Source organism: Prunus mume, linkage group LG2 (genome assembly GCF_029339155.1).
Source record: "Prunus mume cultivar Tortuosa linkage group LG2, ASM2933915v1, whole genome shotgun sequence".
Classification (NCBI taxonomy): domain Eukaryota; kingdom Viridiplantae; phylum Streptophyta; class Magnoliopsida; order Rosales; family Rosaceae; genus Prunus; species Prunus mume.
The window spans coordinates 37,427,987-37,488,934 of record NC_142699.1 but is presented as its reverse complement, the minus strand read 5'-3'; the positions used below and the strand labels follow the sequence as shown (position 1 = coordinate 37,488,934).

The following is a 60,948-nucleotide window of genomic DNA, read 5'->3' as shown; positions in this document are numbered from 1 at the left end:
AAATGGCCACTTCCTATTATTTGCTCACGTATACTACATTGCTGATATAATTGCTCACCTCCTATTATTTTTCACTCCTAAATATGTTATTTTATGTAAACCTATATAAAGTTAAAATTGTAATTAAAAAGTTTCAGAAGGTGAGTGAGGTCAATAGTATATAAAAGTGATAGTTTAAACTATAAGGGAATGAAGGTTTCTCACACATACAATATAAAGGAGTCATGAGAATTGAACTTAAGACTATTAGTCTGCAAGTCAAGACCCTTTCCATTGGTTGGCAGTGAGGTGAGAGTTTAAATGGTACTAGTAGTTTCCCTAAAACACTTTAACACATCTCTCTTCTCTCACTAGCAAACTTTTGTAATTTTTTATTTTATCATTAGGGCTTATTTAGGACTACTTTTGAAGGAGCTAAAAACGATTATGATATGGTTTGCTAGAAAAACAATTTGGGTGATAAAAACGCTTTTTGGAAAAGTATTGTTTATGTGTTTCTTCAACAATCACTTCTTCGACGTTCTTCTAATAGAAGCGCTTCCTGATGAAGGAAGTTGAGGTTCCACCTCAAAACTAATTGGCAATGAGGAGTAGCCCAACTCCTTATAAACCCGCCAGGTCCCTTAACATTTCAATGTGGGACAAACACTCTCAATACGCCGCATGCGTGTGGCAAACTTTCGCCTAACACGTGAATAACACATATTGGGTGGACGTGGGAGCACGTGTGGTGTTGGGCCCAACACGTGAAGCCTTGCTCGATACAATGAAGGAAGTTGAGGTTCCACCTCAAAACCAATTGACAATGGGAAGTAGCCCAACTCCTTATAAACCTAGATCCTTAACATTTCAATGTGGGACAAACACTCTCAACACCTGAAACACACTTCTAAAAAAATACTTATGAGACATTGTTTTCTGTTGAAGCAGTCTTAAACAAACTCGTACTCATTCATGTTTTCTTTAAATTTGAGTTATAAACTATAATCTAGTCCCCGTTTAACTATAAATTAAGTATACCTATATGATTTTCCTTATTGGACGATCAATATAATTTTAATCAACAAGCCAAAATCCATTTTTCTCAACCAAGAAATAAAGACGAAAGTTGGTTTTCTAATTTCCCTATGATCAAGGAAAAGGTGGAGAATGGTGGTTGGTGTTGGTGGGACTAGAACCCTAGTGGCAATGTATATGAGGCCATAATTTCCAATAAAGGACACTTGGATTGGATGTGATGAGTAAGAAGATCGTTACCACGAAACATATAAGACCAAGTTTTTGCTCAACCACTCCTACCCTTGATTTGGACTTGCTCATAAACCTTATTTCTTTTCTCTTTATTTTATTTTATTTTATAAATATCATAAACCTTATTTTCCTTTTTTCAATGGACCTTGGGGTACATTCCAAATTCATAAGCAACTTATGGTGGATGGTTGTGGATATGTGACCCATCATATATGAAGTTGTGATCAACCAGTGCTTAGGGACCAACTTTTTAAACGTCAACATACCATATATTCATATCGAATTTTGGATCATATTGTTTGAGATAACCAAATTATGGCAGAATCCATTGTCCTTTCTCATAGATAATGCATCTATTTTGTCCATTATCCTAGAGAATGCATCTATTTTTATTTATTTTTCGATTTTCGTATGGAATCGTAAAAAATTTATGGATACAATAAGGATGTCACCATCATAACGAGATGGTATTTATGTGAGAAAAGATATTCTTTATAAGACATAACCGTTTAATAAGATTATGTTTTTTTTTTCTTCACAATTTATAAAATAAGTCCCCTTTTTTGTCTGTAAATATGATAAAGTTAAATGAGGTTTATTGTTGATGGCATTGAACTATACCATAAAGGAAAATAAGTTAGGTTTAAAATAGAAGAATAAGACACGAAACACACATCAATGGAATAGCATTCCTAATAAATAAATAATCACAACAAAGGCGAACCCCAAAAAGAGTGATGAAAGAGCAATCATATCCAACAAGGAAAGAGGAAACAAGGGTTAAATTATGCAGAAGTAGCCATTCCAGGGTGCCTGGAATAGGAAGGTGTTGGCTTTGGCACTTGGAGCTTAATGCTCGTCTTGTATATTATGCCGTTTGTTTGATGAGAAAATCTATGACTGATCAGTCCAAGTTTAATTTACATTACATAATGGAACATAGTTTTAATTAGATTAATAAAAATATGAGCACAGAGAGCAATGTATCCTTAATTAGACCAAGTTGTTTATTGTCGTTTTTGGAAGCATGGAGAGAGAGAGAGTGAGAGATTTTGACTGATGTGATGTTTATGGTGTTCTCCACGTCAAGGTATGCATTATTTTAAGTGTGGCTGGGAAATGACCGAGTCTTCAAGAATCAAAGCTTCGGCTAGCCCTGTCGCTCAAAGCAACCCAAGTGTGTGAGTTCAATCAATCATGAATTTTTGGCTAGTTTTAGAAATCAATAATGCTTTTTTACCATCTTTATTGACCATTTTACTGATTAACTCTTTAATAAAGACGGACCCTATCAATATATATGAAACCGAACTGTATTAAAGAGGTGATTAACAAAAGTAATATAAATAACGGCGCCATTTAGAAATAAGGGTCAGTGGTCTTCAAAATACAATTTCTAGAAGAGACTGGATAGGAATTTCACTAATTAATGGAGGACTAAAATAATTATAGATAAGATTAAAGGTCGCAATTGTTCTCTTAATTTTGTCAAATAAGATAGAACCCACAAAGTATAACATGATAGTTGTGTTATTGCTTAGGTGTTATTCTATGTCAGAGAGGTGGAAAATGATTGAGAAGAATAATGCAGTGCTAATTGGTTAATGCATTAAGGAAGACCCAACCAGAAATTGGTTCATGCATTTAAACTAATAGATGGATATATGCAACATAAATTGTTCCCATTTTAGGAACCCACCAGCCATATTATATCATCATCTTGTATCCTCTTGATTGGTCACAGAATATCCTCCCAATTTCTGTTCATATTGTGCCAACCTCTCTTGTGCCATTGTAACAAAAACTCTAGTGTAGTTCGATCAAGATACATGGAAGCATACATCCACAAGACAGACAACAAAGGCTGGATTTATTGGGTGATATGTGAGAGCACGTGTTACTATTGGATTTAATCCGTGAATAATTTGTATTAGAATTAGAATATTTAATCCAAAATCAATTAAAAACGAATAAAGAGTCTAAATATCATTTAAATTATTAATGCAAGACTTCCATCTTCGATGTGAAATACTCTATACAATCCGAGTCTCTTAAATTGTCTCCACAAAGTCACAAGCATCATAATCCAGACATGATATATTTAGTATGCAGCATGGATTCAATGTGTCGAAAAAAGCATTAAGGCAAAGTTTAGAAGCATCCTTATTAAATGGATTTAGTCTTGGTTTATACAAACATGGAGTTGAGGAAACAAATCCAAAACCACTTTGGAGAAAGAGACTTTTACCCGACCAGCGAATCGGCACTTGCAACTTGTTTGTTAGTGGTAATGAAAATGAAGTATAAACTCACAAATATTCGAGTTACTGAGCTAAGAGAAGCCTGTTTCATAACAGTAGATATCCAATCCAATGATTGACTCAAAAGCAAAAGGCACTCTAGTTTCTGGGTTGGGTTGAGTTTACTCGGAATTACAATTGCAATCCAAAAGCAAAACAAAAACAGGTCTGAGTTGGTCAATTTCTTAGCCCAACGACATCCGAGTTTAAGTCCACACATCTGTAACTTTAAATTTTATTATTTGGTTGCTTCTTTAACCTCCATTTCATGTTGAATGTATGAATCAACAACCTTAAGAGTTGAAAGACACCATGAACCTTAATATTAATTATTTTAAGTGCTCAGTCTTTAACCACTCGAGCTACAAATTTCTTGTTGGTTCATTATTCTTCTAATTATTTTCTTCGTGTGTGCATGTACCTATCGTATGAATTTTATAATTTTCACTCACATCGAATGCATCAATTTTGTTTTTCACCTGGAATACTTTATAATTATTTAATAAGTAAATTGGAGTTTATGGCACTTTGCTAATTGGTGTCCATAGCAGTTGGTCAAGGGCCAGCAAGAAAGAACAATATGGTGATCTCAAAAACTTGTTAGACACCAAAATTCATTTTTATTCACTCCATCCTTCCTTTGCAACAAAAAAGTGACATCTTCACCTTTTACCAATTCAAAGAAAGTTGGTAAAGTAAGAAACTACCACCAATTATTCTACCGCATCATCAATTTCGTTTTCACTAGTAGCAGTTCTGCTTTTTTTGCAAATCTCAGTTGCAGCTGATGTCTTCTCTCAGTTACTGTTGCAATCGAGTCGACAAATTTCCAATTCAATAAAGCATCATTCTTGTGCAGAAAAACAGCCTAAGTTGCTTCATAGGCCAAGGGTTGGCCTAGCAGACGGATATTGGGAGAGGTAGTGTTGCTGGGACTGCAGGGCTGCAATTGAAGGCGTAGAATTTGAAACAGGCGAGCACCTGCAACAGCTCCAATTGTTGGGCCACAAATATATATCCATAGGTCTTTGAAGTTCCATGCAACAATTGCAGGCCCCAGTGACCTTGCTGGGTTCATTGACCCTCCTGAAACAGGCCTGCATTAATGCATACCGGTACTTAGTTTCCATGTTTGGAGGAGGTCCGAAGTTCAAATCTCATAGATGACAATTGTTGTATAGAAGGAAAAATGACAAGTGGATTGAGAAATTAAAATTAATGTAATTGCTGCATTTATATTGTTAGTATATATAGACCTACCCTGTGATGAGCACAGAAAGTCCAATGGCAATGCCAACTACAAATCCAGACAAATAGCCAACCTGCAAAAAAGTTCCAAATGGTGGACATAAGAGCACCTTATAATTTATAAACCAACAAAGAAGTTGGGTATGAGATTGGACGTTTCGACCCGAAACTCTGATAGTATGTTAGATAACAATAAGAACCCCAAGCGAAATAAAAAAAAGATGGAAGTTTTTTCCTTACAGCATGAGCTTGATGTGTCAATGAAGCAGCTAGGAACATAATCATGAAAGTAGCAATAAGCTCAACCCAGAAGGCAGAGGCAGAGCTTTGAATTGGTCTGGTGGTCATGAGATCTGGTTTTATGCCATAGACAAGCCTCCCAATGTATGTTGCCAGAACAGAACCCATTGTTTGAGCCAATATGTAAACAGGAACCTTTGGAAATAATAGGGAACAGGAACAACATTAATCTGCTGCTTAAACACCCTAATTAAATATAATTAGAGCTGAGGATTTCATTAGGGTTGAATGGTTTAAGTACCCTGCACCATGGAAAATGACCAAAGGTTGCAAATGCTACTGTGACAGCTGGGTTGACATGAGCACCAGAAATTGACCCTATGGAGAAAATAACAACTACTACAGTTAAACCTGCTGTGGCTGCATACTCCATAAGACCAACTTCCCCTCTCATCAGCTGTGTGCTTGCTATGATCCCGCATACGCAGAACATCAACATAAAAGTCCCCACCATCTCTGCAAAAACCTGCTTAACATATTTATTAGAGTGCAAGGGGTCTTAAAACGTTTTGTTAACCTAAATGTGTACATGTTGTTGCAGCAGTAGTTTTTGTTATTGTTAAGAATATTACACCACAAAGCTCATAAAAAAAGTTGAAAGGTTTGATCGTTTCTCACCGCGCGAACAAGATTTAGATCCATTTGGAATGGGAAACAGAAGAAGGCTGAGTTGTTCAAGACCTCTCCCTCATCCGACATTGCATTAGAGCCCATTTCTTGATCATCTTTATTAGAATGGTCACTAGTTGATGTGCAGTTTGAAGTTTGAGGAGATGGAACAGAAATTTCATCTTTAGAAAAGGCTTTCATGATCAAGCTACAAAGTTTTTTGCAGATAAAAATGTTTTGAACCGAGTCTTTATTGGCCTTGAAAAAGCTAGAGGTGCAAAGAACATGTACTCAATAAAGCTGCATTTACAAGGAGAAGTTTGTTGTGCACGCAGTTTTGACACTTTTAAAGGGCTTTGGAGGTTCGTTTAGAAATAGAAATTTGGGTCTTCAACACAATTCTTGTGTTGCTCTTAAAAAAAGTGGACTAGTTTGTGCTTGTTACCAATGTCACCTCTAAAAGTCGAACCATTTTTGCCCCAGAATCTACAATTCTGGTTGCTTTCTGTTTTACCTTTCCCCATCAAAATTTTCATACTTTTTCCCAAAAGGAAATGGGAACATCGACCTCTTCTTCAAAATCGACATTTGGGACAACAAGTTTGCTGATAACGCGAAACAACTTGGCCATTGGTGATGGGCTTAAAAAACCATTTGCAACGCTTTTGTTTTTTGGGTCAAAGGAGCAATGTGGTCTTTTTATTTGGGCCAAGGGAAAACTATTTCTTACACAATCGGCTTTCAGCTTTCAGCTTTTCTTTCACATCTCGGATAATATTAGGCCAACAAATGGCCAGATTTGTACTTGCCAACTAATGCAAGGGGTAATGGGGTAATTTGATAATTTATAATCCTTGTTGTTTGATATTTTGGAAGGGTTAATCGTTTTATTAGTCTTTAAACTTAGACCCGATTTGCATTTGAGTACCTCAATTTCCAAAATGGTTCTTATGGTCCTTTAACTTTAGTTTCATTTACACAACTAGTCCTACCGTTACTTCTGTTAATTTTTTCTTTTAAATGCAGGGGCAAGATGATATTTTTATATTAAAAAAAAAAGAATAAAAATTATATCTTTAAAATAACAATAAAAGAAATACCATAAAAAAACCAACAAAAAAGAAAAAGAAAAATCAAGTTTTGGGGGAGTAGAAATCGGGATAGAGGGGAAAAGGGAAAGTTTAATTTTAATTTTAATTTTTTTAAAATTTTTATTCATATTTTAATCAATTTTGATACAAAAGTACCATTTTGCTCATGCATTTAACAGAAAAGTTAACAAAATTGACGGCAGGAGCATTTGTCCAAACGAAAGTGAAGTTAAAGGACCACGAGAATCATTTTGGAAATTGAGGTATTCAAATACAAATCAGGTCTAAGTTCAAGGACTAATAAAATGATTAACCCATTTTGAAAATTGAAATGAAATTACTATATTGTTCATCTCATGGTCTCTCCTTTCCAATTTTTCTTCTTCTTCATTTGCTAGAAAATTTATGTTATACTTATCTCTTTTTTATTTATTTTTATAATTCCTTGGTGCCCAAATAGGCAAAAAAGGAAAGGAAAAAATAAAATTATATATATATATATATATATATATATATAAAGAGAGTGGTGAATTAGAATTAGAATGAGAGGAATATTAGAGATGAAGAAACCAATGCCAGTGCAAGTATGTTTCACTCTCACCAGGGTTCTGGAAGTATTGGCTCCTCCTACTCCTACAATTGTCGGTATAAAATATTAAGAAGTTATTTGGTTGAGAAGTTAATAAGGATGTTTTACAAATATATACTTGTCATAGCCAGTGAATGTCAAAATCATCTATCTTGGCTTGCATTCACTAAATGGTTTTGTGTTTTAGCATCTATACACTATCCCAAAATTTAGCTTTTTATCCGTTGCCTATGTATTCCCAGTTACGGCATCAGTTTTTTTAAATATATATCGATGCTTTAGGAGGCTATCGCCAATGAGGGTTGACCTCCATTGCCTAAAGTTGCAATGACATTAGAGCATCTTCAAGGGATATGTCAAATATCAAATATCAAATTTAAATTTGATGGCTGATGTGACAATTTGACATCTTACATGGCTTTACACTCTACCCGATATGTCAAATTCAATTATTATTTAGGAGGCTATCGCCAATGATGGTTGACCTCCATCGCCTAAAGTTGCAATGACATTATAGTCGCGAAGAAAATACCGATGCTACATACACCTTATAACATCACTTTTTCACTTTAGTGCTGATGCCATTTCTGGTTATAGCCATCAATTTTTTGTGATTGTTGTGATTGTTTTACTTATTATTATTCTTTTTTGGTCTGATTTTTGTTTGTTTTACTTATTTAACCTCATTTTTTTGCAAAGCTTGAAGTTGTCATAACCATAAGACTTCACTTGTGTAGAGACAAGTGTAAGGCATTTTGCATTTTAGACATCATATTTGACATATTTGTTGACTTATAATATGGAAAAGACATTGAATTTCATTTAATTTAGACATCATATTTGACATGTTTTATTTATAGTAAAACAAAGTTTGAAGTCAATACCTGGCTTTGAAGCAGATAACAATTTCATAACAAAAACAAGTAATCAACCAAGAACCTCAGTAAAACTTGAAAAAGAAGAACAAAAAACATTCAGAAATACAAATGAAGAGGAACTGTTTTTTTCAATAAAAAAAATTAGACCAACTGTAATTCCATGGCTTCTCATTCAATTTTGCAAACAAAATATCTTCATATAATATAAGTCAAAACATTAAATTCAATATATTTCTTATAAATATGATGGCCACAAGTCCAAAGATTGATATATGGCATTAACAGGTCCTCAATGCTCCGTGGGAATTCTTTAACCTCTCAACGTGATTCTTCCCTTCTTTTTTTTTTTTTCTCTGCTAGTGCTTCTCGCCTTTGCCACAAATAAAAATAAGGGAGTTTTACTAAAACACCCAAAATAGGGGTTGAAATTATAAAAAAAACCCAAGCACTATTTAAACATATAAACACACCCAAAACCCATCATTATACACACTCAAAACCCATTTATAAACACACCCAAAAAGTTGACTTCGGGGTTGATTTTGGGTGTGTTTCTATGTTTAAATAGTGCTTGGGTTTTTTTATAAATACATGTCTAGGATTGAGTTTATTTATATATTTGTATAAAGGTAACTACCATGCTGACAACATGAGCATCGAAATAATTCTATCAAACGTATATTATGTGACAATGGAACATTTCTATACACACCGCGCTTGGTGGGTTGGATTGGACTCGTTAGGATTCAGAGTGTTGGACTACACTGAATTGGACTTCAAGTCCTATTGAGTTGTTTGGTAAAGTCCAGTCTAAGCCACAATTGACTTCTTTTTTATAATTTTTTTTTACTGTTTATTAGATTATTTAATATCATAAAAAAAATGAATTAAAAACGCATCAAATTACATAATCAATATTTAAATTTTAAAAAAATCACAAAAACCCAGAAAATGAAAAAAAAAATCACTATTAATTTATAATAAAAAGAAGAAGACAAATATGTAGAAAAGATCAGTGAATGATCTTAAAAGAAGAGCGTTTATCTTCAAGTTTATGTCAGATGCTGGCACTTGATATCATCCTTGATCATAGGAACATAGAGAAACAATGGATCTTGCAGAACAACAAACATTCATGATGCTACAAATATCTTCTTCCACTTTTGAAGGAAAGGGCCCCCGATTTCGAGTTTAGGCGCAAAACCAAGAAAATGAAAAGAAAAAAATTATGGTCCCAAATCTCCTTTCCCCTCCTCCTCAAACCCACCCTTTCCTTCCATTTTTCTTGTTCCTATTTCTAAGAGAGAGAGCGAGAGAGATTGAAATGAGAAGATTGGTTGAAATATGAGGGAGCATTAGAGAAGAAATCGAAGAAGAGAAGAAGAAAGGGGGCTCGACCAAAAAAAAGAGAGAGGAGAAAGGAGAAGAGAGAGAGAGAAGAGAAGAACCTAAGAAGAGGCGTGCTTGTCGACAGAAGAGAGAAGAGAAGGGCTGGCTTTCTAGAAAAGACTCGGATTCTAAACCCACATTGGGGCTTGGGTTCTGGAGAAGTAGTTATTTGGGACATGGATCCCATGTCCATATCCAGTCCGAGACATACTTAAGCTTACCAAACAATAGCTAGGACCCATGTCCATTTTAATTGAAAACATCCGATTGAGTCTAACCCACTAAACATGGCCGTAAATTGAGACTTGAGACTAGAATTTTAAAGGAAGGATTCATGAATGTTCGTATTCAAAAGCAATTGTTAAACACGTAAAATACAATATATATATGAATAAGGAAAAAAACAAAACAAAAAGTAAAGCGCATGCATGGACAGCTAGCCACTGGCCACTAGCAAAGAAATGTTCTCTTTGTCTTTAAGCATTAGATGTGAAGTTGAAGTTAGCGCAGGTTGTCTATCCTGACGAGAGCAAGGAGCTGAACCCAAGCCTAGAAGCAGGCAAATCGGACTGCAAAAAGTTCTCCTCTAGCTGATGCCCTCCGATCACAATGGCAGTTCTAGGGTTACTTGGGCTCAACCCTGCATCCACAAACCCTAAACACAACTCATCATTGCTCACTTGCACCATCGAATTTGTTCCAAGCACCTTCAAGTACACACTCTCACTCTGCAACACAAAATCAACGTTACGCACAACCGGACCGACACGTGTCTTCCTGATGTGCGTTGAGTTGAAGCATGCTCCAAAGGGTTCTACAGCTGCCACTCTAGGCACGTGAGCAGGGAATTCCTTCACAAATGCATCAACAAAAGCGTAGTAGATTGTGTTCTCTAGCACAGTGTAAGGATTGACGGTGCTGATTTTTGTGCCACCGTAGCCATATTTGGTTAAAGCTTAGCAACGAAGTATTAAACGACACAGTTTTGCCGTTGATTTTGATTGACTTTACGTTGATGAAATACTCTGCAGAAGGGTCTGCCAAGTAGCCAGGGGCCATGCTGAAAGGGTTGAGGAGCAACCGGGTGTAAACAAGTGACTTGGACACATCAATCCCTGGAAGCAAAACGTAGGGCCCGTCGCCAAAGAAAACGGCACCGTTTGAGCTTGTGGAGGAGCTCAAGCGAATGGCAAACTTTCTTTTGAAGCTAAAAGCGAGGCAAGTTGGGAGGGAAGCCCAAGTCTGCCCCTGCCGAGGCCAACTATACCCTTGACACCGTAGACACTGGCAATATTGCACACGACGTTAACACGACACGAATTCGCACGAAATTATCGGTATTTGGGTTGAGCTTATTGGGTCGGGTTGAAAACGGTGAACCGTTAGCCACCCGCTTAACGGTCGATCGGTCAGCACGGTTAACCCGTTAGCCGCCCGTTAAGGAGGTTAATTCTGTAATTTTGCAAAATATTTTTATTTTCTTTTCTTCTTCCCCTTTTCTTTCTTCTTTCCCGTGTCTTTTTCTTCTTAAACCCTTTTCCTTTTCTTCTTCCTCTCATTCTTCTCTTCTTCTCTTCTACTCGAACAAACAATGGCCTCCAAGGGCGAGTCTGTAGACTATGTATACTATGCTCCGATCCCATCCGACCCGACCCACACCAATCCCAAAGAAAACCAAACCGTCATCCATGACGTGTTTTACTTGAAGCTTTGGCTAGGGTGTAATACCCTTTGATATGATACGGAGGTGGAAGGGACTTTGGGGCTCTTTTTCTTCAAAATTCCTATCAATGTAAACTTGCTATTGATTCAATGTAGAAGCTTTTAGTGGGTATTGATTCTATCTGAGTTGTTGGTTTTGGTTCTTCAAAAAGCCAGAGATTGCGTGTTGGTGGGTAGAGAGAGAAGCCGTGATAGACTAGTTGTTCCTTTTTTTTGGTTTATTCTTAACGGGTTAACGGGTCGTGTCGGATATTCGCGAATTGTAACGGGTCGTGTTTGGGTCTAGTATTTGTCACCCATTAACTTAACGGGTCGTGTCGTGTTAACCCGTTAACTTAACGGGTTGACACGAACACGACCCAAAACCCGTTAATTCAACCCGTTTGCCAGGTCTAGACACCAGTGGCAAGTTGTGTCAAGAGAAAATTTTGGCCACAAATGAAGATGAAGTTGAGGACAGAGACGAGCCTACCAGGATTTAATCCATCGGTGGATTGGAGTGACACGTGGTCTTGACCCAGCTGATTAAAGTTACCTCCAGTGCCAAGCACAATGTTTGATGGCATGAGCTCACATGTGTTGTTGTGGCAGCCTGGCCTCTGGGGAGCGAGGCAGTCAATGCAATTCTTGGCATTTGCAAGAGAGCATTGGGATGAGTGGCAGCGGGAAGGCTTGTAGGTGGAGGAAATGAAGTCTTGCTCACAGTCAACCCAGAGCAAATCACCACCAAGGTCCAGGGTTAGTTTTACGGGGACTAGAGGGGTTCTTTGGTGATGTAGAACAGATGGCAGATTTTATCGCGGTTGAGCAAGAAAAGGGACGTGGTGGGAATTTGCAAAATTGTCATCCGAGCTCCGATTAGGAAGCAAAATACCATTTCGGAAAGGGAACGATGCCACGAGTCAAACTCACTGCTTTGCTGTGATGTACGATGGATTTTGGTATTCTGAAGTTGTTTGGCCTTTCAAAACTGCATTCAAAGTTCGAAGTTAATTCCAAATAAATTCTGTTTTTCCGTTTCGGAGTTACATAGTTAATTCCCAAAATAAATTCTGTTTTTTTCAGTTTCGGAGTTACGTAGTTAAGTCTCCGAATTAATTCTGTTGTTCATTTTATTTGTAATAACTCCCCTAGCAGTTACAAGGGTTGAGAGTTGTGTATTTAGACGGGTTCGTCTAACGTTTTTTGCAGTTTAGATTTTAATCAAATTAATCAAAGAGAGTTTCTCTTAATTTCTGGTGGATTCCAGTTTTCTTGTTACTCAAGGTTTTGTTTGAAACCTTATTTGCTTGTGCTGCGTCAAGTGGTATCAGAGCGGGTCTCTCCCGTCTTGGTATTCTTGTCTTATCATGGGTGATCGTGAAGCTGATGTCCCAGCCCCAATTACTCGAGCGGATCTGGACGCTCAAAACCAACGGATCGACAACCTAACCACCCAATTTGGGGAGATGCGAGAATTGTTGTTGCAAGCTCTTGGTGGCAACCATAGGCGAGGAGGCAGGGATGACAAAAGAAGAGAAGGCAGGGATAATAATCGAAGAGAAGGTAGAGATGGCGAGAGAAGAGATAATAGGAGGCAACTTATTCCGGATAGTGAGTCAGAGTCAGAAGAAGAACTTGAAGAACCACCACCACCGGCTAATAATCCTCTTAATCGTAATCGTAATTACGAGAATTTTGGCGACTATCGGATTAAAGCAGAAATTCCTAACTTTTGGGGAAATCTGAAGATTGAAGACTTCTTGGATTGGCTTGTAGAAGTGGAGAGGTTTTTCGATATTATGGAGGTTCCTGAGCATAAGATGGTGAAGATGGTAGCTTTCCGTCTTAAAGCTACAGCGGCTGTTTGGTGGGATCAATTGCAAAATTTACGGCAAAGGCAAGGAAAGCAGCGGGTTCGAACATGGCGGAAGATGAAGTCGCTTATGATGGAACGATTCTTGCCCACAGATTATGAGCAGATTCTCTACCAGTATGTACCTAGGTCAGGCGCAAGGCACACGTTCGTTTCAATATACCAAGAATTCATGCGTTTGGCAGAGCGAAACCATTTGACCGAGACTGACAACCAAAAGGTCGCGAGGTACAACAATGGGCTGAAGATTTCCATCCAGGAAAAAATTGGTATGCAGAATATATGGACTTTGCAGGAGGCGATTAACATGGCATTGAAGGCTGAATTGTTGGAGAAGGAGAAACGCTAACCCAACTTCCGCAGGAACACGACGGAAGCCTCAATATATCTGCGGGTGCTTTTAGTGGCTCAGGAGATAAGGGAAAGCACAACAGCAGAATCTTGGAGGATCGACAAAACCAGCAAAGAATTGGCCAAAACAAAAATTTCAACGAAGGTAGCAGCCGGAATTACAACAGAGGGCAGCCCCGAAACCATCCCAGAATCCGTATGCTAAGCCCATGACGGACATATGTTACCGTTGCCAAAAACCAGGGCATCGTTCTAATGTTTGTCCAGAACGGAAGCAGGCCAACTTTATCGAAGAAGCCGATGAAGATGAGGAAAACGATGAAGTCGGAAAGATGATTATGTAGGGGCTGAATTTGCAGTTGAGGAAGGAATGGAGAAGATTACCTTGGTTTTGCAGAGAGTTCTTTTGGCACCAAAGGAGGAAGGGCAGCGTCATAGTATTTTTCGTTCCCTCTGCTCAATCAAAAACAAGGTATGTGATGTGATCGTCGACAATGGAAGTTGCGAGAATTTCGTGTCAAAGAAATTGGTGGAGTATTTGCAGTTATCTACGGAGCCTCATGTCAGCCCTTACTCACTAGGTTGGGTTAAAAAAGGCCCTTCGGTTCGTGTAGCTGAGACTTGCCGAGTGCCACTGTCAATTGGTAAGCATTACAGAGATGAAATATTATGTGATGTTATTGACATGGATGCATGCCATATTTTGTTAGGGCGACCTTGGCAATTTGATGTGGATGCAACTTTCAAGGGACGAGATAATGTAATTCTGTTCTCTTGGAACAACCGGAAAATTGCAATGGCAACCACACAGCCCGCAAAGCAATCTGTTGAGCCAAGACGAGGAGTTCTAGTTTCCTAACCCTAATTCGCGAGCGGGAGTTGAACGAGGCTGTCAAAGAAGCGGAGTGTTTTTGTCCCTTAGTGTTAAAGGGGTTGTTGAAAATTGGCGGAGGAGAAGGTGACATTCCACAAGATGTGCAGTGATTTTGAATCAATTTCAGAACTACTTTCAAAATCTGCCAAACGAGCGCTCCTATGCGGGACATCTGACCGAATTGACTTGGTGCCTGGAGCTAGCCTTCCGAATCTGCCCCATTATCGGATGAGCCCCAAGAAGAATGACATCCTGAGAGAACAGATTGAAGAATTACTGCGGAAAGGATTTATCCGGAGAGTTTGAGTCCTCGCAGCCTCTGCTTTTGCTGGTTCCAAAGAAAGACAAAACTTGGCGAATGTGTGTTGATAGCCGCAATCAACAAGATAACAGTCAAGTACAGGTTTCCTCATTCCACGGTTAGAAGATATGCTGGACGTTCTTGGCGGCTCAAGGGTGTTTTCTAAGATAGATTTGCGAAGCGGATACCACCAGATTCGCATACGACCTGGAGACGAATGGAAAACAAGCGTTCAAGAGCAAGGACGGATTATTTGAATGGTTGGTGATGCCATTCGGGTTGTCAAATGCACCTAGCACTTTCATGCGACTCATGAATCAGGTTCTTCGACCATTTATTGGTTCTTTTGTCGTTGTTTATTTCGATGACATTTTAATTTACAGTACCACAAAAGAAGAACATCTTGTGCATTTGAGACAAGTTTTAGATGTGTTGAGAGAAAATAAGCTGTATGTGAACCTTACAAAATGTACATTAATTCTGCACAAATAAGCTACTGTTCTTGGGTTTTGTTGTTGGTGAGAATGGTATCCAGGTAGATGACGAGAAGATCAAGGCAATCCTTGATCGCTCAAAGACAGTTTCTGAAGTTCGAAGCTTCCATGGCTTGGCTACCTTTTACAGAAGATTTGTGAAGCATTTTAGCACCGTTGCTGCACCTATCACAGAATGTTTGAAGAATGGCCGGTTCACTGGGAGAGGAGCAAGAGAGAAGCTTTGCGAAATAAAGAAAAGCTTTGCACCGCATGGTTCTAGCTCTTCCAAACTTTGAGAAAGTTTTCGAAGTTGAATGTGATGCCAGCGGTGTGGGAGTCGGAGCTGTGCTCTCACAAGACAAGCGGCCAATTGCGTTCTTTTCTGAAAAGTTGAGCGATGCACGTCAAAAGTGGAGTACTTATGACCAAGAGTTCTATGCGGTTGTTCGAGCTTTGAAGCAATGGGAGCACTATCTTATCCAGAAGGAATTTGTTTTGTTTACAGATCATCAAGCGTTGAAGTATATTAACAGCCAGAAAAATATTGATAAAATGCATGCTAGATGGATGACTTTTTTGCAGAAATTTTCGTTCGTTATCAAGCATACTTCCGGCAAGACCAATCGTGTGGCAGATGCGCTGAGTAGGAGAGCTTCATTATTAGTCACGCTGACTCAAGAAGTTGTGGGGTTTGAATGTCCTGAAGGAATTATATGCAGGTGACGATGATTTCCGGGAAATTTGGATTAAGTGCACTAATCAAGAGCCAATGGCAGATTACTTTCTCAATGAAGGTTATTTGTTCAAAGGCAACCAGCTGTGTATTCCAGTTTCTTCTTTAAGGGAGAAGCTCATTTGGGACTTGCATGGTGGAGAGTTGAGTGGCCACCTAGGCCGTGACAAAACAATTGCATTGTTGGAGGAGAGATTTTACTGGCCACAGCTCAAACGTGATGTTGGAACTATTGTGCGCAAGTGCTACATTTGTCAAACTCGAAGGCGGTACAAAACACTGGATTATATATGCCATTACCAGTTCCTAACGATATTTGGCAGGATCTTGCTATGGATTTTGTCCTCGGATTGCCCCGAACACAAAGGGGAGTGGACTCTGATTTGTGGATGGTTGATCGGTTCTCAAAAATGGCGCATTTATAGCCTGCAAAAAGACTGCCGATGCATCAAATGTAGCCAAACTGTTTTTCAGGGAGGTTGTTCGCTTGCATGGGGTTCCTACATCCATTACATCTGATCGTGACACCAAGTTCTTGAGTCATTTTTGGATCACTTTGTGGAGACTGTTTGGGACTACTTTGAATCGTAGCAGCACTGCCCATCCCCAAATTGATGGCCAGACGAGGTTACAAACCGGACATTGGGCAATATGGTGCGAAGCGTCTGTGGAGAGAAGCCAAAACAATGGGATTATGCATTACCGCAGTGGAGTTTGCATACAACAGTGCAGTCCATAGCGCTACTGGGAAGTCTCCATTTTCCATTGTTTATACTGCTATACCTAACCATGTTGTAGATTTGGTGAAACGCCTAGAGGCCAAGAAACCAAGATGGCAGTGAAAAATTTGGTGAGAAGTGGTAGCCGTTCGAGATGAGGTCAAGCGAAACTTGAGCAAACAAATGCTAAGTACAAAGCTGCTGGGATAAGCATCGACGTGTTAAAGTGTTTCAAGAAGGCGATTCTGTGATGATATTTCTGAGGAAGGAGAGGTTTCAGTTGGCACTTACAGCAAGCTTAAACCGAAGAAATATGGTCCTTACAAAGTGCTCAAACGGATCAATGATAATGCCTATGTTATTGAGTTACCGGATTCCATGGGAATTTCCAATATTTTTAATGTTGCAGATTTATATGAGTTCCGTGAAGATGAGGTTCTTTATCCAGATCATAACTCGGGGTCGAGTTCTTCGGAGGTGGAGAGGACTGATGTAGAACAGATGGCAGATTTTATCGTGGTTGAGCAAGAAAAGGGACGTGGTGGGAATTTGCAGAATTGTCTTCCGAGCTCCGATTAGGGAGCAAAATACCATTTCGAAAAGGGAACGATGCCACGAGTCAAACTCACTGCTTTGTTGTGATGTACGATGGATTTTGGTATTCGAGTCGTTTGGCCTTTCAAAACTGCATTCAAAGTTCGAAGTTAATTCCAAATAAATTCTGTTTTTCCGTTTCGGAGTTACATAGTTAATTCCCAAAATAAATTCTGTTTTTTTCAGTTTCGGAGTTACGTAGTTAAGTCTCCGAATTAATTCTGTTGTTCAGTTTTATTTGTAATAACTCCCCTAGCAGTTACAAGGGTTGAGAGTTGTGTATTTAGACGGGTTCGTCTAACGTTTTTTGGCAGTTCAGATTTTAATCAAATTAATCAAAGAGAGTTTCTCTTAATTTCTGGTGGATTCCAGTTTTCTTGTTACTCAAGGTTTTCGTTTGAAACCTTATTTGCTTGTGCTGCGTCATTTGGTTGATGGTGGTTAGGTATTGGAGGGTAGAAGCGTCTTTTGACACTGGAAGAACAAGGGCCTTGGGTCTGAAAGATGGTTTGGCTAGTGAGGGGGGTGATGGTGTGAAAGATCACTAGTGAGCAAAAGAAAATTATGAGGTGAATAGCTGAGAGCATCCATATAGTGGGGGGTGTATATGAGGGTGTATGTTAAATATACACTGAGTCACTGAATCGTCTCCAATGGGGAGATGTAAATAAATGTAAATATACATCACCACCATGGGGATGTAAAATAAAATGTATATATACATCTATTTTTACATCCCTTATAGGTGGGACCCACCCGAGAAAAGAAAAAAAAATGAAAAAAAGTCAACATAAAATGCTGGGACCCACGGCTACACCCCTGAATTTACGCACCTCATTGGAGCAAAAAACATATTTACATCCCCCGGAGGTGTAAAGAGGATGTAAAAGTGGCTTTACACCCCTGAATTTACATCTTCCACTGTGAATGCTCTGAGGAAGCCATATTGTTCTCTAATTGATTGCTAATCAGTGGTGGAGGTAGCTGATGGTTGAAGAAGTAGGACGAGGGCATGCCAATTTATACATGTTTCAAATATTTTAATACTTAGGGGTTTTTTCTTGTTTGTTTTCTCTGTGTGTGTGTTTTCTAAATAAACACATTTTTGTATGGGGTTTTAGGAGATAAAAGTTTTGTTTGACTTTTTATCTTCCTGAAATAATGGTTCTAATAATGGTTAGAGGAATGCTAGCAACATTTTCTTTAACCTTCTCTTTTGGATCTTCTCTATTTTTTGCTTGACATGTGTCATTCTCCTTACATTTAAAACAATGTCATTAATATATTATACAAGCTAACTTTTGCTTTCCAAGTTTACCCTTATTAAATGTATTCAATTTACCTAAAAAAATTTCACAACTTTCTTAGCATCTTATTAAAAAAAAATTAATGTTAATTTTTCTTATTTAAGAAAATGTATAGTTGAAAAAAAAGAAGAGAAAATGTCCATTTTTTTTAACGTCAAATTTAGACTTTAAAAAAAAGAAAAAAAAAAAGAAGGACATTTCCTCTTCTTTTTTTAAAGCAAACATTTTCTTAAAAAAAATAATTCACGTAAAATTTTTTTTAATAAGATGCTAAGAAAATTGTGAATTTTTTATAGATAAATTGAATACACTTATTAAGGGTAAACTTGGAAAGCAAAAGTTTGCTTGTGTAATATATTAATAACATTGTTTTAAATGTAAGGAGAATGACACATGTCAAACAAAAAATGGAGAAGGTCCAAAAGTGAAGGTTAGAGATAGCATTCCTTTTATATAGATGAGTTTGAGAATGCTTCCGATTCCCAAGTAATTTAGTACCAATCGCTCCTCCAGGTGCTCTTTTTATCACACTCTTTATTAACAATAATATATACCATAGCCAGATCCCATTATTAACAATAATATATCCTATACCTTTTACTAGGGGTGTCATTTTAAACCGAAAAACCGAAAAACAGCAAAAACTAACCGACAATTTACCGCATTTATGTATTAAGAACCAACCCCATTTATGTATTAAGAACCGAACCCTATTTATGTTGCGGTTGCGGTATTTGATTTTCAAAACTTGCGGTTACCGCAAACCGCAAAGTATAGCCGCACGGATGATGAGGTTCTACAAGGAAATGGAACATATGACCACTTGTAAGTAATTAGTTTATTTATGCTAATGTTATTTATGCTTCTTCTTATAATAAAATGTATTAAATTATGTTGTTTTATTTATAGATAACATTGGTGCTCAAACAACACAACAGGGTTCTTCAAATCCACTCACCATCAACACTTGAGTTTGTAACATTGGTGCATTGCATTTTCCTTTTAGTTTGTAACTTTAATTAACTTTGATAAATTGGATTTTTCTTTTTGGTTGTAACTTTAATTCATTTTGCTTTACATTTTCCTTTTGGTTTGTAACTTTAAAGGATTTGGAATTGGAATGCTTGAGAAGTTTAACTTTAATTGGAATGCTTGTAATTGTAACTTTAATTTTCTTAGGTTGTGAATGCTTGAGAAGTTGAGGAGATTGTGAATTTATATATGCTTAAGAAATTGAAGTTGTGTATTTATTTATTTAGGTTGTGAATTTATATTTTTGTGAATGCTTGAAAACTTGCGGTTTTAAACCGCTAATTCGCGGTAACCGACCGCAAAACGCGGTCGGTTTGCGGTTTCAAAAATCACTAAACCGCAAATAGTCGGTCGGTTTGCGATTTGAGTAAAAATTCGGGGTTACCGAACCGCAACCACCCCTACCTTTTACCCACACCTACTGTCTTGCGTATTATTAAAAATTTTATAAAAAATAAGTGTATTAGACATAAAAAATATATGCGCATATGTTCAAAACGCGTATACCTGCACGGCTATACTATTTCTTAGAAAATATTCAAAAAAGCGAATATAGCGGCTATACTATTTGTTTTCAAGAAATAAGAAGATTAAAAACAAAAGGTTGTGCGGAGTATAGCCGTACGGCTATACTATTTTTTTAATTACAAAAGGGCGATAGCCGATTTCTTTTAAAGAAATAAGAAAAACCGCGTATAGAGCGACTATACCATTTCTTTAAAAGAAAACAGAAAAATTAAGTGTAGCTGTGATACTATGTCTTTAAAAACATTATAAAAATGAATACAAGGGCTGGGCGATACTATTTAATTAAAAAAAAAATAAGTTAAAGGAACCTCCTAGTTGTGTTAGTTTAACCTTTATAGATATTGCCGTGCGGCAATTAGAATAAAATACGTATGTGTTTTATTCGGCAAATTACAACTTAAAAGTTCAGCTACTATATAATATTTTAACATAATTTATTTAAAATTTTGCATATATATTATTTTTGTTCAATAATATGTGCGAATCTTGTGTATAATTCGTAAATTTTTTGTGTATTATTGAAAATTTTATAAAAAATTCATGTATTAAACATAAAAAATACGTACATACATGTTCAATACGAGTATAGCCACACGACTATAATATTTCTTTAAAAATATATTTTAAAAAAGTGTAAGGTATAGCCGCATGGCTATACTATTCTTTTGACAAAAATTAAAAAACCTCGTATAGCCTCACGGCTATACTATTTCATTTGGAAAAAAATCCAGTATAGCCTATTTCTTTAAATAAAAATTAGAAAACCCGAGTATAGCCATCCGGAGATACTATTTCTTCAAAAATAATTGAAAAAACCAAGGATAGCCTACCAGCTATATGCTTTCTTTAAAAAGATTATAAAAAATACGTATCGCCGCGCGGCTATGCTATTTAATAATAAAAAAAATTAAGATAAAAGACTCTCTTAGTTGCATTAGTTTATACTTTATGATTATTTGGAATAGCCGTGCGGCTATAATAATAAAATACGTATAGCCGCGCGGCTATACAATTTCTTTTGAAGCAATAAGAAAAATCCGAGTATAGCCGCACGACTATACTATTTCTTAAAAAAAATAAAAAATAAAAACCGAGTATAGCCGTATGGCGATACTATTTCTTTGAAAAAAGTTGAAAAACTCGAGTATAACTGCCCGACTATACTATTTTGATATAGCCAGGTATAATAATAACATACGTACGTGTTTTATTCGGCAAATTACAACTTAAAAGTTCGACCACTATATAATATTTTAATATAATTTATTTAAATTTTTTCATATATATTATTTGTATTCAATAATATGTGAGAATTTTGTGTATAATTAAAAACATTATAAAAAAATACATGTATTAAACATAAAAAAATACATACGTACATGTTCAATACGAGTATAGCGGCAAGGCTATACTATTTCTTAAACAAGAAATTCAAAAAATCTAGTATAGCCGCACGGCGATACTATTTCTTTTAAAAAATTAAAAAATCACGTATAGCTCGGTTATACTATTTTTTTCAAAAGAATTGGAAAAAATGAGTACATTTGCGCTGCTATTCTATGTAATAAAAAACAATTAAGAAAAAGGACCCTCCTTGTTGCATTAGTTTATACTTTATAGATATTAATTTGGTATAGTCACGCAGCTATAAGATTAAAATACGTACGTGTTTTAGGCGGCAAATTACAATTTAAAAGTTCCGCCATTATATAATATTTTAATATAATTTGTTTAAAATATTTCATATATATTATTTGTATTCAATAATATGTGAGAATTTTGTGTATAATTCATAAATTTTTGGTGTTATAATAAAAATATGTGTACTAAACATAAAAAATATGTACGTATATGTTCAATACTAGTATAGCTGTGATTTCTTTTATATAAAAAATTCAAAAAACTGAGTATAGCCGTGCGGCTATACTATTCCTTTAAAAAAAGAATCAAAATACCGACTATAGCTGTGCGGCTATCCTATTTCTTTTTAAAAAAATAGAAAAAAATGAGTATAGCCTTGGAGCAATACTATTTCTTTAAAAACATTTAAAAAATGAGTATAGCCATTCGGCGATACCATTTCTTAAAAAATAAAAAAAATTAGCTTTTGTATGATGATTAGTTGGATTGTTAAGGATTAGTTATCTCATATACAAGTCATGTGTATGATTGAAAATTGAGATAACTATAAACAAACTCATTTTTAGCTACAAAATCATAGAGAAACCCTACATGAAACTGACTTTGTCAACACACTCTATCCTACATGAAATAGACTTTATAAATACACTATATTATTGCCAGCTATCTATTTTTGGGTTTACTTAATATCTAATTTTCGATTTTACCCTTTGGTGTTAAATTCATATTGAAAAACCAAAAGCGAGCATGTGACCTCTCTAAATGTTCTCTCCCCACCACCAACTCTCAACACTAAACTCCCAAGTTCCCAACCCACTCTCTCTCTCGTTTCAAGCCTCAAACTCTCAAAACCCCCAAATTGGCTACGATTGAACAAAACGAAACGCAAGAGGTTTCGGCGTTGTCTTTGTCTCCGAGCTTCAATTCGTACGATTCGAAGAACAAATTTTGAATACGCGCAGCTCTCTGCATATTTCAACTCCAAGCTCAAGTCACTGGTTCTAGTAGCAATTTTGAATTCAGTGACCCTAAAACTACAACTTTAGATAAAGAGAAGGAGAAGCCAGAAATGGAAGAGAATGAAGGTGTTCAGAACGCCGACGCCGATGGTGATTGCGAGAAGAACGAAGATGAAGACAATTTCTCTTTTGCCTGCACTAACCACCCAGACGGATCGCTGATTTCCACCAACGATATATTCCAAAATGGCCAGATCCGTCTGGTGTTCCAGATTTTCAACCTGGATCTCCTGTTTGCTGACGACGGCGATTCTTCCAAAGCCAAATGTTGCATACCGTAGATCTAGAGACCTGTGCAAGGTACAAACCTTCAATTACATTGCTGCCTATAAATTTTTTTTCTTCCTTTGCTCTGATTGTTGATTCTGTCATAGCTTTTGGTTCCTCTTTTGAGCACTTACCAATACGAGGGAGATGAGATCAGTGTGCCCTTGGCAAAGAAAGTGGCTAAGATACCTCATGAGAAAATGTCAGGCAAAGCCTGCAATGATGTGGAGCTCATCAAGATCCTTTCTACTAGGAGTAAAGCACAGCTGAATGCAACCTTGAATTACTACAACAAAGAGTTTGGCAATGCCATTAACAAAGATTTAAAGGCTGATAAAGTTGATGAGTTCCTCCAGCCTGCAGTAGTGTGGCCAAAGCAGAACACATACGTACCTTTCATCCTCTAGGAATGGTGAAGCCTTCATATTCAATGTCAGCAATGGCTTTCCTACTTAAAGGTATATAATCTTTCATGCAGTCCAAGTTCATCCATTTTAATTGATAGCAAAAATAAGTCTAATCAGTTATCCGAGAACTCAACTTTCAACAAGCTTATCAGTGAGTTTCATTTCATTTCCCATCAGAACATGCTAAGATAATAAGAAGCGAAAGACCAGGTGAAAATCTGACATTGGATGACACAAAGAAGATGAAGTATACCTGGCAGGTTACTCGAGAAAGCATGCGGCTCTTCCCTCCTATCTTTGGCTAAAACTTTGAGGAGGTTCTGCTCTTGGCTATCAACAAGTGTGTTATTTATGTTTGGCTTGTGAACGTTTTAAATTCAACGATTTAGTATGTATGGCTTAAGTTAGAGATTTGAACATGTTAACTTTTATGTTGTGGTTTATGATCGTTTCAATATGGAAGAAAACTAATTTTTTTGTTCTTCAGTCGTCGTTAGTTTTTTAGTTAAAAGTTTGAGAATATTAAGGGTTTTTGATTTAGTTGTTCTCTTGTGGCTTAAAAACACTGTAGCTCATCTGCTTATGGATTTCTTGGTTTTGATTTCACATTAGGATTTTGATTAGTGCTTTGGGTATTTGTTTCATTTTTAATGATAATGATAGTGATAATCAGAGGCGGCCCATAGGGTGTGCGAGGTGTGCGACCACACAGGGCCCCCAAAATTTAGGGGCCTCCAAATTTTTCCAAGTCAATCCATTAAATTAACTAAAACATGAAAATAAAAATGAAATATTAAATATCACCCCACAACGCCACATGCAATGCACCAAAACCAAAATTGAATTGAATATTAATTACCAACAAATTCTACGACTTAGAGAGTAGAGACCCTAATTTAATTCATTTTCCTCTTTCCAACTCTCACACTGCAACTCTTCTTTTTATTTATTTATTATGGTTTGAAACCTGTGTTTTTCTCTTCCCGATTCTCAAGCTGCAAAACCATTATAATATTCTTTTTTCTTTCAGCAAGTCTTTCTCACTCTTCTCCATCAAAATAAAGCCATTTCTCTTCATTACCAATGTACCACCCTCTTCCATCAAACTTTGGATTGTAAAAACCCAAGCTTTAGCCTTTTTCCCAAAATCATAGTTCTTTTCTCCCTCCCTTATTCACATGAGAATTCACCAAGCATTTAAATTGAAAATCAATTTATCAGGTCTGTGATTTGGAATGATGACTAAAGAAATTTTTCTAGGAAGCTCTTTCCGAATGTGTTCTTCTCGTGTCAGAAATTTTTGTTTCTATATGGATTTTTTTTCCCTACTTGTATATATAGGGCCTCGACATCCATATTTGCACAGGGCCTCCAAAATCAATGGACCGGCTCTGGTGATAATGAATGTCAATTGGGTATTTGAGTTTCTCATACTATCAGAAGTTTGCTATCCCTGTTTGCCTATTAAAAGAGATGTGTTAAAACGTTTTGTAAGTTGAATAGAAGAAGGTTTATTTTCAATGTTTATGTCACACGCATGCTTTTCAAATTTCTGTATAAAAAGTCTTTAGTGTTCCTGTCTCTTGCTGAATTGATGTGGAAAAGCTATGTAGAGAATAAATTTTTTCGATAATATTTTTGTTTAAATTGAATTTCCTTTGGCTCATTATGTCATGCTCTGTTTGTAAGCTCTTGACAAGATTAGATTTGATAGTTTGACTGATAAGAGCAAGCTCGATGGTCAGCTAGAGCTCTTCATCCCTGACGAAAACAACAATACCTTGACTATTGTTGATAGTGGTATTGGAATGACCAAAGCTGGTAAGTTGATTTGTAGTATACAATTTGTTATCTATAAGTGGTATGAACAGTTGTTAAGTTCCAGTAAGTGAAATGAATAATTGTTATACTGTTCATACCCTGCAATTGAGTTGGTTTCTATTATATTGTATTAACAGTGTAATTCTATGACATAATATTAACAATATAATTTTATGACATAATATTTACATACTTTCAGTAACAAAGCATGCTTTATATTTTGCTCTATATACATATGTGCACTTGAAGTTTATGATATACATAATGTGTTTTTTACTAAGAAGATAGTTTTATGACATAGTATTAACAGTGTACTTTTTGTTTTTTTTTTTTGTAGAGGTATTTTCTTTTGCCTTTGTGATTGTTTATGTTAAACGACAATTGAAGGTGGTTTCTGCAAAGGATATCAAATGTCTTGGTGGGCTTTTTTGAGTTTTTTTTTTAAATTTTTTTATTTTGGTATGAAATGGTATTAACAATGTACTTTTATGACATGGTATTAACTAGAGGTGTCAAACAAGCCGTGCCGGGCCAGCCCGTCCCATTTAAACTGGTGCTTTTAAAATTTTCATGCTGTGTCGGCAGACCCATTTAATTTATTGGGCCGTGCCTTACCGGTCCATTTAGTAAAATCATTGATCTCGGCTCGGCCCAAAGCACATGTCCACATTGAAACAAGCGGGGCCGTGCTCGTGCTCATGCCATACTCGGGCCCAATAACCAACCCATTTAATTTAAAGTTTTTTCACTTGATAATTCAAATCATAAACATTAGAAATATAATTATAGGCAAGAAATGATGAATTATTTGAAAACATTAATCAATCAAACATCCAAACAATATAAAAGGTGGATGGCAAAAAGTGTACAACTCCACAAAGTCCACTTCAACTTTTTATCCTTAAACAACTTGTTATTTCATATGTGAAGAAATGTCTTACTTTGATTATAAGAGAAGCGTATATGTCATATGTACTGATTAGATATCAAGTTCAATGTTGTTAAATTAATTTGTAGTTGATATATTTAATTAATTAAGGATCCAAGAAATTTCCCTAAAATGAAAGACATCAAAAAAAAAAAAAAAAAAAAAACCATATAAACAATGATATTAGATGTCAAATTTTTGCATTTTGACTTTTGAGAAAGAAAAAAAAAAGTTAAGTGGGCTGTGCTTGGGTCGTGCTTGGGCTCGTGCCGTGCTTGAAGCAGGCTAGGGGCCAAGCCCGGCCCGGTCCATTGACCTCATTTTTATCCCGGCCCGCCCAAGTTTTCGTACCTTGCGAGCACGGCCCATTACTATTTGTGCTCGTGCGTATCGCGGCCTCATTTAAACGGGCTGGGCTCGTGCCGTCGCCCGTCCCATTTAACACCTCTAGTATTAACAATGTACTTTTGTGACATGATATTAACAATGTACTTCGGGTTTGCTGGGCTTATTTTGGATTTTTTTTTTTTTTAGTTTTTTGTGTCGGGCTTGTTTTAAGTTAATCAGTGACAGACATGTAATTTATAGGAACTTCAACATTTATTTCTTATGTAATAAATGATTTTTGGGTATGTTTCTAAAGTGCATTTCATATGGGTTTTGTTTTTGTTTATTTATTTATTTTTATTTTTTGTAATTACGGCCCCTATTTTGGGTATATTACTAAAGCTCCATTGAAAATTCTCAATCTAAATTTGAATATGAATTAGTGTCACAAACGGTATTATTAATGATGCTTTATTTGTTGGCGTGACTTGTGACTTTCCTTGCACACTAAGGATTCATATATTAATTGTAATTGATTTCCTACGGTAAATAGAATTAGGAGTTATTATTATTTTTTTTTTTGGCATTCAAAGAAAAGAATACACAGAAAATTCCCACAAATAATATTCTATCATAAGTTTCATATTTTAGCATTATTTTCTAAAAATAAACAATTTGCAACCCAATATGAAGAAACAAATAACCTCACATAATTTGATATCCAAAATGTAGAATTTGTTTTACTGCTCTATATTTTTTATTCAAATATATATATGAACCATTAAGTCACCTACATTTTCATCAACACAATTTCTTACGAAGTTAAAAGTGTGGTAAGTTTTTCTTTTTGTGGTTTCCCAAGGTATCCCCAGGCATGGCCCAGGCCTAATCCTCCAAGGTGCACTATCAGGCGCATATGCGGAGAGCTCTCCCAATAAAGTTTTCTGCATCCACAAAGGCTCGAACCCGAGACCACTTGCTTAAGTAAGTGTGGTAAGTTTTTCATTGCAATTGGCGAAATAAAGACATTGAGAAACAAACAGCCTACATGAGGTTTTCACTTGGTTAATTATTAACTTATTAAACAAACAAACAAAAAACAATATAAACACAATAATTAAATCACAGCAGTAGATGTGAAGTTGAAGTTAGCACAACTTGTCTCCCGAGACAAAAGTGATGAGCTGAACCCAAGCCTCTTGTTAGCCAGATCAAACTGAAGAAGATTGTCCTCCAACTGATGCCCTCCGATCACAATCGACGTCGTTGGGCTCTCAAATGAGTAGCGTTGCCTTTGCTCAGCAGCCACAAACCCCAAACACAACACATCCTTGCTCACTTGCACCATGGAATTTGCTCCAGACACCCTCCAGTACACACCCTCACTTTGCAACACAAAGTCAATGCTAGGAACAGCCGGGCCCACACGTGTAATTCCAATGTGGGTTGAGTCAAAGCAAGCTCCAAAAGGCTCTACAGAAGCCACTCTCTTAATATGACCAGGCATTTCTTTCACAAACGCATCAACAAAGGCTTTGTAGATTGTGCTCTCCAAGACGGTGTAAGGATTGACGGTGCTGATTTTTGTGCCACCATAACCATTTTGATCAATCATTAGCAGAGAAGTATTTAGTGACACCATTTTTTCGTTGACTTTGATTGACTTCACATTTATGAAATATTCGGCAGAGGGCTCATCCGGATCAAAAACATAGCCTGTGCTGACAGGGTTGAGGATCAACTTGGTGAAAGTCAACGACTTATACACATCAATCTTGGGAGTCAGAACATACGGCCCATCCCCGAAGAAAACAACACCGTATGATCTAGCTGAAGAAGGCAAGCAAATGGCGAATTTTCTAGGGAGTTTATAAGCGGAGGCAAACTGGGTGGGGAGAGCGATTCTGGTTCTGCCTAGACCAGCCATGCCCTTGACACCATTGGCAAGGCCAAGGACACCGTAAAATGTATTGCTACTACAAGCGAAGATGAAGTTTGGAATGTTAGAGACCTTTGGGCCGGAGTGGGACCCATCTGTGGAATGTAGGCCCCACAGGATATCCTGACCAACCTCGCCGTTGTTGTCGGCATAGCCAATCACGGTGTTGTCTGGGAAGAGGATGCAGGTGCGGTTGTTGCAGCCTGGCCTTTTGGGGAAGAAGCATTCCCAGTTGCATTCTTTGGAGTTTGCAATGGAGCATTGTGTTGCGTTGCAGTAGGCAGGCTTGTAGGTGGACGAGATGTACTCGCCTTCGTTGCAGTCAACCCAGAGGAATTGACCACCGAGGTCAACGGTTAGCTTTAAGGTTACCGGTGGGGTTCTTTGCTTGATGGTGGTGATGTATTGGAGGGTAGAAGCGTCTTTGGCTATGGGAAGAACTAGGGCTTTGGGTTTGAGTGATGATGGTTTGGCTTGTGATGAGAGGATCATGTGGATCGAGAGTAGAAGGGAGCAAAAGAGAAGTAGGCTATGAATAGATGAGGAAGCCATTGTTATGTGTGAACTCAATAATCAATGGAAGTTATCAGATTGATGAAGTGGGAGGAGGGCCTGTCCATTTATAGGTGTTTCAACTCTTAATAAATAAATAAAAGTCCTAATATGTATCATCTCATGCATGTTGCAGCACAAAGTCAAATAATCCTCTGTTCGAAAGCTATAGCATAAGTTCAAGGCATTAGCAGCAGCTAGCTCAAAGTCTTTGATATTGAGTCAAGTCAAAGAGTTTTAAAGTTGCACATAGTGGGCAGGTGTCATGTGTTGAGTGGTTAATTAGTAGGTTAATCATCAGTTTTGGTTTTTATTAATCAGTTCCATATTAAAGTGGAGAAATTATAGAATACTAATTAAGCCTCTTGTGGAATATTGGACTCTTGTATAGTTATTTGTATTTGTAACGGCTCTTGTCTTGTGGCTGACGTCTTAATATCTGGATCTGGATATTGTCTTTATTTAAAAAAGATTAAGCTGTTGGTTGGCGGGTTATTTATAAATGAATATTATGTAAGCATGGCTCTTCGGCTGGGCGAGGAGTCTAAAACTAGAATATGGTTTAGGTTTAGGATGGCAACTTGAGAATGTATATGCCAGCCGAACCCTTTCTTACTATTTTTGTCTCTTTGACTTTGAATTTCATGTTAGTCGTCCTTTTTTTTTATTTAATTATTATATCATTAGTTATTTCCCAAACCATTGAATTTGTCAACTGAAATTCATTATTGAGAAAAGATAGAATACAAAGGATCCAGTATCAGACAATAATTATCCTAACAAGTGTGTAATTGTAATTGTCTGCATCGTATATATATTGGATAAAAAGCAATCAGGAACATTTATTCACCATGCAAAAGACAAATAAATAACAGAAATTGAATAATTAAGAAGGCCCTTTGTCTCTAAGCAGTAGATGTGAAGTTGAAGTTGGCACAAGTTGTTCGACTGAAGAACAGTGAGGAGCTGAACCCAAGCCTGGAAGCAGCCAAATCAAACTGCAGAAGATTGTCCTCCAACTGATGCCCTCCGATCACAATTGAAGTCCTTGGCCTCTCACCTCCATCCACAAACCCCAAACACAGCACGTCATCGCTCACCGCCACCATGGAATTTGCTCCAAACAGCCTCCAGTACACACTCTCACTCTGCAACACTAGGTCAATAGCAGGCACTGCAGGCCCAACCCTTGTGCTTCCAATGTTCTTCGAATCGAAGCATGCTCCAAATGGTGCTACTGCCTTCACTCTTGGGATTTCAGCAACTGTTTTCACAAATGCATCGACCACGGCGTTGTAGATTGAGGTCTCCAAGACTGTGTATGGATTCACAGTGCTAATCTTTGTGCCGCCATACCCTTCACTGTCAATTTTCAGCAATGAAGTGTTCAAAGCAACGGCCTTATCACTGATCTTGATTGACTTCACATTGATGAAGTATTCTGTAGAAGGCTCTCCTTGGAAGTAACTACTTGCAGTGCTAACAGGGTTGAGGATCAATGGGGTGAAAATAAGTGACTTGGAGACATCAATTCCGGGAAGCAGACTATAAGGCCCGTCCCCGAAGATGACAATACCATTAGAATTTGAAGAGGACAAGCAAATTGCAAATTTTCGATGGAAGCTAAAGGCTGAAGAAAATTGGGAAGGAAGCCCAATTTTAGCCCTGCCAAGGCCAGCCATGCCCTTGACACCATTGGCCAGGCCATCCAACAGAAATGTGGAACCACAGGTGAAGAGAAAATTGGGGACAGAAACAACCTTACCAGGAGTAAACCCATCTGTGGATTGGAGTGACACAATGTCCTGGCCAAGGTCACCGCTCGTGCCGGTTCTGGTGACGGTGTTATCGGGGGAGAGACTGCATGTGTTGTTGTTGCAGCCTGGCTTGGGGGAAGAGTAGCACTCTGTCGTACACGCCTTGGAGTTTGACAATGAGCACTGGGCAGAGTTGCAACGAGCAGGCTTGTAGGTGGATGAGACGTAGCCTTGTTCGCAGTCAACCCAAAGGTATTGACCGCCAAGATCGACAGTGAGTTTTATGGGGACAAGAGGGGTTCTTTGGCTGAAGGTGGTGAGGTATTGGAGAGTGGAAGGGTCTTTGGTGACTGGAAGAACAAGGGCCTTGGGTCTGAAAGATGCAGCTTTGGCTAGTGAGGGGGTGGTGGTGATGATTTGGAGGACCAGTGAGCAAAAGAGAAGGCAATGAAATGAGGAAGCCATTGTTGCTGGCTTTGTTGGATGTTGATTTGTAAATCAATGGGAAATGAAACTGATGGTTGAAGAAGAGGGAGAGCATGCCACCAATTTATAGGTTTTTGAAGTGTTAGAACATTTTTTACCAAAATACAAAAGTCTATGAGTTCGAAGTGAAGAAGCCACGTTTGTCAAAGATGGCGATTTTGGATTGTTATCTATCTATGTTCCTAATGCCAGCTCGATCCGCGGTTTCTTTTATTTTTCTGCTGACCCTGAACACAAGTTGGTCATTGTCTTTATCTTTGAATTTGATGTTCATTTGTCGTATTATATTAATAAGGATAAAGTGAGAATATTAATATTATTAGGTAAAGTTTTGGTGGAGTCTCAAAAGCAACCAAATCGAATCAATCTAATTATTTATAATGAGTTATTTCTTCGTCTTTTTGTAGAGAAATTTATAATGAGTTATGATTGATCAATATAAGTGCTAATATCTCACTTGTTTATTAAATTCACACTTCATAAGGTTTTTCATATTTTCATAAATAATAATATTATTTCTACCACATTTATTGTCCTACCTATATTAAAGAAGTGATCAACAATATGATCAATAAATATGATCCAAATAGAAATAAACTATTTAAATATCCCCCTAAGTTTTAGATTGTTTTCCCATAACCTTTTTTTTTAATATCAAAATTCCTTCTCAAAATTGATGAAATCCGCAAAAAAGTTCTCTAAATAAGTTCTCTACATGAAAATTTTGCTTTTAGAGGCAAATTACATAGGGACACCTCTTAAGATTTATTGTGTTTTCACAAAAGATCCTATGTGTCCATGTAACTTCCAAAAATATCATCGAATTTTGTACAAATACGAGAAAATCAAAGTGTATCATTGTAATTAACCCTGTAAAAAGCAACTGAGATTTCATTCAAGATAATATGTTCATGCAATCCGGTAGCAATTTAAAAAACAATCTAATATGTTGCAAAATATATCCAAAAAACACAAGCTTGTTCAAGTAGTCTGAAGTCTTTCAATATTCATATGATATACTGTGGGTGAGTGGGGGGTCATTGTAAATAAATATACTGGGAACGCTAAAACCAGAAGACGCGTCAAGGGCGCCGACGTGGGAATATTAATTGCCAGCTGAACCCATGTTAATTAAGTGCATGCTTCCAAAACATGTTTTTTTTTTATTGAAATAAAGTTTAGGGAGACATTGAATATTCTCATTATACCTACAACGTCGAGCTTAAATGACTTACGCGTGACACCTAATCTGCTAAGTTGTTACGGTATGAATTTATATATGAAATTACAGATTACGCACAACGAGACTCGAATATTGATAGGGCTGTACACAGTGCAGGGACCTTACTAACTGAATCAACCTCATTGGCTTCTAAAACACATTTTAGCTACAAAATGCAGATCTTCCCATTGCGATCTAGATCTACGAATGAATATTTTTGTTATATATATTTGGAGAATGATGGGTTTGCGTCAAAAGCAGTCAGGTTCACCATTTATTTATCACCTAAAGATACATGAACATTAATGCTAAGAACAATGAAAAACTACAACATGGCCAGCTTATTGCCACACTAACTATAAGCATTGGAAGTGAAGTTGAAGTTAGCACAAGTAGTTTGTCCGAACAACAATGAGGAGCTGAACCCGAGCCTCTTGTTAGCCAAATCAAACTGCAGAAGATTGACCATTGGTTTCACTATCACATACTTAGATATCCAAAATTTAGAAGTTATTTTAATGCCTCTAGCTAGGAATATCCTCATAAATTATTGAGATACTATATATAAACTACTCATTGGTTTACTTGGTGATAAGTTTATTTATTTATTAATTCAGTTGACGTGATCTATTAAGATTAATTGTCGAATTCCCTTAATTATCAGCTTGGTTAACTCCATCCAAGCCTTGATCTATTAAGATTTGCGAATGAATTTTTTTGCTATATGTATTTAGGAGAATGATGGGTTGCGTCAAAAGCAATCATGAACACCATTTATTTATCACGTAAAAAATACATGAACATCGATGCAAATAACATTTATTAAATCGCAGCATGGCCAGCTAGCGATAGTAAGACGCTCCTCTAACTCTAAGCATTGGAAGTGAAGTTGAAGTTGGCACAAGTAGTTTGTCTGAGCAACAATGAAGAGCTGAACCCGAGCCTCTTGTTAGCCAAATCAAACTGCAGAAGATTGTCCTCCAACTGATGCCCTCCAATCACAATCGAAGTCCTTGGCCTCACACCACCATCCACAAACCCTAAACACAACACGTCCTTGGCCACCTGAACCATGGAGTTTGCACCTAAGAACCTCCAAAACACTCCCTCGCTCAGCACAAGGTCAATGGGTGGCACGAACGGACCGACAAGTGTGCTGCTAATGTTTGGGGCTGAAGCAAGCTCCAAAAGGTGCAACAGATGCCACTCTTGGGACGCGGGGGAGTTGTTTCACAAATGTTTTAACCACCGCTTTGTAGATTGAGGTCTCCAAGACTGTGTAGGGCTTCACGGTGCTAATTTTCGTGCCACCATAGCCTTCTGAGTCAATGTTTAGCAACGAAGTGGCATTGAATGAAACAACCTCGTCGTTGATCTTGATGGATTTTACTTGGATGAAGTAATCTGTTGAAGGGTCTCCTACAAAAGAAGCACCACGCGGTGCTTACGGGGTTGAGGATCAATTTCGTGAAGGTGAGTGACTTAGTGACATCGATGCGGGGGAGCAGAACATAAGGCCCGCCTCTCCAAAGAACATCGCACCGTATGATCTTGGTGAGGAAGACAAGCAAAGGGCGAATTTTCTTTGGAAGCTAGTTGAAAGGGGATTCCAACTTTGGACCTACCAAGGCCAGCCATGCCCTTGGCACCTTTGGCTAGGCCATCCAAGAGAGATGTGTCACCACAACTGAAGAGGAGGTTGGGTGTGGAAACAAGCCTACCAGGATTGGACCCATTTGTGGAATGGAGGGACACAACATCTTGACCAAGTTGACCGCCACCGGTGAGCGTGGCAGCAAACGGGTTATCGGGGAAGATGTTACAAGTGTTGTTGTAGCAGCCTGGTCTAGGTGAAGAATAGCACTCTGTGGTACAAGCGTTGGACTTAGCAAGTTTGCATTGGGCTGAGTCGCAATGGGCAGGCTTATAGGTAGATGAGATATATTGACCCTGATCACAATCTACCCAAAGGGATTGACCACCAAGATCTATGGTGAGTTTTATGGGGACAAGAGGGGTTCTTTGCTTGATGGTTGTGATGTATTGGAGGGTAGAAGAGTCTTGTGTTACTGGAAGAACAAGGGCCTTGGGCTTGAATGATGTTTTGGCTAGTGAGGAGGTAATGGCAATGTTGAATAGTAATTGTCATTGCCCTTACCCATAGAGGTGGAAACAAAACAAAAAAACAAAAAAAAAGGCAAGGGCTGCACTATTCATGTGAATAGTGACATACCTTGTCTTGCCTTTGCCTTTTGGGATGGAAGTGCTCTAAAGGCTTCATATCTTCACTGCTATGTGTCCAAGTGAAGTGAAGCACCAACTGATCAGAGAATAAAATGAGAGTCCAGGCAGAGAGGAAGGAAGAAAAAGAGGAGAGTGAGAGGAGAGGAAGAAGATAGCAGAAAGAAATTCTCCAAGAGAGAAAAATCACTCAATATTCTGGTATATCCCGTTCATTTTACAACATGTTATCAGCACAAGAAACTCTCAAGAAGAAAAGCATTGGAGGAGCTGTGGTCTACTAGAGAGATATACGAGCAAAACCATCGAAAAATATAACCCCACCACCTTTTCCTTTATCTTGATCATTTATTATTACTATATCTATATTATTTAACTATCCTTGTTGACTATAGAAAGTTAGTGAAACTTATTATATTAATAAGGATAAAGTATAAAATAGAGTATAAGTAGATAAAATTGGAGTGGGGAAATCACCACTCTAATATTATTAGGTAAAGTTTTGGTGGAACAAAAAGCAACCAAATAGAATCAATCTAATTATTTATAGTTATTTCTTCGTCTTTTTGTAGAGAAATTTATAATGAGTTATGATGATCAATATAAGTGCTAATATCTCACTTGTTTATTACATGCACACTTCATAAGATTTTTCATATTATCATAAATAATAATATTATTTATACCACATTTATTGACAACCTTTTAATAGAGGTGGCCCTACCTATATTAAAGAAGTGATCAACAATATGATCAATAAATATGATCCAAATATAAATAAATTATTTAGATACCCCCTTAAGTTTTAGATTGTTTTCCCAAAACCTTTTTTTTATATATCAAAATCCCTTATCAAAATTGATGAAATCCGCAGAAAAGTTCTCTAAATAAGTTCTCTACATGAAAATTTTGCTTTTAGAGACAAATTGCATAGGTACACCGCTTAAAATTTATCGTATTTTCACAAAAGGCCCTAGGTGCCAGTGTAACTTCCAAAAGATCATCAAATTTTGTACAAATACGAGAAAATCGAAGTGTATCATTGTAATTAACCCGTAAAAAGCAACTGAGATTTCATTGAAGATAATATGTTCATGCAATCCGGTAGCAATTTAAAAAACAATCTAATATGTTGCAAAATATATCCAAAAAACACAAGTCTTATTCAAGTTGTCTGGAGTCTTTCAATATTTATATGATATACTATGGAACCTTATGGGCAGGTCATTGTAAATGAATATTATGGTGGGTGCCGTTGCTAAAACCAGAACTCTTTAGCGGTGCACCCACGTGGAAAATTGGGAGTTGCCAGCTGACCCCACGTTAAGTCTTCTTGTCAAACTAATTATATAAAAAGACTTGGTACTGTGCTACGTACGAACATAATCGATCGACTTTGCAGTACACAGAAAAATAGAGAACGAAAAAGTTAAAGAACATGGCCAACTTGCTGAAGAGATTTTAAGAACATGGTTAAATTGTTGAAATGAAAATGATAGGATCCAAAGGGACCATGGTGAAACTATAAATGTAGAGATGGTGGCTAGAGCAGTGAGTCCGACTTCTTGCACTAAAATTCGAGTTTCTTTTTCCGTAAAGTAAATTATCACTTGTATCAAGAAAAAATAAAATATAGAGATGATCTGTGAGATTTCCTGAAAGCAATATCATGTGCTCCTTCACATTCAGATTTGACACTTTTATAATTTCTTAAAAATTAATGAGTGACAAAAGTAAAGAAATGCTACCATCACAAGCAGAGTAAGTGTAAAACATACGATTGTGGAGGAGGAGGTGGAGGAGGTGATGGTGGAGGTGGTGGTGGTGGTGGTAGAGGATGAGGAGGAGGAGGATGTGGTGGTGGTGTTGGCGGTGGCGGTGATTGTAGAGGTAATGAATGTGGTGGTGCAAGTTGAGGTAATGAATGTGGTGGTGCAAATGGTGGAGGTAGCGTCATTTTTTAAAATGAATGATGATATTTTGGAAATTAAAAATATTCATTAAATATTCATCTCTCTTTTGAAAGCCTACTTTTAAAATAATCTAATATTTTATTTTTACTAAACACGAAACTGCTTAACTTTAAAATTAAGCAGGTTTTTGACTAAAAAAAGTAATCTCAAACAGGGCCTAAAAAGGGAAATTAAAATAATCATAACAATAATAAAAGCTTGCTGCACAAAGGAAATTAGTGAGCTGGATAGTCAAAATTTACATTATAGTTTCTACCAAAATCAAACAAAACATTAATTTACAATGAATCTTTAAGCGCAAAATCTAATCTCAAGTCAGAACAACTTGTTTGACTGCTAAATCCCAGCACAGAAGCACTCAAAGTCAAAATGCAGAAGAGTATCCTCTAATTGATATCCTCCAATTACAATGGAAGTCTTCAAGTCAGAACCTCCATCCAAAAACCCCAAGCACATCACTTGGTTGCTCACCTGAACCATTGAATTTCTACCATGAATTCTCCACTTCACCATCTCACTCTGCAGCACCAGATCAATAGCAGGCACTTTTGGACCAACCCCTCTGCCCTCAGCCTGTTCTGAACTAAAACAGAGCCCAAATGGTGCCACAGGAGCCACTCTGGTCATGTTCATAGCCATAGCTGCCTGCTCATAAGCTCTAGTAAATATAACATAAACTGATCTCTCCATGGTAGTGTAAGGAACAGTTGTGCTTAGCTTAATCCCTTCTCTAAAACCCACTCTGTTTAGAGACAATCTCTTGCCACTGATTTTAATGTACTTCAAGTTGATAAAATACTCATGTTGGTTGGTGAGGAGGGGTGTGTATGCGTATGTGAGTGAGTTTGAAATTTCAGAGCCAAAGTGGCCATTGTTGTGTAATATGACCCCATTTGATGAAGATAGGCAGAGCATGAATTGCAATTTGGAGCTGAGTTTGGCAGAGATTTGTGAGGCCATTGAAATCTGAGTCCTTCCAAGGCCTAACAATCCTCTGGCACTACTTGCTAAGCCATTCAAAAGGAAATTAGGTGCACAAGAAAACAGGAAATTGGAATCAAAGGTGGTGATTGAACCTGACTCTGTCTTTGATGACCCATCTATGACTTGGACGGCCATGATATCTTGCACTAAATCCCCTTGTGTTGCCATCTGGGTGATGCTGTTTTCTGGGAAAACATGACACTTCTTGTTGTCATTGCTTCCCTGATTATGGGTTTTTGGCTTTGCTGCTAAGCATTGGATCGAGCCCTGAGAAATCAGACGGCTAGAAGATGATGATGACCCACAGTTGAGCCAGAGGAATGGACCACCAAGATCAACCACAAGCTTGGTGGGCACAAGTGGAGTGCCATGATGAATTGTGGTCATATACTGGAGGGTTGACACATCTTTGGTCGCATGAAAAATTAGAACATTTGGTGGGTGAGAGGGTTTAGCTTGAGATAAGTTGAGATTGCACAAAAAGAAAGAGATCAAAAGAAGAAGATGGAAAAAATGCAGAGAAGCAGCCATGGAAGAAAACCAGAGAGGAAGAGAGAGAGTGTTGGGTCTGGAAATGCGAAGAACGTGAGGATAAAATAAAGGGTAGTTGGTGCTTTTGCAGTTTGCCGCGGCTGTGGCCAACAATGATTAAATATTACAATGGATAAGAGCTATGGGATAATGTGAATTGTGCTGACTAGATTTTGTGTTTGGAGTTGGTCAGTGTTTATCTTCTTGGGTTGGCACGTGGAGTTTTGATTTGATGTGTCATAGTGTGAGTGTGACTGGGGATGACATTATTATTTTTTAATGGTGGAGAAATATTTTGGAGCAATTTTTTGAGTAGTCCTTCTGTGGTACACTGGGTGCAGTTAGTCACATGCCAGCACGTGACCTATTTTTAAAATAAAGGAAACCTGATGTTGTGGTTAACCGGTTAAAAGAAGGAAAAGAAATATCATGCTCCCACAATTCTGCTACTGCCCACAAAAACCATATGCAATTGCACATAAGAAATGATATGGTAAAACGTGGAGTGTTGGATGTTAATACCCGTATTCAAATTTTATAGCTAAGAAAGCACCAGTTCTGAGACATGTGGTTTGCAAAAGTTAACCATCAACCACCAGTTCTCCTCTAACAAGCCTAAATACTCCAATTGGATTCATCATGACTAGAGTAATAAAACAAATCTCAAATCGAAAACAAAAAGTAAAAAGAAAATTATTATCCAATATTGATATTTTAATCATTATCCTCAATGAATGACATTATTTACCCAACCAACGAACCATTTATCAAGTAAATTATTCCATTCATTATGTGATTTAACTAACAGATGACATAATCTATCCAATGAATGACATTATTTACCCAACGAACGAACCATTTATCGTTTACTAAGTAAATTATTCCATTCATTATGTGATTTACCTAACGGATGACATAATCTACCCAATGAATGATCCCCTTAGTGTTCCTTGTGTAAATTATTATGTTTGCTTGATAACGAGTCTAAATGCCCATTACCTACCGAACGTCAACTTTTACCCAACGAACTCTAAGGGAGTCGTTTGTTGAGTAAATCTTAGCGTTTATTGAGTAATTTACTCAACAAACAACATTATTTACCCAATAAATGAGCCATTTATCGTTTACAGGTAAATTATTTCGTTCATTATGTAATTTACCCAATGAACGACATAATTTACCCAATGAACAAGCCCCTTAGCGTTCGCTGTGTAAATTACTTTGTTCGCTTAGTAACATGAGTCCAAATTCCTATTACCCACCGAATGTCAATGTTACCTAACGAATGCTGAATGAGACATTCGTTGACTTAATCATGGCGTTTATTGAGTAATTTACTCAACGAACAATATTGTTTACCCAACAAACGAGCCCTTTTTCCTTTACAGGTAAATTATTCCGTTCGTTAAATTATTATTTTTTTCCGGTCAAGATGTTTGTTAAGTGATCTACCCAACGAACAATATAATTTACCGAATGAACACTGAGGGACTCGTTCATTGAGTAAATCATGGTGTTCGTTGGGTAATTTGGTCAAGGGACAACATCATTTACTCGATGAACAAGTCTCTTAGCGTTCGTTAGGTAGGTTTGTTAGGATAAATTATTCAATAGAACTTTCATGATTTACTATTAAATTGAACCACAATGAACTATTGGAAAGAAAATTGAAATTTGGTGATTATCATCAATTGTTACTGTATTGTTAATTAACAAAAAATATATATATCAAATATATTATTGTTGATACAAATATGAATTTAAAAACTTTCAACAAAAAGTATTACTAAATGGTCGAATGATTGAACCACATTTGATAGCGCATGTGTTTCATTTACCTGTGTGCAATTTCGTAGTGTTTGTGTGCAATTGTTAGTTTAAAATATGCAATTGCATATACCTGTATGCAATTTCATAGCATCTGTGTGCAATTGTTAGTTTACAATATGCAATTGCATAAATTGATATTGTTAAATTAGTGTAGTCATGTACTTGTTTGGAAAATCTCATTTATGTAGGTTATGGCTCCCTGAAGCATCACCCCAGGATATTGAAGAAGAGAAAGACCTGCATCAACAAGCATTAATGTAATGAGTACCGAGGAGAGAGCAAGCAACCAAGAAAAGAAAAAGGGAGGTATTAGTTACACACAACTTCTCCTAAAGTTGAGAAGAGCACATTTCAAGATGAGATGCAGTTTGCAAATGCTGACAGCAGTTCAAACACAGTGAAATCATGCCTGCCTATTCTCATTTTGCCCAAGAAACAGTGAAATCACTCATTTTTCAACTATATGTGAACCAATGTCTAGCTATGAAGACTATGATCAGCTACCTCAATATAGATGAGGCATGTGAGTCACCCTTTTAAAGGATGTTTCAACCTCTCAGCTAAGAAATTTGCCAATGTACCCCTAAATATTTTTGTGAAGAAAAAAAAGGAAGGAGTTTTCATGAACATAAAATGCATACGAACAAGGTTTTTTGAGATTTGAATTCAAACTAATTCATTCGAATTAAGCTTATCACATAATCTAAGGCAACTAAGTGACCTAGGACCCCTTATTTCCTAAAACAGCTAGAAAAAGAAAACGAAATGTTCATAAATTATGAACAACAAGGACTGCAATGCTTTCTTCAAATTCACATTTTGCCCTCAACCACTATCATTTGAATCATCAAGTTTATTATCTTTCTATGCTGATGCAAACTAACAAGGCCATTCTCAATTTTCCTTGAAGAGAAAAAACAGCAGGGCGAAGAAAATTAAGGCCTTGTTTGGTATCCTACTCAAAAAAGTAAACTAAAAACTATGATTCTTTTTAAAAACATGAGTTTTCAAATAGTGATTTTAAGATCTAAAAACTTGTTTGGTATTAAACTTCAAAATATTTTTAAGATCTAAAAAAAATGAATTTAAAAGAAAATCAAAAACTCTAATCCCCAAATTGAAATTAACAAAAGAAAAGGAAAAAGTTGTGAGGCATAAACCCTATCAACTTTGGTGGTGGGCAAGAGAGAGAGAGAGAGAGCACTGTAATACATCACATTTTTTGTTTTTAATAATAAGGGTGTTTTTGAATTTTTTTTTTTTTTTGGTTTGGGTTTTTAAAAATGAACTTATTAATGACTTTATAAAATTGGATCCAAATAGGACACCAAACGGGCCCTAAACTTTCCAACCGAAATTTTGATAGCATACAATTCTCAATTGACAGTTTATCTGTTCACTAAAAACCAATGAAATTGACACAAACAAAATTCATCATGCCCAAGAACAAATCATGCCCAAGAACAAATCAAACTAAATACCTCTCAATTGGGTGAGTATTAGATGAAATGGAAGCCCCGTTAAGAAAGGCAGAGCCTAATTGAGTGAGGTTTTGCCTATGAAATGTAGCTTTCTGCAGATGAGTTTTGGGGAAGACCCCTAGCACGTGAGTCTGTATAGCTTTTCCTTTCTCTAAGTCACGTGTGACTCACGTGATTGGCATGCGAGTGGCTGCACAGCCACTTCAGCACAGAAGGTCTCCTCAACTCAATCGCCCAAAATTTTCAACCCTCAGAACCTCTCTCCGGTACAATCACGTTAGGCTTTGGTGGATTTCGGGCTTTGTCTTTTGTTTTGGGCCGTCTCTGGGTTTTGTCTTTGGACCTTTTGTTGGTTCATATCTTCTGTTTTGGATGAGCCCAATACATGTAAAATTGTGAAATTGAACTGTACTCTTTTTTGACATGGGAAAAGCAAACTGAAACAAGAAGAAAATATTTAAAAAACGAGAGGAAATAGAAAGAAGACGAGGGAAGACTTTCCAAAACAAGAGAAAAGAAAAAAAAAAACCCCAAGACTAAGTTATATAGGACCAAAACACAATGATCAGATTCGTGGGATAAACAAACGCTCATTCTCAGACCTCAAATTTCCTATATTGCAGCTTGTTGAGTGAGTGCCCTCTTCGATTTTGTTGTAAATTTATTTTTATTTTTTACTTCACTCTGCACCTGATCTAGATGTTTGTTTCTCCAATTTGATGTGAATTTTACACTTCTTGGTTTGTTCAACAAATCAATAATTGGGAAACTTGCTCTCTTGAAAGCTAAATTCATATCGGTATAATTATTTATGGTAATTTGATTTCCTCTTATGGGTTTGTTTGATTGGTTATGTATCTCTAGAGGTTCACATCTGGGTTTACAGTCCAATGAATAACTTGATTGATGGAAGAGTTTATGTCGATCTTCTGAAGAAAAAAAATGCGAGCTTTTTATTATTATTATTCTGTTTGCACTTGATTTGCTCTTTGTTATGGTGGTATTTCAGAAATAAGTCAAAGTTCATGTTTTGAGCTTGTTCGCGATTTAGTTTCTGTGGGTGCTTTTGGATGATTCAATCATGTTTCAAGCAAAAGAGAATTGCATGAATGACCTTGTATTAACCTTATCTTTTTTATGTATTTGAACTTCAATATAAAAGTGTTAATTAGGGAATCTATAATTTGTTCAAAATTAAATTTGCTTTCCTTATTATTTGGATGATTGCCTTGCAGGGGAGTCAGTTAACGAGTGAAAATTTTCCTGTGACTAGCAATGGATCAGATGGATGAATCCCTGAAGAAACAAATTGCAGCATTGTTGAGAATTATACATGTGACAAGATGCTCCAAAGAGGACAATGTTCCATGCCAAATTGAAGAGGTCACAAGATTGTAATTTTGCAATATGTTCATCATTCGCTCTGCATTGTTTCTACTGCCCTGTTTTCTGCAGCTAGAGCAATTGGACTGCGTATAGGACACTTATTGGACAGATGCGATCATTACCAATTGACTCACTTGTTTCTATTGTTTTCATATTCCAGGGTCTCTTCTTGGGTTCTATTGGAGCTGCTAATAACAAGGAGGAACTAAAAAACTTAAACATCACACACATTTTGACTGTGGCTAATTCATTTGAACCTTCATATCCAAATGATTTTGTGTATAAGATTATAAATGGTAAGAATGTTGTTCCTCTGATCTGTTGCAATACATAGGCTGGTTTCTTTTCTTTTTGTTTCCGACTGCATGTCTTTAAGGTTTTTAAAATACCCTCCACTTTTTGGGACAATATACTTCAATTTATTTTCTCTTGAGTTGATTGTTTCTTACAGAGTCTTCAACTTGCATCCAATCAATTGCTTTGTGTAGCCGATTCAAAGTTTAGTTTTTTTTTCCTTCATAATTTTGGATCATAAGTGATTTGCAAATGATTTTAGCATTTATATAAAATAAGTAAGCAATTCTGCACATCTTTGGCGTGCTTCATTCTTCCAGTATCTTCCAGCACACAAGCAAACACTTATTCAGCATTCTGAAGCACTTTTACTCCAATTTTGTTATGTTTGGTTCTCACCAGCCTTTACTTATACAGTATGCCTTCATGACTGTATACCTCACAACCCCACCATATGAAGTTGTTAATGCCTTGAATCTAAGACCATTTAAACATCAGCTTGTTCATAATTGTTGTTTCAAACCAAGGTGGGCTTATAGAACTGAAATTCGTATTTATCTTCTGGTGCTCTTTCAAAATTGAGGTAGTTGCGGACAGAGTATCAACAGATTTAAAGGAACACTTTGATGAGTGTATTGATTATATTGATGAAGCTAAAAGATCTGGTGGTGGTGTGTTGGTTCATTGCTTTGTGGGAAGATCCAGAAGGTGGTTTTTCTCACCCTGTTTGGGTTATTGCTTTCAAGTTCTTTTCTTTCTTGATTTAAGTCAACACTTTTAATCATTCCCATAAGAAGTGAATCCTTGAAGTTTGGTTCTATTGATCTCTTTGATATTTCATGTTTAGGGAAATAAGCATAAATTATCTTGTAGTTCCAATGAATTCTGATAATAAATGCTTAGAAATTTGCATATCTTTTCTCAATATTAGAAGTTGCCTTGCTGGTTTAAACTAATCTAGATGAAGGTCAAGAGTTATGTGGTTTTACGTAGTTTTGTTGAACCTAGATCAGAGTCGAGCTTTATCCAATGGTCATCAATTCTAGTAAAGCCAAATTCAAACTGTATAAGCTAGGAAATTCGCACAGCTTTGAAAATACCTTTGAGTGAAACATTTTGCTTATTGATATTACTAGAACTTGGAAACTACTACAGTTTTCATGCCTTTAATTGTTTGACCTTGCAGTGTGACTATTGTTGTTGCATATCTGATGAAAAAGCATGGCATGAACCTATCTCAAGCTCTTGAGCATGTGAAGAGCAGACGACCTCAGGCAGCTCCAAATTCTGGTTTCATATCACAACTGCAGAGCTTTGAAAGGTCTCTTCATGGTGTGTTACATTTTACTTTTTTTTTTAATCCAACTAGATGTATGACTAGAGCCTGAAGTAGCTCAACCAGTGTAGCATACTCATGGTTTTACTAAAATATCTTTTTCTCCTTAGCCAAACCACAGTGTGAAATAATATTTTTCTGGCTGACCTGTTGGAGCTCCTGAATTTGAGCAGAGAGTTTGTTGGTAATGATAGTGGTTGGCAATGTTAACATAGTTGATGATAGTGTTTTGAAAAAATAAAATTAATAAAAACTTGTGTGGGCGGCAATGCATGTTAGAAAAGGGTGACAATGTGCTGAGTCTGGAACCCATTGATGGTAGCTTGCAGATTTTGTACATAATGTGCAAGATTTAAGCTTGAATTCATTTTGTGTTAGTATGTATCTGTTGTATAGTCAGGCCATGAAAAAACAAAGTAGGATATGTTTAAGTATGTTTGCCAGCCCTGCATTTATTGAAGGCTTCAACTAGTCCCAGAAAGCACAATGCCAGAAACTCTCTTTTTCTTGGTCTAAAGTTATTGTGCAGTTTTTTCACTTCAAAATTCATAGTTGTCACCAGAGAGCTATAAGGCTTTAAGCAAGTATTCTTGTGTGCATTCTTACCTGCGTTCCTTAATGGCTTTTTGTTTGATTGTGTATGGAATTTCCTTTATAATGTAGCAGATGAAGAGAACAAGACAACCTAATGTACATAGGTGGACTGCGTTGAAGATCCTTGCTCTGGACTGCGTTGAAGAACCTCGTTATAATATATATATATATATATATATTTATATATGTTACCCAAGTTAGATAGAAATTTGGTGGTATAGAACTTTCACACTTGTTACAAAAGAAAAGGATGCCCTGATGCTGGCAACTAAAATTTAAAGTTGATTGTGAGAATGTTTCGGTTGTAGTTCTGTATAAAGCTTTTTCCATGTGTTCAATGAAGCAAGAAGGGTGTAATCCTAATTGCATTGAAGCTTTTTATGTAGAGTTTGCCATAAACTTATGAAACAATGTGTAAATCTTTGTGGTATAAAAAGCAGATTGGTTGCGATGTTTTGAGGCAGATGCTAATATTTGCATAAAAAAACAAATATAAGCCTTAAAGTAGGGTGGGCGCGGTTCGGTTTAGTTTGGTTTCCACTTCACACTAAAATTGGAATTTGTACTATTTAACCGGTGTGGTTTGGTCCAGTTTTTGTGAAAAGAATTTATGAAATTGGCTGGTCTGATTTAATTCGGTTTTGGTGCGGTTTTTTATTTTTTGGGTGTTGGATTGGATTTTTTTTTTTTACAATTTATTTATTTATAAATTCCAACTAAAATTTTATTTTTTGGGCTTAAAAATTCACAAATGATCTAATTTCATATACAAAGAGATGATTTGGCCTAAAAATGAAAAGTGCTTTGAAGTTAGGCTTGATGAAATATTAATGATGGGATTAAAAATTTAGTATTGGACTTAAATAATTTTAAAAAAATTAAAAAAATATGTAATTGGTCTGGTCTGGTCTAGTCCGATTTTGTAAGGTGTGAAAAAGAAAAAGGGACATAATGGTTGGCTCATGCCAAAACCAATTAATTTGGCGAGAGATTAAAAGCTGGTTATGCTCATGCCAAAACCCGAACTCCAGTCTCCTAAGAGCGACTCCACCCATTTTCCATTTATTATGGCAAGGGAGGTAAGCAACTATTCACGTGAATAGTTGCTGCCCTTGCAAAAAGTTGTAGTGTTTCCACCGATTGCCATGACAACAACTATTTACATAAGATATGAGGAGAGAAATTTGTATAGAGTTTTGGTGTGGGAAGTGAAAACTACAACTAAGTATTTATTTTTAAAAAAATCTGAAATTTCTTGTATTTTTTAATATTTTTTTCTTGTGACATTATCACGACGTAAAAAATGGGGCTGGAACTAAGGCAGATTTTATGAGGGCTAGACGGGTTCGTGGCCCCATCTCCTGCTAGGGCTAGCCCTTGCCGCTAGAAACAAGATTTTGGCCCAAACCCCACAGCCCTCCCTTAGAGCAACTCCACTCATTTGCCCTTAGCCATGGCAAGAGGGAGTTAGGCCTACTATTCACGTGAATAGTAGTTGCCTGCAAATCGTAATTTTGTGTTTCACCCTGCCCTTGCTAAGGGCATACTATTTATTTTTTTGTTTTATTTACAATTTTTTACCTCAATAATTAATTTGGATAATATTTTCGGATAAGATTTACGGGTTCCTACGTGTCAATACTATTCATAATCGGATAAAATTTCGGATAAGATTTTTTGTTCAAATTTCGGATGAATTTCAAAATTCAAATTTCGGATAAATTTTTTCGAATTTCAAAATTCAAATTTCGAATGAATTTCAAAAATCAAATTTCAGATAAATTTGGGTTCAAATTTCGGATGAATTTCAAAATTCAAAATTCAGATAAATTTGGGTTCAAATTTCGGATGAATTTCAAATTTCAGATAAGATTTTCATCCAATCAAATCAAGCCACGTGGCATCTCTATCTTGCCAAATTTTTCTATAAAACCAGAGGCTCACCTCATACCTCTCACACCACATCTTTCAATATTTTCATTTCTTAGAGTTTAGAATTCATACTCCATTCATTCTCAATGGAAGAATATAGGAGATGCTTGGAGAGGCAAGAGAGAGAAAGAAAGAGAGAAACCGTAGAGCCGATGAAATCAATGAGTTGCAGAGGCAAGTCGATGAACAAGTTCTCATAGCAGTGGCAATGGAAGAGGAAGAAAACAAAGTCGCCGCCGTGGTTCACAAGTCGGCCGTCGCCGGAATGTGGATAGACATAGGCATTCTCGGGGTAAGAATCTTTGGAAGATTATTTTATCCCAACTGCTTTGTACTCTGATGTTGATTTTCGAAGGCGATTTAGAATGCAACCTCATTTGTTCAATAAAGTCATGCATGATATTTGCAATTATGATGCATACTTTGTTCAAAAGTGTGATGCTACTGGGGTTTTGGGCCTTCTTCCGGAGCAAAAGCTTACAGCTGTTATACGAATGTTGGCGTATGGAGTATCTGCTGATCAGGTGGATGAGGTTGCCCGAATGGGGAAGTCCACTACGTTGGAGGCTTTGGTAAGATTTTGTGATGCAGTTGAAAATCTGTACACTAGGGACTACCTGCGAGACCTACTCCCGAGGACCTCCAACGGCTTCTACAAAAAGTCGAAGCTCGAGGATTTCAGGAATGATTGGTAGCATCGACTGCATGCATTGGCAATGGAAGAATTGCCCAACGCCTGGCAAGGTGATTACGGAAATAGAAAAGGTACAAAAAGTATCATCCCGAAGCCGCTGGCTTCGACATATGGGTTTGGCATGCATTCTTCGGTTGCCGGAGCCCAAAATGACCATCAACGTCCTGGGTCAATCTCCGGTCTTCAACGATGTTTTGAGCGGCCAAGGCCCCAATATTACCTATCAAGTCAACAATACAGTCTACCAGACGGGTATTATCTAGCCGACGGTATCTACCCAAGGTGGACCACATTTGTCAAATCCATTCCGAATCCCCGATCCCATAAGCAAAAATTATTTGCTACTTATCAAGAAGGATACAGGAAAGATGTCGAAAGGTGTTTTGGCATCCTTCAAGCTCGATGGTTGATTGTTCGAGGTGTGGCCCGTATGTTTGATGAGGAGATCCTCCGAAGCATTATGATGACTTGCATCATCCTCCATAATATGATTGTGGAGGATGAGTACGATTATGATGGTGGAGAGGTGTATGAACTGGATCCAATAAACACGGCCTTGACCCGGATTTATGAAAGGCCCATGGGGCCAAATGGAGAACCGTTTGAGCCGGAACCGTTGGTGAGGGACGATCGTATGATGACCCGGATGATAGATCGATATACAGAGATGCAATCTTCGTATATTCATGAAAGCCGTCAACTTGACTTGATAGAGCATATATGGACGGTGAAAGGGAATGAAGATGAATGATGGAGCATAGATGCTTTGGTTATGTTTTATTTACTTATGTTTTGGTTGTGTTGTTTACTATTGCTTATGGTTTGGTTGTGTTGTTTTTTTATTTATTATTGTGCCTTGTTTGTAGTTTTTGTTTTAATTTTAATTATGTTTTGTTTGATGTATGGAATATGTTGAATAAAATTGTCTTTTATTGAATGCTTTGTTTATTAAATAAAGAAATCCAATACAAGTCATTAAGAATTACTACTACTAAAATAAAATACATGAAGTACACCAACTTTAATAGAAAACAAGAAAAATAAAAATACATAAAAGGTATGCTAACTAATTTAATGGTTTTGATCATTTAACCAATCCGTGTTGCTAGGCCCATCATCCTGGAAAAGTCTTCTTCTCATAACATCCCTTCGTTCTAGCTTCCAATATTGTTTTGTATCAGGGGACATATGGCTTGTATCCATCGCCATAGTTTCCCGATCCGTCTTCTCCATATCTTTTTTGCGCAAATACTCCTTTTCTCGTGCACACTCGGCTTGAATTGCCACATCCATATCTTGGCGTTTCTACTCCATTTCAATTCTTATGGCGTTTTGCCTTGCAATTTCCTCCAAAAACTTTGAATTATGATTGCTTGAATTACCCGCTTTCTTTGCCTTCGCAGCCTTTCGGCCAATGGGCCTCGGTTCCTTTTGGATGGGTGAGTCTTCACTCATAGGGGAATCGAGAGGTGAATCCAATGTCGTTGCATCACGGAGAGGCGTCTCGTTTAACACAACGTCGGGACCCGTGGGAATAATTATGAAGCGTTTACAATATTTCACCACCTCCCAACATTCATGATGGGTGAATTTTTTTGCCACCCCCGGTTGCACCGAACCACATCTGTGCTTGAATGAGCTATTTAACAAAAAAATGGAAATGCAATAAATATTTAAAATATATTGGATATGCAAGTAACAAAATAAAAATAATGGAAATGCAATTAACCTTACAAATAAATTGGAAGTGCAAGAAATATGAAGAAACAATTGGAAATGCAAGAAATATTAACAACATATTGAAAATGCAAGAAATATTAACAAAATATTTGAAATGCAAGAAATATTAACAAAATATTGAAAATGCAATAAATATTAACAACATATATATATATATTAGGACATTAAACTTAATATAACGAAAATTACAAAATACTTACCTCGTTAGTACGATTTTCCCCACTTCTATACAAGTTCATCGCTTTTGCCAAGGCATCTCTCCATTTTGCCATCTCTTTGTTGAGAAGTTTCCACCTACTCGACAATGCCATTTCCGTACGAGGCGAGTCCGAATTTTTTCAAAATTCGGCATGAATTTTTTCCACATATGGAAAAATTTCATCTCATTGCCTGTCAAGGGACAATGACAAACTCGGAGCCAAGCCTCACACAAAGAAACATCTTCCATGGTGCTCCACGCCCCTCCGGTTTCAATAGAAGAAGCCATAAAAATAAGAAATAAAATTACAAGGTGAAAGAGATGAAAATGTTTAGTGAAGAGTGAAGAAAATGTTGAGTAAGTTGTTGAGTAATTGTAGTAAAATAAAATGTATGAGAATTGGTGTTGAAAGTGAAGGGTATTTATAGGAAAAAAAAATCAGAATTTTTTAGTATTTTTTTAAAAATTTCGATTTTTTTCATAATTTTATTGCTGGAAAATCGCCACCGTTGGATGAAGTGTGGAATCAAATTGAGGCGTGCCACGTGTCTTCCGAAATTTGGCATCACGGCGACGCCGATTGAAAGTGAAGGGTTCAGAATTTTTATTTTTAGTATTTTTTCATTGCATGGAAAAATTTGAAAATCCATGTGTCAATCGCCACCGACGCCAGTTGACGCCACCTCCCGCGTTTTGGACTGGCGAACTTGCCTTCGGCCACGGTTGGTGGGTCCCACACCCCGGCCCGGGCCTCACCGAACGCAATTTGTTTTTTTTCCCTTACCCTCGGGCTGGGCTCATGGAATGGACTTGGTCTTAGGCACATCGGTGGAATCGTTAAGCAATTGTGGAAACACCACAACCTTTTGCAATGGCAGCAACTATTCACATAAATAGTGGCTGCCCTAGCAGCCCCCCTCCCCTTCCCCTTTGCCATGGCAAAGGGCAAATGGGTGGAGTTGCTCTAAGAAAATAGATGATAGAATCTCTCTCTCTCATTCTTTTAATTTATAGTTGTGTTGGGCATGAACCCATTTACGTAGAGTAAGAATTAATACATGTCATGATCAGAATATCATACCATATATTTCAGTTCTGTGAGGTTGATGGACATTCATTCTCTGCGCCTCATAATCTCTTCTCCATGGAGGATCCAGCATCATCCGGGCTGCTCCTATACCTACCTAAGCTAAGCTAGTAAGCTTACTCTTGCCCACCCAAACAAACAAACACTAGAGATCATACAGCAGTACGTAGCAGAAGGGATAATTAATTTCTCTTGAACAATTCAATAAAAGCACATGATCCTGGGCCAAAGTCAGAACAACTTGAAGCCACCCACCCCAGCCACTTGGCTAAACAAGCATTATATGTATATACTCATTTGGCTATAATTAATAATACTTCTGACACGCATATTGTTCCTAAATTACGAAAGATTTCATTATCTTTCTTTATCATATTATATGTAACTAAATGAGTAATATTTGCCTAAATCATCATATGAAATATCCCCAACATGCATACACACAGAGTAATGTGTCACATCCTAAAACAAAACTATTTCAATGAAAAAATAAATAAACTTCTTTCAAGTGCAGTAAATATTTTTCACGTGAAATTGGTAGTTCAGTTTCATCCAGCAGTGAACTTTGGAAGTCCCATGAGGACCCCGATGGTTTTAGGGTCTGCGCCCATAGGCAAGTCATTGTATTTATTATATGTTATTGTAAGCATGCATTTTCCCAACAGATCAGAGAACTTCAATGGTGAACTTTGAAACTCGAAGAAAGCTTCTGAAAGTTAGGACCCTTGTAAATTGTAATGTATAGGAATAGGATCGATTGAGGAGATGAAAGAAGTGAAGTGAGCATGTCATGCATGAGAGAGAGTTATAGAGTACTAGCTAGAGAGTAACTAGATAAATATGTGCATGAGAAAGATAGCACAACTCTTAACTCTTCCTTCTTTAACTTGCACGGGGGCACGTAATTGAACCCAACTTCATAAACGTGAGACGCGTAATAGTATATGCTACCGAGAGAGAGAGAGAGAGAGAGAGAGAGAAGGAGTAAAAAAGAAATTCACGAGAATGTGACCCAAGGCATTTAATGCAAACCCAACAACAGGTGGTTTTTTTTGGTCCATTTTGGGTTTCTTTCAATGTATCTCTTATAAATAGCAGAGTTTTTGAGTTGGGTGTGTGGACGAAAAACAAATTGCAAGAGGTTGAGAAGAGAAAACAAGAAAACAAAAAGAAGAAAACCATGTCTCACATAGCTGTGGAGAGAAACAGAAGAAAGCAGATGAACGAACATCTCAAAGTCTTACGCTCTTTAACCCCTTGTTTCTACATCAAAAGGGTATCTCATATATAATTACTCTATACATACATATATATATATATATATATGATCAATTTCAAGTCGGTGTTACTTAATCATTTTCTTGCCAATTGCTTGACATGTTCTAGGGAGACCAAGCATCAATCATAGGAGGTGTGATAGAATTCATCAAGGAATTGCATCAAGTTTTACAGTCTTTGGAATCTAATAAACGGAGGAAGAGCCTTAGCCCTAGCCCTAATCCAAGCCCGAAGCCAGTAGTATTGCCTCAGCAATATTCATCTACTCCTCAACTTGATCAAAACCCTAATTTCAATTTTAATTTTGGGGTTGACAATCACCATCATGTGATCAATAAGGAACTAGCTATAGGAGCTTGTTGCAACTCTCCAGTGGCAGATGTCGAAGCAAAGATCTCGGGATCCAATGTGGTGTTGAAGATAATATCTCGGAGAACATCTGGTCAAATTGCTAAGATAATTGGTGTGCTGGAGAGGCTTTCATTTGAGGTCCTTCATCTCAACATCAGCAGCATGGAAGACACTGTTTTATACTCTTTTGTAATCAAGGTATACGTTCTAGTCTATATATATCTCACTTCATGAAATAACTTAAGTATGCATCTTTATATATACACATGGTGATGAGAACTTTGGAAATTCTAAATTGAGCTCAGTGTGAATTCTAAAGTTTTGGGAAGTTAGGGTTTTAGCTACCCTCAGGCTTCAGTGAGAGAGCTGCTATATGTCAAACCTAGAGAACTGGTTTTTTTTTTTTCTCTAGAATCAGAAATATGAACTGATCACATGCAATGCAAGCAGTCATATATTTGGAGAAACTAAATCTTGAGGTATTGGATTGATGCATATATATTTGGAGAAACTAAACTTGATCTGATCTCACTACAATCTAATTTGTGATTGCAGATAGGACTGGAGTGTCAGCTGAGCGTGGAGGAACTGGTGCTTGAAGTTCAACAAAGTTTGCGCTCAGAAAGCACTACTTGAACAGATACATGCAAAGTTTGCTCGAGTGGCGATCAAGTGCTGAAGTTAATTTGATATATGGTTTTATTATAATATGCATGTGAGATTAAAGAGGATATAAATCTTTAAATCATATAATAAGCAATGCTTATACCTTAAAACTTTTGTTTGGTATATAATTATTTTACTCTATTAATTCATGGGTGAGTTGTGAAACTCAATAGAGTAAACTAATTATATGAACAAAAGTTGTAGGTATTAGCATATGTTTTGTAAGAGATGTGGTTGTTCTTACTATTCTATATACTGATTTCTTGTTACATAGTTTGGTATGTTATTAGATTGCTAATCTGGATTCTAATTAATATTCCAAACAATAATTCACATGATCGCAATCGACGCGATTATTCAAATTCACAGTTTAACAACATAATCAACTAGTATAACTCACCTCAAGAGTAGTTTTCCCATATGTTGTTGTACATGGTGAAATGGTGGTGGTGTAAGTGCATGCAATGTTAGAGTGTACAAGCAAATTACACAGACGAGTCTGACTATGACCTTCAGACCCAAAAAGAGTCTGACTAGGGCTCGGGCTAAGGTGTTGTTGTACAAGGCTACTAGCTACTGGCCCAGCCCACAAAACAAACATTATAAGAAAAGTTGTCCTTACAATTTTTTTGAAGCCCATTTAGTCTATTGAAAATCTTTAGGCCCATTTGGTAACTATTTTTTTTATGTTTATTTTTCTGTGTTAGTTAATGGTAGAAGAGAAATACATAGAAGAAAGAAAGAAGAAAATGCAATGAGGGATGGAAAGGAAGAGAGAAAATGCAATGGAATGCTACTTAAAGTGACAACTAAAAACAATATCAAATAGTATTTCTGTTTTTTAAGTTTTCGTTTCATATAATAATCTTCGTCGTTTCTTCTCTTCTCCTCTTTTCTCCTTCATATATCCCTCATTTCTCTCACATGTAAGTTGCTTTTATTTAGCTTTAAAACTAAAAAACAAATGGTTATCAAACGAGCCATTAGTTTTGTCCTTACATAGAACCCGCCAAAACTAATGATAGGAGGAAACATGGATTAGACTATTATATGTAACTTTCACAATGGGTCAGCCATCAGCCCAATCCTTGTAAAAGCAATATAAAACCCAAACCAAAACTTATCCTTGGAGATGGAAGATATGGATTAGATGATTATAAATTATAGATATGGAGTTTCAGGCATTGTGGGGTGGGGCTTAAGTATTAATTAAACCTTTTGACACTGTGAGTGGTCATTAAATATGTGTTTAGAATTAGATAAACCCTAATTAAGGGAGTGTTTTCACACTAGTGTTCCTTCCACCTTGTGATGGCGGTAAGAATGGGAAACCTAATTTTGGCGCACACTATGATTGCAATTGATGTTACATTTGTCTTGTAACTTGTGTGCATGCATAACGCATTGAATATTAAACTAATCTAATTAAGAAGTCTTCAACAAATCTAATTTCGCAGCAGAAAGTGAAAGCACAAACAAAAGCCATAAATCCGTGATCAAATAGCTCCCCTTGTCTTTGATGGCCCTACATGGACACCAACTCCGGTAAAACACCACTCACTTTTCTTCATGCTTTTCAACTCTCTCTCTCTCTCTCTCTCTCTCTCTCTCTAATCCATTATTAATTTAGGCAGATTATTGATTTATTCTTGAGCCTGGCTGCTGATGGTGCTGCTGATGGGGTCCATGCTTTTCAAATGAAAGTGATACATCCATATATGATTATATATTAAGATTTTTTTAAAGTGATCCATCGAGTTGATGATTGCTAATTCACAAGTACTGTTTTCCTGTATCGTCGTTTTCCTTGTTTTGCAGCAGTTGCAGATGATCAGTCACCTGAATTGCTGTGCATCATTCATAATGATTGAAACAACACCACAAGCACAGCTAGCTCATCATCATCGTCGACTGTGTATGATGATGCCATGTGAAGAACTAATTATTTTCACGCAAAGTTTGAGATTTTTTATTTTTATTGGGTAAAAATAAAATAAAAGTTAATTTCGAGTGGTGAGGGAGGGGAACAAGGCTAGCTCGTTATTATTGATCGCAATTTGAGCAGACATTCCCATTAATGAAGGAATGTTTGGTGATTCTCACATGATCTCATGGATAAAGCTTCATCTGTAATTTTAATCATTCCGATCATATCATCAAGTGCTTAATTCATTTCATTTTTAACAACAAACAAACAAACAAACACTGTTTTATTTTCCAGGTGCCGTTCTTTTCTTTTCTTCTTCTTTTCTACTCACTTTTTTCACTTTTACAGTTTCACCTGCCAAAAACACTTGTGAGTGAGAGGAAAGGGAAGGTAACGCCAGACGTTTAGGGAAGAGAAGAAAAAGGAAAAAAGACAAAGGGCCAGAACACAAGCATAAAGAAATGAATGAACCTAAACCTAGTGGTCCAACTCTTCTGAAATTTTGCACTCAAATTATTGCAATACCAGCCAAAAATTTGGTGAACCTATACACACACACACCCAGTATATAGACAGTACGTTCGTTGTCTGCTTCTGGTCAACTTTACTGTTCAATCAAATGAATAATAACCCTATTCTCTTACCATTGTTTACTGACCTGCACCTTTTTCTTCTGTTTTTTTTTTTTTTTGGCATGAAGAAAGTGCAGAACATGAATTTGCTGACAACTTGTAATTTGGATTCTTATTATTATTATTAAGCCGTAATTACAATTTGAAAGGGGCAGTTTAGCAAACCCAAAAAAGAGTAAGAAGAAAAGTCCAAAGGGTTAGACCAACCGTCCGAGAGAGAGAGAGAGAGAGAGAGAGGCTTTCTGTCCGTCTGACCTCACTCATTCATGGAAATGATGCAACCAACCCTAAAAACTATCATCTCTGATATCTGACGATGATGGTCGTCATCACCCAAAAATCCAAGTACACAACGAAAGACACGTGTACGGCCAGAAAAAGAATCAGCTCAGCATCTCTCTGTGATCAATGCACAGAGAGAGATGTGAACGTGGGAGTGAGTTGGGCGCGGCAAAGGAGGGGAGAGAGAGAGAAACCAACAAAACCCCTACTGAGTCTGTGGGGAGAGAGAGAGAGAGTAATACTAATAATGATGAGGACGTGGCGTGGTGTGGTGTGGTGTGGTTGTACTACTGTGTGGGGGAGAAGGGGGTTTTGTGGGACTGGGACCCACGTGAGGGGGATGGTAACCGGGGCCGTACACAGAGCAAAAAGATTCCCCGGCTCTTCAGAGGGGTGGTGGTGTGAGAAGAGAAGCAAAACCCCCTCCCTCCGCTCCTCTCCTCTCCTCTCCTCAAATGAAGCGAAGACTCAAACACACAAACAAAATTTGTTTTGCGTTTGCAGGCTAACTGACAATTTTTGCCGTTAATTAGCTTCCGTCATCTTCCCAGCTACCTAATTTCATTTATTTTCTTCTCTCTCCTACAATTCGATCGGCTCCACTTATTGGCTCGGCGCGCTTTCACGACTTACCTAGCCTGTCCTGTTATCACTCTTCCCGCTCCTTTTTATTACATTTCAGTTTTGCCTCCTAATCTTATTTTTACCCCTTCTATTTTTGTTAAGGAATTTTTCTCCATCGCAAATTATAGTTTGACATATATTATGCTCAATTATTATAATGCATTCAATCTAAACTCACGCGGCAATGAGCTAGAAGACCCGAAAAAAAAAAAGTTTCTAATGTAGGATGGTTCAAACTCGGCAAAAACATTCGAATTTACTTGATACATACCGATTTCTAAACGGTGATGAAGACTTGAAATTTATCTTAAAACTTCATGTAAAATAAAAAAGTGAATCATGGGTTACGATTACTAAAAAAACGCAGTACAAATATCCAAAGTACGTTCAAAAATTTTGTACAAAATAAGAAAATTACGTCGTTTATTTGAAATTATGAATTCCTATTTACCTATCTTTATTTTATATTTTGGGTTTATGGTATCACGAGGCAGCGAATGAAAGGACAAGAAAATTGAATTGAGTGCGGTGTGTCGCAGATTCAGAACGTGCCGCAGCCAGTACATTGTGTTACGCGGAATATCTTTCCTAAAGATATTTACCTCAACCACCCGCTGCAAATTACAAATCCCACGTTCCAAAATTTACCTAAATACCCTACTCTACCCCCACTTCCTTCGTCCTTTCTCAGGGGCATTCTCGTTAACCAAATATTGCTAATTGGTATGCGACCAGAACAGAACGGAACCAGTACAAAGCTTTCCAAAATTTTGTATTTTTATTTGTATTTGTTGCAAGTTTCAAAATATGTAGGCCCCACTTATCAATGCTCTCTCTCTCTCAACTTAATTGTAACGGGAATAATATTGTTTTATTACAATCGGCCAATAATGTTTACATGTCATTTGAAAGTGTTACAACGTTTGTCATGATGATATTGACCGGATATAATAAAATAGTGTTATTTTCGTTCGATGTAAATCTTTTTCGGAAGAGGGAGGTGGGCTTTTAGGGTAGGGCCAGCTAAGCTACCAGTTGAGTGCAGTGCAGGCAGCGAACAAATTTATGCAAAGTTGCTGTAGATTCCACTGTTGCTTGCAATTAATTGTGAGGAAGATTTAAATTCTAGCTAGATTGTTTCAATCTTGGGTCCTTTTCTCTTGATTTCAACCTTTCATGCATCAGCTTTTTGGGTCCCTTGACGGAGAGAAGTTATCAAGATTTAGAATCTTATGATCAGTTGGCTCCTTCCTGCAACGTGTTAACGTATTGGGGGTTTCGGGGTTGACAATACAATTGTTTTATTTATTTATTCTTATTATTATAATGTTGTAATCGATTAATATGTCTGTATTTATACGCAGAATTTGTTAATTTCATGAGACATTTTGTTTGTTGTGACATTGTAAAGTTACGGTATGGTGAAGGACATGTTTTGAGTTGACCAACTGTGTTTCGAGTTGACTAACACGCACAATAACACATCTATTAAAAAGTGTTGTGAGTATTATATCTCATGAGAAAGGTAAAACTTTGGATAATAGTAGTATTTAACATTTTAAACATCTCAAAGGGAGATGTCAAATATCAAACAGTTAAAAATAACAAAATGAAAGAGAAATGTTATTCCGCAGTAGGATTTAATGTTTCAGTTGGAGTGATTTTGGAGTTTGTACAACATTAGTTTTCTTGTTCATAAACTACGCACTACAATACCATACGATTATGATTTGCTCTGAAAACTCCTGTAAGTTGCAACACATTACTTTAAAGTAATCCTTCCTTAGGGACATAAGACATCAATTAGGGTGATGAAATATGTCGGCTCTACAAAGTTTGAGACAAAGAATATGACACACACCATCATAGGCAGAAAAGATTGACAAAAAGAAAATACAAAAGATGTTTAAATTAAAATAAAGACTAAAAAGCATAATTAAATGTGATGAAGTGACAAAGCACAGATATGTTTAAATTATGAACATAAGTAGCTTAGGGGCTTAGCATTCAGTGATGAACTGTTAGTCTAATGAATAAGGTGAAGTCTTGGTTGAATAAACAGACTACAAACTTAGGCATTTAGGGAGAGTTGTTGGTCAAAAGGTCCTTTCAGTAGGGTTTGAAGTTTTAAACCAATAAAAGATGCTTCAATTTGTTGTACTAATTGCGAATTTAATATTAGTGGAGAAGCGGTCCTAAACATTTCAGCAATCTATGAGGCTATGAGCTCAAAAGAAGGTGCCATTATTGGGTGCTATGCTCAAACATTACAATCACATTGAAAGATGCAATGTATGAAATCCAAATTTGGTACACTCCACTTTGTGGTGGACTTTTTTTTCTTCAAAACATTTCCTTTTTCTGGCATGTCAAGCTCCAATACAGAAAGCAAAAGAAAAGGGTACTTACCCAAATCACAATTAATGGAATTATGCGAGCATCAGTCAATCACGCAGTCTGTGGAATTATGCTAGTATCATTCGTGGTGAGTGATTATGAGCAGTTTATGAATAGTTGATGCACTGTGAAACTCAATAGATGTAACCACTCTTCTATTTTATATGCGGTTCCAAAATATATCAACGACACTCACTCACGGATGAATGATTGATGCACACTCCTCTTATGTATGAAATTGACCAATTTGCATTTGAAAAAGACAATCCCACGAGTCATAACATGAGGAATTGTTTTCCCGCATAGAATTCTTCCCCTAGGGCTAGGGCATGAAATTCTTGGCCTAGAGAAAGAGACAGTGGCACACATGTAGGAAAGGAAGGCTAGTTTGGTAGCGTTCTTGGGAAATCAAGCAAAATAGAGAAAGCATAAATATTGTCCTGAATAATATTAATACATCGGAATATGGGGCATAAGTCCCCTCCACGCCAAACCGGCTTCCGAAACCCAAAAAAGAGTGAGAGAGAGCGCTGCCATGCCACTGGCAGCCTCTCTGCCTACATTTTGGGGTTGGGTGAAAAACGGTGTCGTGTTAGCCACTGTCCAACCCAACATGGCTCCCATGTGATTGCTCTGCTCTAATTCCTTGGTTCTTGTGCTTTGAACCTTGAATTCTTTGTTTTGACTTACATAATTCTATATTATTATTAATTTATATTAATTTAATAAATAAAGTTTGATTCTTTCTTCGCTTCTGGGAAAATCCTCAAATCAAAACCCTTGTTTTTAAGCTTTTTAAATGAGAATCTAAATTGATTGTATGAATGAAGAAGTAGGCTGCATGAGTCGGGAAATGTGGCTGCTGCTGCTGCTGCAGCTAACTCCTCTGCACCAAATTTGCGCCAACTCCAATACTCAGTAACTTTACTCATACATTCTGCCACGTTTACACTGTCTGTATATATATATATATATATATATATATATATATAGGCTTATGGCTTTCTGGGTAACACAAATAAATATGCAATATGTTTATCTTGTTAAATTATGAATCCAAAAAACACATTTAGCTTAACTAATAGTTTAATTCACAGTTTACGAACTAGTAAAAAGATATTTTTACATCTTCCACTTCCACTTTTTGGAAGAGAGTTTTCGATGTAAAAAACATAATGGGTGGGTGGTCATTTCAAGAAAAAAACATGATGAGAGTGGAAATTATTTTTGTTTTTGTTTTTTTTACTTTTAAGTGAGGTGACTTCCTTCAAAACATAATAGCCTAATAAGCTTCAAATGTTCTTACTTCATACATTGGAAGTTACTCCATCTTTCTCGTGAAAGATTTCATTGCCCTCTTTTTACTTTACATCTATCATGGTGGTTGATATATCTCAACTAAAGCGGAAAAACTTTCTTGTAACGGAGATATTAATGTTTTGTTAATTCTGACTAATAATGTAATGTTATTGTGCATGAAAGTCTCTCTCTCGCTAAAAAGTCTAGGACCTACTGTTAGCTGTTAAGTGTCGTGTAATGGTAAAATGGTTTTGTTTCTTTCATGCAGTACAATTAGGTCAAATCAAACCAACAACAAAAAATTTAAAACTTCGATCCATTAGAAAGCAAAGGTCTAGAATTGTAGGACCCTTACACATTTTATGCAACCCTAATTATATAACATTGTCCAAATTTAACAATCTACATCCAGAAACAGCAGACAGACGCATGCAGTCTGCTTTTTCTATAGTCATATTGAATGATTGAGCACTTGAAACAATCTCCATTTGTCTTCTTTCAAGTGAACTGAGACAATGAATTCAACTGCATAAACATCAGGTAGTTGAATTTGCAATTCCCTTCCAACAATATCCCATAAAACCTCACTGCTATTCTCCATTTTCTCTCCTCACTCATAATTCTTAATTTGGGTTGCCCTTCCACAGACAGGAGAAAAAGTATGTTCTCTTATTCTT

The 60,948-nt window shown here is 36.9% G+C and overlaps 4 protein-coding genes and 4 pseudogenes across 8 annotated transcripts; 2 read left to right on the top strand and 6 right to left on the bottom strand.

Moving 5' to 3' along the window:
• Window positions 1–4,408: 4,408 nt before the first annotated feature.
• NIP7;1 (NOD26-like intrinsic protein 7;1) lies at window positions 4,409–6,023 on the bottom strand. The gene is made up of 5 exons (XM_089046321.1): window positions 5,718–6,023; window positions 5,341–5,565; window positions 5,040–5,234; window positions 4,812–4,873; window positions 4,409–4,648 (listed from the first exon to the last, which is right to left on the bottom strand). The coding sequence occupies exons 1-5, from the start codon at window positions 5,907–5,909 to the stop codon at window positions 4,420–4,422; spliced, it is 903 nt and encodes a 300-aa protein (XP_088902447.1). The 5' UTR covers window positions 5,910–6,023; the 3' UTR covers window positions 4,409–4,419.
• Window positions 6,024–10,131: 4,108 nt separating this feature from the next.
• Window positions 10,132–17,803, bottom strand: LOC103322834 (putative aspartic proteinase GIP2 pseudogene; annotated as a pseudogene).
• Window positions 17,804–27,537: 9,734 nt separating this feature from the next.
• Window positions 27,538–29,048, bottom strand: LOC103322835 (putative aspartic proteinase GIP2 pseudogene; annotated as a pseudogene).
• Window positions 29,049–29,755: 707 nt separating this feature from the next.
• Window positions 29,756–31,343, bottom strand: LOC103322825 (putative aspartic proteinase GIP2 pseudogene; annotated as a pseudogene). Its single transcript, XR_016123870.1, has one exon. The product of XR_016123870.1 is annotated as a putative aspartic proteinase GIP2 pseudogene (transcript).
• Window positions 31,344–33,187: 1,844 nt separating this feature from the next.
• LOC103322951 (putative aspartic proteinase GIP2 pseudogene) lies at window positions 33,188–34,655 on the bottom strand (annotated as a pseudogene).
• Window positions 34,656–36,885: 2,230 nt separating this feature from the next.
• LOC103322838 (Eukaryotic aspartyl protease family protein) lies at window positions 36,886–38,341 on the bottom strand. Its single transcript, XM_008224776.2, is given in 2 exon segments — window positions 36,886–37,089; window positions 37,091–38,341. Coding segments are annotated over 2 exon segments (1,236 nt in total). The 5' UTR covers window positions 38,243–38,341; the 3' UTR covers window positions 36,886–37,005.
• A 3,670-nt stretch (window positions 38,342–42,011) lies between these two features.
• MKP2 (MAPK phosphatase 2) lies at window positions 42,012–45,614 on the top strand. Of its 4 annotated transcripts, none has more exons than XM_008224781.3 (6): window positions 42,012–42,184; window positions 42,789–42,936; window positions 43,100–43,235; window positions 43,821–43,941; window positions 44,420–44,554; window positions 45,236–45,614. In XM_008224781.3, exons 2-6 carry the CDS (start codon window positions 42,829–42,831, stop codon window positions 45,237–45,239), a joined length of 504 nt encoding a protein of 167 aa, XP_008223003.2. In that variant the 5' UTR covers window positions 42,012–42,184; window positions 42,789–42,828; the 3' UTR covers window positions 45,240–45,614. The 4 variants fall into 4 exon arrangements, with proteins under 4 accessions (XP_008223003.2, XP_008223001.2, XP_008222999.2 ...); XM_008224779.3 differs by having other exon boundaries at window positions 44,420–44,565; XM_008224777.3 differs by having other exon boundaries at window positions 42,013–42,184; window positions 44,420–44,565; window positions 45,233–45,614.
• Window positions 45,615–51,921: 6,307 nt separating this feature from the next.
• Window positions 51,922–53,381, top strand: MUTE (basic helix-loop-helix (bHLH) DNA-binding superfamily protein). Its single transcript, XM_008224911.3, has 3 exons — window positions 51,922–52,091; window positions 52,202–52,642; window positions 53,000–53,381. Exons 1-3 carry the CDS (start codon window positions 51,996–51,998, stop codon window positions 53,078–53,080), a joined length of 618 nt encoding a protein of 205 aa, XP_008223133.2. The 5' UTR covers window positions 51,922–51,995; the 3' UTR covers window positions 53,081–53,381.
• The last annotated feature ends 7,567 nt before the right edge of the window (window positions 53,382–60,948 follow it).

What these genes read in the sequence shown, in the direction of transcription:
- MKP2 (XM_008224777.3), top strand. Translation starts at nt 42,829, where the DNA reads ATGGATCAGATGGATGAATCCCTGAAGAAACAAATTGCAGCATTGTTG. An exon ending in TTCCATGCCAAATTGAAGAG is followed by an intron (nt 42,937 to 43,099) that starts GTCACAAGATTG and finishes TTCATATTCCAG; the next exon opens with GGTCTCTTCTTGGGTTCTAT. An exon ending in TTTGTGGGAAGATCCAGAAG is followed by an intron (nt 43,942 to 44,419) that starts GTGGTTTTTCTC and finishes TTGACCTTGCAG; the next exon opens with TGTGACTATTGTTGTTGCAT.
- MUTE (XM_008224911.3), top strand. Translation starts at nt 51,996, where the DNA reads ATGTCTCACATAGCTGTGGAGAGAAACAGAAGAAAGCAGATGAACGAA. An exon ending in CTTGTTTCTACATCAAAAGG is followed by an intron (nt 52,092 to 52,201) that starts GTATCTCATATA and finishes GACATGTTCTAG; the next exon opens with GGAGACCAAGCATCAATCAT. An exon ending in TATACTCTTTTGTAATCAAG is followed by an intron (nt 52,643 to 52,999) that starts GTATACGTTCTA and finishes TTGTGATTGCAG; the next exon opens with ATAGGACTGGAGTGTCAGCT.